Below are 64,411 nucleotides of genomic sequence, written 5' to 3'. Positions count from 1 at the left end.
CTCTAATTCCACCATTCCATGTATAATAATATTTCGTTTTCTTGATTCGATGTCTCTTTCTTCATTCTTGTTTTCTTGTTGGTGTTCTCTCACTGCTGATTTGAAATTATCCTTGTGTTTCTTAGTTATTTCAGCGTATGTTTTTTCTGATGTTTTCTCTATGTAATTCGTCGTTTGCTTTATTTCTTCTTTTATAATCTGCTTGGTTTTTATTTCAAAGTCAGCCATCTTATTGGTTAAGATGTTTTCGATATCGTTCTTAAGGCTGCGGTTCTTGGCTAGCTGGTTTTTGAGCTTTTTAATGACGTCGTCCTTCTTCTCAATCTCCCTCTGCATCATATGATACGAGTTCTCACCAATTTTACTCATTAGAGATCGTGTTATCCGCACGCAATTCTGACATAGATATTGTTCGTTATAAGTGTTGGCAAAAATTTGCAGCTGATAAAGCGGTAATTGTGTGCACTCGTAGTGTACCATGCGGTGGCATTTTCGGCATTTTAGACGGTTTTGGTCATCGTCATCTGAGCAGAAGGTGGGAGTGCATGTTTGGTTTTGTTTAGCTTCTTCAAATGGTTGTTTTTCTTGCTTTTTGTCGGTTTTTTCGTTCATGTTTTTGATTTTGCTAAATTTCAACCATTTTTGAAGAACTGCACAAAATGCGTGTCGGGTAACTTATCCATCTCTTTTAAAACCTTTTCCAACTCGATAGAATTGTGCAATCTTCAAACTAATTTTTGCGGGAATTAATTTTAGTGAAAATTAGTTCCAATAAGGTATATGATAATTTGTGAATTGACTTACTGACTGTAATCTCCTAAGCCAAAGAGGTTTCCATTTGGGAGTGTTGGATTTCTGTCAAAACAGAGAGTAAGCAAATTTTCAAAGAACCCTGTCAAAATCTCAAGCTCTGTCAAAATATTTAATAATTTGAAATCTGCCAAAATGACTAGTTTTGATAGATATATAAAGTTTCCCAAGTAACATTAAAATCTTTCAACATCGGAAAATTGCTTGTAAGTATAAAAAGCCTTTAAAGATAATCTTTCGGACTTACCGACTATTGTGAGACTGCATCAAAAAAGCAGCCGAAAATCTGTTGTTGTTGTTGGTGTTATTATTCTGTTGCCCTGCTTGAACCACTTGAACATGTGACTTTTGTTGTTGCTGGTCTTGTTGCTGAGGTGAACTTAAAAAAACACAAGTATGATGTTAATATTAGAACTTCTAAATTGCATTTCTAAACAAGCTAGTTTGCTGATAGTCAAGCTACTTTTGAAATTATCAATACCTATCACTGATTTGACAAACGTTTTAGACCTTAATAACTGAGTAACCATAAATTTCTTACTGTATCGATGGACTTCTGTCTAAGGCTTCTTGAAGAACATTGTATTGTTGCTTTCTTGGAAATAACTAAACATTTATAAAACAAACTAGTGACAAAAACAAGTCTTCATTGCACATCAAAAGTTGGTATGTAAACTCTCTACAAGTACTAATTATTGATTTTTGGTAAGGACTACAGTTTTTTATCTTACAACCAATGAAATCTGAAGTAAATATTAGCAAGAAATATGTAAAGATGGATTGGGAGAATTGCCATACTCTGGGCAACCAAGACTAAATTTCTTGAAAATAGCCTAAAACCATAATTTCCATAAAATTTTGAGTATCGTTATAAAACAGGCAAAATTGTGCATAACAATAACTATGCTATAAAATATTCACTTTATATATTTACCTGCTTCGGATCCATACAGCGTTGATCTACATCTGAGCTTTTTTCAGAAGTGGGCTGGTTAAGATCTGATCAAGATCAGTTTCAAAGTCTGAAAAAACTTTCTGTTTGATTTTGTGGTTATGGTTTTTCTTTTTCCTGATGGATAGACCTGATCATAGTATGTAATGGCTTCTTATCGTGTGGCTAAAAAGAAATTATATACATATCGTTTAACTTTTACTTATTTTCATGGCTGTAAACATTGTTATCGTAATTGAATAAATTTTTAAAGAATATCAAATTCAAAATTTAAATATTTAGGACTATCTGGTACTTTGTGCTTGGCCCAGAACTGGTTTTTTTTCTTATGATCTGATAGTAACATATGAGGCAGGGTTCAGCAAACTGTTTGGGCTAAAAAGTAGTTGGCCCTTAAAAAAGGTAAAAATGTAAACATAACCAAAAATACGTTCAACTCGTCAAATGGATCCTTCTTTACATGAGACACTGTTACCAACTTCCACTTGCCCAGTTGCTGTGGCACCCCAAAAAATTTTTTATCGTTGGTTGGATTACATGTCACAGTATTGTCACTCCAATCGATGATTACCCAGCTCAATGACATTTTGGTACCTGAAATTGCAATGTAGATGTATTCTTAAATCACTCAAATGGTGTAATATACATTAAGTAGACCTACTTGGAAGTGACATTGAAATTTATACATGTAAATAGGCAGACAGGAACTTTGTGGTTAGGTACATTAAATCATGTGTTATTTTTCCAAACAGAACTTAATTAACCAAATCGGCAAAACGCAAATATTCTCAGGTTAGTCAATTGGTCTTTTTAGGGCAAAATAGGCTGTATTGTAAACATAAAAAAATTCTTTCAACCGCAAAATTTAATTCCGTGAAACTTCTAAATTTTAAATTTGTGAGTCGCAAAAAAATCCTTCCCTTAAAGGTAGAAAAAAAGAGAAATTTGAGAAATTGTTTTGTCGATTCTTCTTTGTCTAATCATAAGAGTGTCTCCTATCTATATCATAAAAAAGAATATTGAAACAAATATACAGTAACACTCCTTTAGGATGGAGAACGCGGCTGGTCTATCGCATCACTAATTATTATATACAGCTTAAATTATGATACCTCCATACTTCAGTAGTGGTAAAACAAGCTGAAAATATTATATTATATTATAAACATATTGTAATGTGAGATGATAGAAATATAAAAGTGATAGCCAGGCATTTTAACCAAAGCAGACCAAAGAAAAATAAAATGCAATGAATAAGTCTTTGCTCCTTTTAGGTGCTCTGACCAGCTGACCAAATATAAGACAAGAGAAATTTAAGTCCAATATGGCAATGGCTTTTCCTGTCATTTATACCATTAATGGCTGTTTCCTAAAAAGTTGTAATGTTTTGTAGGTAAATAGATTCCGCAAATAGTCATTAGTTTCAGCTCATATACCGGGTGACCCACGAAAAAGTTCGGACCTTTCTCGGCGTCTTGAGGCCGAACAAATGTCCCAAAGTGCTCGGAATTTTGGTATTTAAAAAGTAGATATCCTAACTTAAAATTTGAGCTATCACTTTTTAAATTTGACCAACTAGTTCTCTACTTATGACCTTTTAAACTCAAAATTCACTTTTCGGAAAGTGTAAAAAACACGTAAAAAAGAGGTATTAAATTAATGCAATCAATTAGAAAATCTCTTATAAATTGACTTATTTAACGAGTTTTATGACATTAATAATTATCAAAAACACCTTTTAAAGTAGTTTTTGTTTAAACCAAGACTAGTTTTTATCAAAATTGGCACTTTCAAGGAATTTTCTCAAAAACTGTATATCAAAAACGTCTAAAAATACCTAATTTGATACCTCTTTTTTACCTGTTTTTTACACTTTCCGAAAAGTGAATTTTGAGTTTAAAAGCTCATAACTAGGGAACTTGTGCGTCAAATTTAAAAAGTAATGGCTCGGATTTTAAGTTAGGATATCTACTTTCTAAATAATAAAACTCCAAGCACTTTGGGACATTTGTTCGGCCTCAAGACGCCGAGAAACGTCCGAACTTTTTCGTGGGTCACCCGGTATATCTAACATTGCTTCAGCAGTTACATTTTCTATTTTGTGTCATGTAATATTTTTGACGCCATTCCCAATCCATTTTGCAATCTAACTTTCATGAAAAGGTTGTATACAGTTTGTTTGCTTAAGATATTGTTGTTGTTGTTGTTGTTGAACATTGGATTGGTTCTATTGCAATTTTCGTTTGAACTTGTTCAATTTAAACCATCTGGGTTCTATTGTAATTTTCGTTTGAACTTGTTCAATTTAAACCATCTGGATACAATGACATGATGAAATTCTTTCATATTAAAAAATATTAAGAAGTCTCTTGGTACATCTATTGTCTATCAGACATCAGACAGCACAGGTACTACTGTCATTACCATTTAATACCATCATGTGCAGATGTTCGATCATCAAAAAACAACTGAATTCATTCACACTAAGCCATATAATAGTAGAGTATTGTGGTTTTCTGTTTGTTAGGTGACTGACCAGCTGACTGATGTACACGACCTGATTCGTAAACTTGGAATAAAAGATGGTCCGACTTCAGCAAACCCGACTTTTATAAAGTCAGTAATGTAAATACAGTTCAACAATTTAACTTAATTAGCTTACCTTTTCTAACAGAAGCTTTTCCAATACAGGATTCCACTGCTCTTCAATTCAAAAACTAATTGAAAATTAAATGAGGACAAAAAGGGCGCCTTTATTTTTTTAAACAAAAACTCAAGTAAGACGAGTAAATTACTGCCTATTACCCGAGTAACTCGGGTTCTTGGAGACCAAATTCGTACCTAGTTTCATTTTTTTCTCAAGTGTCACACCGGTCGCATCTGGGAGGCGGCCTGAGACTAGCGAGCACCTCACCAAAAACCGGGATTTGTCATTCCGTTTCTTAGTGAGTTCCACTTTGACGATTTTCGAAAAATAAAAGTTTTTCAAGTGTTTTGACGCAAATTCGATTATTTTGCTACTGCAGGAGCTTCGAAAGTTAAAAGTGACGTCAAAAAATGGAATGTTTAGAGTCCGAAAACCTGGGCTCAAAACATTCGAAAAAACAAGTGTGCCTGAGACAGAATTCTTAATTACTAGAAAAACGCGTACTTTTCGCGGTTTTCGGGGGTGTGTCATTTTGCAAATTTACAAAATTACAAATTAAGTATTTCATTTAATATCACACAGCGTGGAGAATGGACGTAATACAATTTAATGAAGAATTCTACTGTTTGAAATGTTTTGCAAAATTTACCAAACAATTTAATGCTCAACGGTACTACAGGAATGCTCACGGTATAACGCAGCACCAGCAGCCACCATTATTAACAGCAGAAATATCTTCTCAAAATGAGCTTGATGATAGACTGACAGGCTCTTACACAGAAATGTGTGAAGATCATCATTCTCTTGAAGCAACTGAAGCAAACGAAGCTCCTATCGAACATGACATTGATCAACTCATAGCAGCTACTATGTGGACGCTTCAATTCAGAGAAGAAGATGACGATGAGGCAAATTCTTCAAGTGATCAGAGTGACGGCGAGGTACACGAACTTCCTGTTGATGACGATTGGGTATTTGACGGATCGAAAATATCAATAAAAGAGCATGCTTCTTCTGTGTTAGGTATATATGATTTTATATTTTTAGCTTTAGCTTTAGCGCTTTAGGCACTAGTTAGGTCTCGAATAGTCCGACCAGTATCATCTGCCGCCGTTAAGGGGCTCATTTTCAAGAGTCTGAGAATTATTTTCTTTACTTTTTAAAGGGTTTACAGTACGCCATCGGATTTCGGACGAGGCAATGAAAGATCTATTAGCTTTACTTGAACTGCATATGCCTAAAGGAAACAAAGCTTTCAGGACTATTAAGGTAAGTTATAGAAAAGTCAACTATTGATCATTGCTCGAATTATTTCATTTCCATTTGACATTTTGGAATTGACTTTTAACTACAGTAATGTAATGGATTGGTTTTTGTATGGTCCGATATTTGTTTGCCTTGCATCTACAGCTTGAAAATATTATGTTTTTAGATAAAAATGTATGTATGTTACAAAGATTTTAAATTTTCGTTCAGCAAATGGAGAATAGTCGCAATAAATCTATCGAAGAGGAGAGCTATAATTGAAATATCTAAAGATTTTCACTGTTTCAGAATAATCTCTTTACTTAACTCCAATTCTCAGAATTCCAGGAAATTATAATACACTTTAAACTAAAAGAGCCAATATAGTATGGATGAATAAATCACTCTGATCAAGAACAAGTTTAATAGCAATATTTTTCACAGGAACTAATTTTTGTGGAACTAATTTTTGCGTTTTTGGGTCTCTACTGTTGTGTTTAATTGTAGGGGTGGGTGGAATAAGCAGGGGACTTTTTCCCCCATCAGAATTAGTAAAGGCAAAAAGTAGTTGAGCTCCAGCTCCTGGACTAGGGGAGTTGGTACTTTGGGAGAAAATCCATAAAATGGGTAAAGTCAATATTAAGTGATTTTGGGGTGATTTTCCAAAAAAACCCTAGAATGAAGGTTTTCGCTTGGGACTTTTTCAGGAAAATTTCATAAAATTGGGGGGTCATTATAAAATGATTTTGGGGGAATTTTTTCCCCAAAAATTGCAAAGTGACCCCCTTTACAATTAAGCACTAAAGAGTACTGCGAAAATTAGTTCCACGGAATTCAATCTTTATACTAAAAATCCTCAAAAGCCTCTAGAAATATGTAAGAGTTTGAGCAAAAAGTGGGTGGCAACCGTGAAAATCATTTCCGCAAAATGTGCCAAGTAAAACCTCAAAGTGTTTTTGTGTAACAATTATCCGAAATTGAGGTATCAAAATTTGAAATTTTTTAAAATGGGTTATTACAGGACAATAGAAGGATCTCCCACATGCAAAATATTACAAACCATCTGATTATCCCTTTAGTAGTACACTTATTATAGAAAAGACCCTTCCAAATAGGCTAGAATTTTGTCTGCATAGTTATTTCTTCTGACAAAGAGCTATTGCTGGTTTCAATTTTCATGTAGCTGGGAGACCCGACTTCTCTAACTGTGTGGTTTCAAAAAAATATCAAAGTATAGACACGTTATAGTAGCCGGGAATTATACAAGATGCAAGAATCAATCGCAGAATTTGATTGGCTAATATTTTATTGTTATGATTTGATAAACAAAAGTATGACGTCAAACAGCTCTATTGTTTCAAGAAGTGACGCAAGCTTTTAAATTGTTTTGAAAAGATAACGGTTTTTTCTTTTGTGATTTGAAGTTATTTGAATTGAGTCAATAATTCCATACTCTGTATTTCAGTGTCAGTTGTTGGGATTTTGACAGGATAGAAATATTTTGTAACAGATTATGGTCTCCAGACTAATTTTCATGCAATGCTTTAAAATAAGCTAACTTAAAAAAATAATATTCGCGAGCAGATTTTTTCAAAATGCACACACTTGTTATGCTTTTATCAAAGAATTATTGCAATACAGACTGTATTTTTATAAAGTTAATCATAAAGACGTCCAGCCAAACACAGATTCGATCTGTAGCTCTCACTGCACCATATTAAAATTATCCACATCACATCTTGTTAGCTTTTTGAATTATATAATATTAGTGAAAGGGGGACTCGGTCAGAAGGCTGTTTATGCAAACATAGTTCTCAGAGGGTATGGACCCCAGGTTTATTTCACCCCCTATATATACACATCTCCCTTTCTATGATCGAATTCTATCCCCCCCCTTCTTACAGAACATCTGTTTTAAAGGAAACTTGCTTTATACAGCTATACACCACCAAAATTATTATATATGCAGCCATTACAATGAAACTTTGCTAGTTTTACCAACTAAACTTTTGGCATCAATCACATTTATTCTTTTAAACAGGACTGACCATATTTGTATTAATAAGATTGGCCAAAATTCTCAAACTCCCTTTATTATTTTACTTCCATAAATTCTCACCCCACCCCAATTTTTTTGGCAAATCCTGGTAGGTAATTCCTCTTCCCATTGTGCCAAGTCTTGAACTGTTACACCAAAAGTATTAGCCATCTTTAACCATTATGCTGTAGTGTACTGCTGTGCTGTACTGTGCAGCTTGTTTCGAGTTTTTTCAATTTTGTTATCTGTTTATGTTCTGCCATCTTTGCTGTTTTTTTCCCGAAAACTTATTGCATAAATTAATTCTATAAGCACGCATATGTAATTCGACCGAGTTCCTTCTTATTTCAAATTCCTTGCTTTGAGGCGGCTGCTAGGGCAAGGAACGCCAAACCGGGTTCTAGGCCGATTTTTCTACCTTTTCTTTTCTGCTGTACTTAACTGTGTGTAAGGTCAAAAAAACACGAGTTACAATGTTAATGTTAATGTATATATTCTTTAAAGTCGAAAAATGTGTACAAATCTGTACTAGCTTTAAAGCGAATAGAGTTCGACTGCCTATTTTACAAAATAAATCATTCATCATCATCTGTTAATGCCCAATCACTGACGATTTCTTCTGTAGAGCATTTTGGTTTGTAATTTGAAAATATTTTTGTTTGGTTTTGTAATTTTTTAATGAGGCGTAGTTTTGTTCTTGGGCTTCCTCTTACGCACCAGTTGAATCCTTTATTGTTATTGTTTTTGTTGAGTTTCTTTGCTTGTTCGTGCATCTCCTTGATCTTTTTCCGTTCGTTGATTGTGAAATCTTCCGTTATATAAGAAACAAGTTTCTTTTAGCATGTGTAAATTCTTAATGATAAGATCTTTGTCATGTTGACTTTGCAGCGTGACTTTCAGAGGACGGCCATTCTTAGTTTTTCTGTCTCCTAATCTGTTGTGAGTAACATTGATTTCTGGAACATTGATGTCATCTAGGAGTTCTCGGAACCGAAATATGTCATATTTTTTCCCATTTTCTTCTTTTTCCTTATCTGGGCTAGCCTGGGAATCCAAGCTCATAATCTTAGAAAAAACAAAAAATACCTCACCTCACAAAGTTCTAAAATTATAGAGCTTGGTGCAGGTAGATTAGTCTGACACAGAATGTTATAAACAGTCTGTGTGTGAACCCTTGTTGACAGACTTTCTGAACTTTGGAAACCCAGGCAAACACACATAATCAACTTACCATAAAAACTCTTTTACAAGCTCTAAAGACTTTCAAAACTACTAAAAACAAAATCAAAACATCAGCCACGTGTATTTAGACTTCCAGTCAACAGCCATTTTGTTTCTAAATGAATCTATGTTTTTCATTTTCATTTGTTTTCCTTTTTTCTGCAGAGTCAGCTTTTTCCATAAATTATGCGCGCGCATCGAAATTATCAAAATGCGCGCGATAGTACTGCTAAGTAATACGCCAAAAAGCTGGCCAATCAGGCCGAACCTGCATTGCAGGGAAAAATCTCCCTGCAGGCAAGTTACCTGCGCCAAGCGTTAAACCAGCAGCAAAAATATCATAAACTAGACTGTGAAAAAAGTTTAACGCTTGGATTCCCAGGCTATATCTGGGCCTGAATATTCGAGAAACCCGTGAACGATCATATTCAGTTTTCTAGATTCTATGTCTCTCCTTTCACTTTCTTCCTTCCGTTTTTGTTCTTCGGGCAGATTTATATCTTCTTTTTGCTTCTTGGTAATCTCGGTGTATGTTTTCTTTGATGTTTCCGTCATTATTTCTGCTGTGTGCTTTATTTCCTCCTTTATCATGCTTCTTGTCTTTTACTCCATCTCTTGTAGTTTTCCTGCCAGAAAGGTTTTGAGGTCATTTTTGATGGAATCACGGGTTTTTGTGTTGGTGTTGACCTCGTTGTTCAGTTTTTGTATGACGTCGTCTTTCTTTTTAAGTTCATTTTGCATCATTTGTTGAGTGTTTTTTCCCACTTTATTTCTTAGGTTTTTCGTTATTCGTACGCAGTTTGAACATAAGTAATGATCATTGTAGGATGTCACGAATATTTGTAATTGATACAGGGGTAACTGTGTGCACTCATAATGAACTGATCTGTTACATTTTTTGCATGTTAAGCGATCCAGGTCTTCGTTTTCAGTACATCTTGACGGCGTGCAAGCTTTGAAGCTTTATCATTTTGAGTCGAAGTGGATCAAGAGCTTGAAAAAAGAAAATCTTCAAAAAGCCAGACGATTTAGCAACACATTTCGTTTTATAGATGACCTTCTTACCATCAACGATAACAATCTCTTCTTGGAAAATTTTGAGTCAATTTATCCTCCAGAATTAAAATTAAATCTTGAAAGTTCTGGTGATCGAATTACTTTTTTAGACATTGAATTGAGAAACATCAACGGTCGTCTAGATGTTAGACTTTTTGATAAAAGGGACAGTTTTTCCTTTGAGATTGTACGTCTTCCTTTTTGCACTAGTAATTTGCCTTCAACCATGTTTTACTCTTGTTTTGGTGCTGAAATCATCCGGATAGCACGGGTTAGTTCATCTTTGGAAAATTTTAGCTTGGCGGGTAGAGTTTTAATGGACCGTGCTTTGAAACAAGGCGGAAAAGTCTTTCGTTTACAAAAGACATTGAAAAAAATATATGGACGCCAGCAGGTATTCCATCCCCTTGCTAGCAATATAACACTATTCTTAGAAAGTCTTCTCTAGTTTTATTTAATTATCATCATCATCTAAAACATTTATCGGATTTGTCGTTTTATTTTAACATTTTTAGTTTGAAAATTGTGAATGTCTCGTTTGAACTTATTAGAAAGTCTAGTGGTTGGTAGCGCTCCACTTGTTTGCAGGATATGTGAATTAGCAACTCACATTAGTAAAAAATTTGGTTAAAGAAGTTCACGCGTATTGATATAAATTTGTGTGTTTTTTGTTTGAAGTCCTCATTTCCTTCTTCTTTTCCTTTCGTACGGCCACTCGGATACGGCACGCCGAACCGGGCTCTGGGCCAACTTTTCAAACTTTTCGATTATGCGTCTTTCTTTCTAAATCTTTTCTTTTTTAGATTGTGATTGCAACACTTTCTAACCTTTCGTTAGATGACGGGTGACTCTAGAGTAGCAGGGCAAGCTTACTCATGGCCACACCTGATGCCAGACTTTGGTCTTCATCTATCCGCTTTCCATTTATTTCTCAACTTTCTTTAAATTCACTTACCGGTTTTCTCTCCGCTAAATTTGTAGATTTATATTGATTGTTTGTCTATTGTAAGATTGTTTTTTTTTGTGGGTTGTTACTTTTTGGTTCTTTGTTTTTATTTTGTTATTGTTGTTGGTTTTAAGGTTTGTCGCTGTTTTGTTTTGTTGGTTTTCAACTTTTGTCCTTGTTGCGTTAAGTTGGTGAAAATGATTTCTCGCTCTGTTTGAATGTTTTTGATTTTTAGTTTGACACGCGTTTTCTGAATTTTAATTAGCTTTTTCAGATAAAAAGAAAAATGTTATTTTTACTGATTTTTGGTCGAATTTAAATCTGGATCTAAGTGCCCATCTCCATTCCCCCATAAAAAAACGGTCACTTTGAGCCGAATTACAGACGTTATTCTAAAAAGTTACTCTCAGGTGCCAAATAAACGGGGGGGGGTAGTTAAGGTATAAATTTATTTCTTTTTTTATGATTTTTGTTGGCGAAAACGTTTAGAACATCCCACCGTTCTGCTCGCTATAATATAGCAAGTTGAACCTGATTGGTCGAAAAAAGTTTTGAAATATTTGTAATAATTATCGGAGCAGCGAACTCACTCACTAAACAATTATGCGCAATTATCTCATTTACCTGCGGCTTCTTTATCTTAGTAAGAGTAACCACGGTAAAACATATCAAAATCAAAACATTCAAATCAAATATTTGATTCAATAAGTAGACCTTTCTCAAAGCTATTCACAATTACCTGTGTATTATTTAAAGCTTTTGCAATCCTTGTAGTGTTCTTTTCATTCAAATTTCCTCGTAATGATCTTAAAAAACTTAAATATCCACTAAAATGCTCCATTTCAAAATCATAAGTTATGTTTCGACCGATGAGTCCACGGGTATTGATGAAACGGCCCCATATAAGTCGATATGCATCATTTTTATAGCCTAGCTTAATTTGGTAGAAAAGCTTGTTCAATTCATGAGAGTAATGGGCCGTTCCAGTTTTAGTCCATTACCCCCTAGTGGACGACACGGAATTTCCGAAGGCAAATTGCTAGAAAAAACCGCGGAATTTCCGTATCTCCAGAAGTTTTTCACGATGGAAATTCGATACATTCAAACAAAGAGGCTTCGGATTTTCCGAAACCGCGAAGAGTAGTGTCGGCGGAATTCCGAAACCCCCGAGTAGATATCACTCAGTGGAATTCCAATACTTGAATAAATGATGTTCCGTTTCTTTTAAGTCCCGTATAGCGGTAGTACAGTAGAAATAGTTGATTGGCTGACATAACAATTACATTTATCGATCTCTTTAATCTGATTGGTAGATTTGAACATCACAGGTAAATTTGGAATTTCCCTTTAAACGAAATTAAACTGAGGTAAATTTGAAATTTCCCTTTGAACATATATTAAGCATATAATTATATTGTAAGCTTTTTCATGTTTTTTATAAGCATGCAAAGTTTATCAATAGCTATTTTAGCCTCAAATTTTAAACTCAAGTTCTCGGTATCAAAACTTTTATATTTATAGGAAATCGATAGAGCTGATCACAATGGCTTATTTATTTTATGCAATCCTCGTGAGCGCTTCAACAGTTGATGACTATAAATAGCTACTATTTATACCTTCTTGGGCGTTGCTGAAAATATTTTGATTAGTATTTTGTAAGAGTGTTTGGAATTGTTTCAAGCTGTATGTACATTTTTTGGTAGAGGGGGCATTTAGTGTAAGCTATGACTAGTTTAAATAATAAACAAGATTCTTAAAGATGCGACTAAAAATTTCATATGGATAGCAACATATTTCTTGTTGAGGGCCATTCTTTTAATCAAAGAGTTATTGATTTGATTCTTATAGAATAAGTGCTTATGAGAAAAATAACTATGCTCATCTTGTTCGCCATGCGTCGTTTGCCTTCTAAAGAATAATTACCGAAAGGTCTGAAATCCTTCATGTGAGAGTTGATGATCTTTAAATGTAATTGAAAAAGCGGAGCGGTGTAAAACCTACTCTCGGGTACCTAATAAACGGGGGGTGTGGAATAAGCGGGGTGGGTGGAAAAAAATCTCAAAACTTAATAAGCGGGAGAAGGGTTGGAATAAAAATGTCCTGGGTGGAAAATTTTCGAAAAATTAATTAGCGGGGGGGACGCTTATTAGGTACCCGAGAGTATTCGTTATAAAAATCATGTCGAAAATATCGTCTCAAAATGGAAACACCCCTTCTATCCGATATGATTTTTGAATTGAACCAAGGTAATATACCTTTTCGGTAAGTATAGTTCTTATAAAGTAAACATTGGGCCGCACAAAAAAAAAGCTTGTTTAATAAATTAAAAAAAATCATATCGGAATTTTTGATGATAAAAATATGAAAATAAAGGGAAATTGTTACACATTTTTTCAAATCTTTAAGCTTAAAATCCATAAAGGCTTCAAAAATGTTTGAGGTTCTTAAAAAACATGCACATTTTTTTCTTAGTTTTTCCTGATCTTAAAATAGGCTTCAAAATCGCGTTAATTTTCCATTTTATAAGGTGAGGTAGACTGGGAATCCAGTTGTTTATAAAGTTTTTTTTGAAAGCGGGAAATTTTTATTTCGGGATATGGTTATATTGATGCTCCTGTCAAGTTTTCTACTTCCTACTTTCTACTGAATTAAGTCGTCTAGCATGCTAGACTAAAGGTGAGGAGAAAAATATGGGGGGGAGTCACACTGGAAAATTAAAGCATGCTTTATTTCGTTGTCATAGAAACAAGTGATTAAAGCAGAAAATTTATATGTGACCGCTTCATGCTTTGTTTATTTCTTTTGAATTTCTTCCCCTCTTGCTTTAAAAATTATAGCGCAGTTTTGACCCCACTTTAATTTTACTTTAGCTGCTTGTAGAGAGTTTTTATAATAGGTCCATTGTTTGTTGTGTAAATAAAAATTTGGATTTTCTCCGCACTTGCAGTATGGAAAAAAAATCAACAAAAATATTTTTCTTTCCCCCCCATTACGAAAATTTTAAATAGACGCTCTATTTATTCCAAATCCCTTTTATGTTGCCGCCTTCTGCTTTAATTTGACATCAAAAAAAAAATTCCATTATTTTTATGAAATTGTTCTTATAAAAGCAAAAAAGAGTAATTTACAACGTGAAGAAAATTTTATAAAAAGAAAAAGGCTTTGTTTGCACAAGATCAAAAATATTGTTCAATAATTTATCTACGTCACACTTCCATTATTCTCTTGAATACGTAACCAGCTGATCAGTTTCGATTTCTGCTTTTGTATACACGTATATTCTCATAAAAAACTATTACTAATTTTTTGTTTGGCTTGATGGTTGGTTGAGTTGGAAAGAATTTTTGGAACAGGAAGATTGATAACTAAGTCAGTAATCAAAGCTTAGGGAGTGTAGCGAGCCAAATGCGTGTAGGAAAAGGAGATCTGCAAAGCATACGAGTTTCTGGTTTGTACCTTGATTCCCACCGGAGGGCACTAACCTTGTCGACCGACGGGAACGTTCCGCTGGAGTTTGAAAAATGAACCCTGTCAGATACTAATTTATGACAAAATCCATACCCTAATAGACGAAATTTGGGCGAAATTTCGAAATTTGGACCCTGTCAGGTGCCAAATCTGAAAAATTTTTCAAGGTCAAACCTAAGAAGTGCCAAAATTGACAAAAAGTCGACCCTGTCAGATACACTTTTTGAAATTTAGCGATTTTGCGACCCTGTCAGAGATTTTCAGAGCCTGAAAAAGGGACCCTGACCAGCGGCACGCCCCCGTACCCTATTTTGCATGAGTGCCTCCCCCGGGCTTAATTCTTGAAAAAAGATTTTCTCTGTTCTAATATCGACCTTTCTTGTAGTTTTTTCGAGTTTTTTCAGTTTCTTTTTTTCATTTTTGTAATTTCCTTTTTTATCCAATAGAGTTTTATCAAGTCATATTTTATATCCTGAAGTTTTTGGACCAGAGACATTTTTTAAAAAGATTTCAACGAATTATAGTGCGTTCACTCTAACTTGGATAATGCCTTTTTTACAAACACTCAATTTCGTTGAAAGAAAAGAATTCCACTTGAAATTCATTAAGGGCCCATTAACGATTATCCAAGTTAGAGTGAACGCACTATATAATCATTCTCAAAAAGCAATATCATTGGCGCATTTTTGGACCTTTGGAGGGATTTTCATCCATTATTTTACCTAAAGTATCGCTCATTTTTATGTATGGAATGATAATATCCTATCGGTAAAAAAAAGTCGGCAAAAAATGATGAAGAAAGGATTGATTATCTATGAGACTTTTTACTGATCCTTTCATATATCGCGCAGAAATTCTTTTCTTACGATCATTTTTTACCACCGATTAATTTTTACTAACATACCAAACGGTTTTAGATTAAGGCCACAGTTTGCTGAAAAAGTTGCTAGTGGCCCCGCCTCAAACAGCCTCAAATGACGAAAAGGAAACGTACACAAATCGGATTCTGAAAGAAAAATAGTTTTAAAAATTCATCTTGTGCTAGACTTCTGAAACTTTAATACATGTCAATGACTTCGTTTAAAACCTGAACAAGTGACGGTACATGCGCATTCGGGGGTACTAGAGTTGCGAGCTGACGGGTATGTGCTGCCCCACTTTACACCTTTAGCGGGACTAAAAAGGAGGAAAACAGGAAAATTTTGTAAATAAAAAAACAACTTAAAGAACAAAAAAATTCAAATTTGACCAAATTTGATCTTTCAAGGATCAAAAAATTATTCCATTTCTCCGCGGCAGTAACTACACTATAAAATTATAAAAATTTGGACCACCACCATATGGTAGTGTGTGTTACATAGGTACTGGACCCCCATGGATGAGCTTTCATGATTGTTAATTTTTCACGAATAAGAAAAAATCCTCAATTGATTCTTGAAATTAACTTTCAAGGACTGGAAAAATGAAAGGGTGATTTTTACTTCGACCCCTGTGTTACTAAAAATAGCTAAACAGGGGTTCTGTTTTTTTCTCTGGTGCTTTCGATGTGAAAAATTTAAAACTTTATTAAAAAGTGAAAGGCATTCGTCAACATATGTTAGTTTATCTTTTGTTTTGCTTGAAACTGCCAGAAGCTGCGTAGCTAGGCTGGAGCTTGATACGAGAAAATTATTTGAGACTCTTGAAAACTAAGAGTAAGAGAGTAATGGATCTTTTCAGACTGTAAACTAAACAGCAGAGTGTTTTATTGATAGTATTATAATAAACCGCGTCTTTTTGCTAGGCACAGCAAAGTTCATTATCTCAACAATATGGCTTGAAATCAATACAGTATACAGTGGCGACACAAGTAAAAGTAACTGAAAGACGGAACATTTCTTTTTCAATTCTACGCATTCTTTTATTATCAATCATTTTTATAAAAGGTCATTGCTTTCATCAAATCTCTGCTTTTGAATAGAATTTTTTCTTCTCTGTTTGAAATCACACAGGAGAATTCATTATTTCTATAGGGTACCAGTAAAAGTAAATAACTACCCTTTTTTTCTCTTTTGTGTTTAGCGATGAGTGGAGAGTTTGAAATGGAGAGAAGTGGGTGTGTTATATGATTTTGAATATATTCCTTTCTTTTTTTTTTGTAAGAACCGGTAAACTTTTGTTGAGACTCAACTGTTCTAATTTTTCTGCACTTTAAGCCCCATATTTTTTATCCTGTTCGTAATTTCAAGGCAGTTTTCAGGGTTTATCTTGTTTTATCACTAATTTGAAACTTAAAACTTCAATTTGCTTAAAATTCAGCATATGAAGGCTGAGGATTGTTCTTACATATTTTTGAGCCTCATTGTTCTTACAAAATTGTTCCTAAGAAACAGAGTGTAGTTGCAAGGAAAAACTGATGAAAAATCGTCTCATTTAAAACGATTTCATTCAAATGAGCAGGATATGAGCTTACTTAAGGAGTGGGGACACGAGAAGTTGGTTTTTGCGTTTGTGCAATACAACATGCTCCATCCCACCAACACAAGAAAAAAATGCATGTCCCATGGTTTTAATTTTTGTTTCATGAGACAAAAAGTGAGGGAAATACCCAAAAGACACGCTAATTTTGTCCCTAATCAATTTTGCTCCATTGTCCCAGGGACAAAAATGAGAGAAATTTTGTCCCACATGTTGCATTGCATCAACGTGAAAAAAACTTCTCGTGTCCCCACTCCTTTACTCAGGTTACTTCTGTTGTACCAAAGAAGTTCAATTTTTCAAAAAAGAAAATGCAATGTGGAGTGAAAATTCGAATACCCTTTCCCGGAAAAAATTCGTTTCGTGGCTCAAAGAAAAAATTAAAATCCTCGACAAAAGATTAATAGAAAATAAATTCTCGCAAAACATTTTCAAGCAAAGCATCAATCAGTACACATTTTTTCTGTATAACTATGAGCAACCGAGTTGCCAAGAGGCCACAAAAAGGCCAACAAAATAAGGAACTTGCTTAGCAACCTTTAGCCTACCTTAAGGCCTCATAACTTAGTAACTTTTTTACTCATCTCAGTTGAAAATAATAAAATAATATTAGTGCGGTCAGACTAGAAAGTTTTAAGTACTGTATCATGACTTATTTAGAACAATAGATTTCACATAAAATATTTTCTATAAAATGTAAAAGAGAAATTTCTCTTTAGAAGTAGGTACTACGGGAATTTTCCTTCTGTAAACAATCAAATAAAAGATCTTTCATAATTAACAGTTGTTTACTTCGTACGTTACGGTCCGCGAAAAGTATTGTTGGATATTGCTGTGTTTGTCTAGTTAAAGAAATTTCTAAGAAATCAGAGTCATTACTTAATTGTCAATAAAAAAGTTTGAGCCATCTTTGAAAAACGTGAAAAAATGTCCAAAATGTCCTCCTCTGATTTCATCAAACACAAGTCAAGAAAAGACACACCTCTCACTTATAGAGGCCCTTCCCCGCCAGCGGCGTACGTCATGGTGTGATTTTTTGTGCGCGATGGGGGGATGTGTGAGGGGAAACAATTGTATTTTTTTCCTTTTTTACAAAGTTATCATAGACTTTACAAGTCTACAAAACGAAAGTCTGAAGTTTGAAGAGTCAAAAATATTTTGTGTGATGCGTGATAGGAGAAAAAAATTGGCGTGAATGTTTGACTAGAGAAAAAATTTGGTGTGATGCGATACCCCAAAAAGGGAGGCTCCCTTTTACACAGATAAGTTTGTGATTGTTTGCAAAACGGGAGTTGAGGAAAATCATGAGTCATGACTAAACGGATTAAGTCATTCCTCTGAGCATGACTTATTTTTAAGAAAAATTAATTACAGTTCTTCTGTTTCAGATGTGCGCCTCTATTGAAAGTCTATCGAAGCATAACGCTTATCTTATGACTAAACTTTAATAAATCTTATACTTTAGGAACAATAGAACTTATACACATTTTTTATAAGAACGTCGAAAATTTTGAAGCCTTCGGATGTTCTTAGCTTTTTGAGTTTTAAGCCTAAAATGTTCTTAAATGTTCTTAATATTTTAACCTCGAAGAATAATGTTGTTATATACTTTGTTCTTATAAAAGGAAAACGTGTAGGTGAATTATCATTATTATTAACGAATGTTTTTTCAGGATAATACTTTCAGTTCTAAAAATGTACAATATTTACATAAATATATACAATAACACTGTTTTCCGTTGTAGTCCTGATAATATAATAACTAGAATAACTAGTTTCTCTTTCCGCGGCTTTCATATAATGCGTGATAACATGTGATAGTGTGTGACAGACAGCCTGTCTGGAACACACTATCACAAAAATATTTCTTATCTCATAGTGGAAACGTAAAAAAGAGTTTTTATCACGCACTATCACACTGTGACAACGTGTGATAGTGTGTACTTGGAATTTCAATCCAAGAACACAAAAATTTTGTGAGATAACGTATGACAAGAAAGTTCAAAAGGGGCCCCGACACACCTGGTGAATTCTACGTCACATCTCTTTGTTAAAAATATAAATAGAAAGCAATTTCAATGGTTTGCCATCACAAATTTTCCCTCTTTCTACGAGCGAATATGAAAGATGCGTTCCCATTAAACAAAATTTTATCTCAAGTTTCTTGTCAGACACTGTCACACACTATCACATATTATCACATAGCCTAGGAATCCAAGCTCGGTAAAATCTGAAATTCAGAGCTTGGTGTACCTAGAAGTCTATAAACCCAGGGTCGACGAATCTTTAGCTACGCGCAATCATTGTTGTGACATAGTGCGCATGTGTTGTATTCAAAATTTTGAATGCAAATCGAGTTAGGTAAACCAAGCGGTGAACACATAAACATCAAAATCAAAAAAAGGTTCACTGGTTGGATATCCAGGCTATTATCACACAGTGGGAACCACGCTTAACGGTTTTTATTTTTTAGTGAAAATAAATATCAATCCATTAACAAAAATCATGGACCTTGTAGATCTTGTAGTAATGTTAGATGATTTAGTTATTGGCATTCTGATTGGTTGCGAGAATGATCTTCCACTCCATAAACTTAGAGAAAGAGTTTCAAGAGAGCTTGAAACGAAAAAAAGCTTTTTTTTCGTCTATAACGAAATTAGTCTGTCACATAGCCAAGAAAGACTCCTTACCACAAAAAAATTAGTGCAAAAGAAAAAAGATCGATGTTTTATCCTTCTTAAAAACAGCGAAACAACCGTACAAGAAACGTTTTCATCTCCAAGAACAGTACATAATTCGTTTTCATCTTCAACAAGAGTGCAAGATTCGTTTTCGGCTCCAAGAACAGCAGATGATTCGTTTTCGTCTCCAAGAACAGCAGATGATTCGTTCTCATCTCCAAGAACAGTACAAGAAACGTTTTCGTCTCCAAGAACAGCAGATGATTCGTTTTCGTCTCCAAGAACAGCAGATGATTCGTTCTCATCTCCAAGAACAGTACAAGAAACGTTTTCGTCTCCAAGAACAGCAGATGATTCGTTTTCGTCTCCAAGAACAGCAGATGATTCGTTCTCATCTCCAAGAACAGTACAAGAAACGTTTTCGTCTCCAAGAACAGCAGATGATTCGTTTTCGTCTCCAAGAACAGCAGATGATTCGTTCTCATCTCCAAGAACAGTACAAGAAACATTTTCGTCTCCAAGAACAGTACAAGAAACGTTTTCGTCTCCAAGAACAGTACAAGAAACATTTTCGTCTCCAAGAACAGCAGATGAATCGTTCAATGACATTTCAATGACAATTTCTGACAGTATTCCTATAACTGAGACACCAAAGCTTAAGGCAAAACGATCCAAAGTTAGTGATTGGTTGTTAAACACTCGCGTAAAAAGTCCTGATTATTGTACAATCAAAGCCATCAAACGCATGAATACGGATATCCCGACACTGCGACCAGGAGAGAAAAAAAGAAGAGAGTTCTTAAACAGAAAAACCGAGGAGATTGCGAGAAATAACCCAACCAAACGTAAAAGTGACATAAAAAAAATGGCTGAACAAGCTTGGTTGGTCAAGAAAGCCGACAGTTGCGAGATAGAGTTTGGAGCGATAACGGCAAAGATTGTCGCGGAAGCAAAGAAAAAGGGAAAGGTGTCATTGAAGAAAGAAACAATTTCAAATACTCTCAAAAGAATCCAGAAGTACAAGAGTAATCTAGCAGCTGAAGATAACACCGATGTTGACCAAAAATTTCACAGTTCACAGTTAAAAAAAGCAATGGATTGTTTAGGAAACACAACCACTTTAAAGAAGAGTGAAATTGATAAAATATTATCTGCCGAAAATGACAACGAAGTGATCGAATTGTAATACAAAGATCGTTGATTAGATTTTCATCCGCAATTCATCTGGCGAATTCATTGCATTTTATCTTACTTTTTCTTTTGTTATAAATTTGAATAGAGAAAAAGTTAGGGGGTTGCTATCTCAAAATTTCCCTGTCTCTATTAGAGGAAACAACAGGTGTGGTTTTAGTTCACATTTTCTTTTATAAGCAACTCTGAGTTCAGGTTGAGTTCATAGTTTCTGACTAAAAGTTGCTTATAAATTTTGAAGGAAAAACGCTTTTAGCACCTTCCAAAATTTTGGGTTTTAATCCTATTCTACTAAAAAACCTCAAATTTAGCATTGAAATATTTTGATTCCAGATACTTCCTGAAAATATCCCACTCATTCAGAAATATTTATTTGCATTCTTTTACCATTTCTGTTATCAGAAGTTTTTTCGAAAGGAGAAAATTTAGTTATTTCTTTTGTTGCATTTTAGGGTTAGAAACGAAACCCCTGTGCATGGGAGTTTCTAAACATCAACCAAAAATGGCGACCAGATAAATCTGGGTTTTTCCTCGTTCTCCGCTGTAGATTCTCTTAATTCTCATCATTTATTTATATCGAAATGCGTGTATTGAGATTTAAGTTCAGCCCTGTCTCAGCTAGTCTTAGAGTCACGCGTGCGTGGAAATGTTTAAAACTGCTATTTCAAAGCTCTTGGAGCTTTATGAGGGTATTCAACTATATTCTTTGGTATTATTATGGTTGTGGTCTCCATTCCTGGTCGTTGATTAGAGAATCTCTCCCTGTGCATGCTTTTCATTTATTGTTGTCATTTTCATAAGTTGCAAGTCTATTTATTGTATTTTTGTTAGTTATCTTACGTTTTATATTCTTCACTTTCGTCGCATTTATTTACTTTTGTGTTTATTCTAAAATAAAATGAAATTCAAATATCGACTCCTTTATACTCTAAGGTGGTTTCGACTATCAAGGATGGTTTGAATAAAAGAGGAGGGGGGTCCGAGTTTTGTTTCAATTACTCCCATGCTTATTTAACTGTGTGAAAGAAGACTTTTTCTTAAATCTGCGCCAGGTTTGATTGACGTCAAACATTACCTTATTGGCGAATTTGGCGAATTGCCTGAAAAATTCACCAAATCCGCCAAAATTTCTTCCCGCCGAATTTGGATTTATAGGTCATTTCGCCAAAATTAATTCTCGCCAAATTTAACTTTTTTTTCACACTAGCCTCTATAGAGCTATTTCTCCCAAAAATCCCTTTTTTCATCCTTTTTCCACTAAAATATTCACCGAAAAATGGGTTGTTGGCCAATTTCAATTCTCGCTAGAAATTTTACTAAATCACCAATATGAATAAATTACGCCAAGTTGCACCAAAATTGGTGAATAGGCTAATTTGCCTAAATTCCTTCTCTTTTTTAAGGTCTATAATAACGGGGGTCCATTTTTTTTTAAATTAATAAGCGGGTAGGGGCATGTCATTGGGAGCTGAGAGTACAAGTGACTTTCTTTGCTGATCACCTTCAAACTTCTGTTCTCAACATACCAGGTCGTAAAATAACGTCTCCGTGTTTCATTAATTTCTTTTTTTATTTCAATAGATGATTAAACTAATTATCAAATACAACGAAGAAACAATCTATGAAGACTATTTACCGGCTGAATATCCACGTTTTAACACACTGATGCAGACAAGAGAATCAATCAAAGAAAATTTTGAAAATATTGATGAAGGTTTTGCATTTTTGTACAAATCTTATAAATTAACATCAACTCAGGAATGCAGTCTAACCTTATCCAAAGTAATCGTTGATGATGCATTATACATAGTTTTGTCGAATCGTCAAGTCTACATTTCATTATTAAATACAGAAACGCCTGAGAGAGATTGTTTGGGAAAATATTTCTTAGATGTAAATGATTTACTTTACAAGGTAAAGGATATATTGCAAGAAAGATACAACATAAAGATCAAATATTTCTTAAAACATAAAGTTCCATTGTCTTCAGCTCAAGAAAAGTTGTACAAAATTTTCGAAGTAGTGGAGGAAAATCTTTTGTCAGTATCTGCTATATCGTCTTGTAACACTCAAGCAGATAAAAATCTAGAGATACATAATGCTATTGTGATATCTGACGAAGATAATGAGGATTATGACAATGACAATTCTGGCAACAAGGAAAAAAAGAGTAAAATCAAATATTTCTCGGAGGAAGAAATAAAGAATTCTGTCGGTTTGGAAAAAGATAGGATGATATTTTCAAACAATTTTATTAGGCATAATATGGAATTTTTGCTGATTAAGGAGCGTACGTCGAATTACACAACTGTTAAAGGCATCATTGATACTGCCTGGTGCTTCACTAAAACCCAGTTACTGATGGAAAAGGTCAATTCAAATCCAACGATCTTGAAAAATGCATCTTGTTGGATAGATAAGATTGATAGAGTTCGATTCGGCCTTAATAAATCTTATGAAAAGTTACGTAGGCATAAAGAAAGCGAAAACAAGGATAACGTGAAAGAGCTTGAAAAAGAGATACATTCAAATATCAGTGAAATTAAAAGGTATCATTCGAATATTGAGAAAATAATTTCATATTCGAAAATGAAGTCTGAAGAAAGACAAAAAACTTTTCCAACATACCAGAAGCTGGAAGAGAAGGAAACAAAATCTCTTGTGGATCAGCTGAAATCAGAATTAACCATCCGAGAAAATGATGCAACTGAGTGTGATAACAACAAATCGGACAGTGAGGAGTATGTAGATTTTGAAAAGATAACCTTTAAAGATGGAAAAGCCATTTATTGAAAATAGATTCACTAAATCCATGACTGATTAAAGTAGGGTTTACACTCGTGGAGAAATTTGCTTAGCGATTCTTTTTTTTCAATAACCATAGTATTATACCACTGATACTCATTTAAATATTTGTCGTGGTTACACTACATTAATTTCTTTAAAATTGCATGAAATTTTTTAATCAAGTCATTATGATTAACAAATTTAGTTAAAAAAGGTTTTTTTGCAGCTAATTTATAAATTTCCTAGTTGCCTATTACACTGGCCTTTCTCTTTTTTCAGTCACCTTTTCTCTACCATTCTCCCCTTTTCATTCATTGTCGAAAAATGTACAGAAAAATTTATGTCGGTACCTTTGATATACAGAGAGAGATATAATAAAGTCATATGCACTGAAGAAAATACAAACTAGCAGCTAACCATAACAATCTGTAACTACACGTTTTTTTTTATAAGGAACCTTAACTTTGCTCTGAGTCTGGAGTTCCTTATTTTTACAGAGAATTTCAGCCTCAAAGTTCCTTATCGAGTTCCTTATTTACATAGGAAATTTTGAACTATTGCCCCTTGGAAGATCAAAATTTGGTCAAATTAGTCCCAATAAGGTACATTTTTTTCAAATCCACTTATTCTCAGCCTGAGCAGTTCCTTAACAATTCCTTATTTTTTGGACCATTTTCAGCCTCGAGTTCCTTATAAACGTGTTCCTTGTGAAAAGAAAAACGTGTAAAAGTCCAAGTACATCATGGAAGAAAAACAAAAAATAAAAACTAACAATAACAATAGAACAGAATAAATTACAAAAGGAATGCACAAGACACAAAAGGAAGTAATAAGTCTGAGATCAGGTGCGGTACCTCGAGTAAGCATCTCCTGCCACTCTAGAGTCACCCGTCAGCTTATCAGGAAGAAAGAAAATAAGACATAGGCACAAAGTCTGACCATACAGTTAAGTACAGCAGAAAAGAAAAGTTTGAAAAGTCGGCCTAGAACCCGGTTAGGCGTCCCGTACCCGAGCGGCCACCTCAAGAGAAGAGGGAGAAGAAATGACATAAAAAATTCAATAACAAAAATTCTTGCAAAACTTAACCAAAAAAAATGGTAAAGAGTCACAAGAAATAATTTACTTTTCAGAAATTTATACGTCTTTGTCCTCTTTAAATGACACCTATTACGCTTGAAATTTTAAAGAAATTAATGTAGTGTAACCACGTAAAGATGAACTTTCTCATATCGAGTTGCACCTATGTTTAGTTACAGTTACCTTTTGGCTATAAATGATAACCTTTCTTTTATAAGAATCATTTTTTGCTAAGCTTGACTGTTTTTGTTTTCTTGTTACTTCAGTGGCTTTGAATTGTTTATCCTTTTTGGGAAAAATTAATTAGGATTCTTTAGCTCGAACTTTCTCAAACCTACTCAAACAGGGAAAAATTCGAGTGAACAAATTACGCGTTTTTAAGCATAACGCTTATTCTGGCCTCCCTGCCAGAACGCCACTGGAACTTACTCAAACTTTTGAATTCTAGTACGGTAAAAATTCTAGTAGTTTGAGTAAGTTTGGAAAAATTGCAAGAAATTTGAATAACGAAATTAGTGGAACTTTACTTGTTCGAGTAGTAGTTCGATACTCGAACTGTTCGATTAGGAGTCTTTATGGCCTATTTTTAGTATAGTACTTTGGCCTGTAATTTAGTTAAAATTCAGCAATGATTATTAATAGTTATTGATGTACGTACCATAAAAATGATCTTTATTTCTTTTTTATTTCAGTTAAAAGTATAGAAATGTAAAAACAAGAGTGAAATTTAATGGCTGATCAATTTTCCCTTCCTTTTCCGGAGCTATCCGATGATTTTTTCTACAATAGAGGAAGACTTGCTACAACAAACAAGAAAAGGGATGATGTGCGCCTCACGAGAGAAACAGTCACAGAAAACAATTGTCAGATTGCACAATTTCCAAATGATGAACATTTAGATAAATCTTCTTCCTTTGAAAACGCCCTTACCCACTTAAAAGACAAACTCAGATCTGTAACACAGGACACTAAAAAAGCCTCCATTAAAGGGTGTATTACAGTCTTGGAACATATGCAGGAAACGAGTCCTGTTTTAGCTTTTGGAGAGTTTACAAAAGTCTATCAGGATACTGTTGGAAATTGTTTAAAAAAAGAGGTGAGCCAAACGAGAATGGCCCCAATCGAGCTCCAAGAACGTTTTAACGATGACCAAATCTGTTTGACATTGTTCTATATGTATGGAAAAGCTTTCGCAGTCTTTCCAAAATCAAAATCTGTCAGTGGTATTATCCAACAAGTCGAGCAAATGCTTCCTAGTGATGTCTTGGTGAATCAAAGCTTGGAAGCTAAAATTGGTGATGTTTTCAATTCAGCTTTGGAGATGTTAACATCAAAAGTTGACCGTGATATTGTAAAATCCTTATTCGCAACCGCTACAAGTGCAAAATTTACTGCAAAGCTACAAGGTATTTATAAATTAAACTGAAGTTTAGTGTATTAAAGTCGTTTAACGTTTATATGTACTGGGAAGTTTTTTTCCACAGACCCGATATTATCATCATAGTCCGCGTAAAAGAGGTTTTCACAAAGGATATCTGTCAGTTCTATCCGTGAGCCAGCATTATGACGTCATTCGATGTCCTTATTCCAAGAAATTATTATTTCTTTACTCTCAGGTGCCTAATAAACGGGGGTATGAAAAGAGTTTCAAATTTATTAAACAGGGAGACCTAATTGCCGGGGGTTGGAAATTGTACGTCTGAAAACCCTCAAATATAGATATAGGCTAAAATCAGGCTATTTAGAGCAAAATAAAAGACTCTCACTTTGTCAGCTGAAAATATTTTTAAAAATTGATGAACGGAAGAGGCTTAATCAGGTCCGGGGGTTAGAAAAAGCCAAAAAATTAACAAACGGGGATCATATGCGAGGGTATTCTAGTTGTTAACAGGTCAGTGCTTTTATACGGCTCGGTTTTGGCAAAAAATTGAGAACAATCTGAGCCTCAGATTTCTGAAATGTATAAGAATGTGTTGATTTTAAGGCCCTTCTTAAGACCTTTACTGGAGAAAGTATAAGTCTATTTTGACAGTCAGGAATGATATGACATGTTTGGGACAGCAACTCTTGTCAAACCGAATTCTAACTGCTCGCAAGAAGAAAATGTATCTGTTAGATAATGAAAATCGTGGACGCGAACTAAAAGTCGACCAATTTCCTGAATTGACATCGATTCTCGAGACTTTCTTCGAGGAAGGAGGAATGGAAGCACACCCACGGCTTACAACGACTACACTGTTCCGGCATGAACAAAACAATATGTTTATGCGGCAGGCAAGAGAACGTATCATGATGCATGCCCCTGACCAGTTCAAAATAAGCCTTTCTTCTTGTTTTAATTATACAATGAATTATCGTGAAAACAGCCGCGCCGCAATCCAACATCATCACGGTAGAGGGATAAATGCTGATATATCATTAAAGAGAGCCCCGCGTGCTACTTCAAAGAAGGTATCTTGCTTTTGCTAGCTATTTTCTAGATTTGTTCACTACCTTTCTACATTATCTTAAAATATATATTCCCGTGAGCTCCCGCCGAGCCCTCTATAATTGACTTCAAGACACCCTTTCTCCGTTATTTCTTTCAAGAGTGATGTATGTTTTTTCATTTATAACAACCGAGTGACCATGATAATATTTGTTTCGCAATGTTAATTCGAGCACGTCGCTCTTACAGATCGGGAGATAAATACTCTTATCTGTCACTGAAAAATAAAATTGAAGTTAAAATGGCCAAAGTGCAAAGTGTTTTTGAGGACTTTCAAATCTAGCGATCGATTTTACTTAAAATCCGTCGTTTGTGTAAAGATCATGCGCTGTGTAAAACAACGCGCGCATTCTGGATTGGAAATGAAGTAGCTTCATTTCCCATCCAAAAGTTTCTAATCAATGGGCTCTTCCAGAAAAAATCCGTACTCTGTATCTCTCAAGAAAAATAAGATAGCTATTTTTTGTATTCTCTAAGGAAAAGAAAGTAGACATTCTTTGTATTTTTCAAGGAAGATAAGGTAGAATTCTTTGTATTTTCCAAGGAAAATTAAGTTGAATTTTTTGTATTTTCCGAGGAAAAGAGGTAGTTATTCTTTGTAAGATTTAACGTCATTTTTACTGAACTTAATTCCACTGAATTAAAGTAATACTGTCGAATCTCAGATCCCACGAAATACGAAATATTTTGTGAATGGTCTGACTTATGAACTTTTCTGGCCGCTAAATTTTCTGGTATTAAGGTAATAATAACAATAATAATATCAATGCCCATGGACAAAACATCCTGATTACTCTATCCTAACCCTCTGTTTAAGGTTATAAACGTTCACTGGGCTGCATCAAACGTGACTCTATTTTTGAATAGCCTTACCAACCTAGACAACACCGTCATTGATTCAAAAGATGCAAAGAAAAATGTACCAGGTAAATTAATATTACACAGTTTTTGTATTTATTGATTCCATCACAATTGTTTAGTAACAGATATTTTCCAAATCGTTTTCCCACTGCTGTCTCTGACTCCTTTCTTGAGTCGTGAACATAGATGTGACCTTTATAGTTTTTTCAAATAAAAGTTTGAAAAGTTGGCCCTGAGCCCGGTTTGGTGCGACGTATCCGAGTGGCTGTTAGCATAAAAGAAAGAGGACAAATTGAACGCAAGTAATGAATACCTTAGACCCAGATTCAGCATGAAATAGTAATTCAACTATTCTATCTACCACGAATCTTTCATAATATATTTTTAATGGTGAAAAAAAAATTCTTTTTGTAAAATACGTTACTAGAATAAATAGCTTTACTTTCTATTTTTTAGCTGATAGGTATAACACCCGTGCAGAAACCTGGCAAGAGCTGGAAAAAAACCAACGCCCCTGATCATGATTGGGATCAGAGTAAAACTAACGCGGTCACACCCATGACACATCTACTTTTGGAAACCAAAGAGGTACTTAACTTGAGACTCGTTCAATTTGCATTTCATATAATTTTTACTTTATTTCCTTTTCGAATTTTGTCTGGGAATCAATTAAATGCATTGTATTTCCTGCTGGCAAAACAATCGGCTTGCAATTCGAGGGTTGTGGGTTCGATCCCCGGTCGCCGCCAACTCAGCGAATGAGTAGATTAGAATGGGTAATCTGATCTAAGCGGGTAAGTAACTGGGAGCTGAGAGTAGATGTGGTGCTCCACCTCAGCATTCGATCTCCCTGGTCTAGCGCAAATAGAAAAGCGGATATGTAGACTCCCTCACTCCCGGCTCCGCCGACAGCCATCAGATGAGTAGACTTACTTACTTACAAAAGAATGAAATGAAAAGACAGTAATCTTGAATATTATTTTTGCTTTTATTATTACAGCATGAAGCGACGGTTGAAACATCGGAAGTGATCTTAAGAAGGTGACAACCATTACTCGTGGAGGCAAAGCCTGCACCCTCATCAATTTAAGCTATTTTGAAGCTGACTCCACTTTTCGTAGATTAAACGAAATCTTCACTTTGTTGGCAAACCCTGGCCTTGACAAATGGTTTCGTAACGCCATAACAGGATGTCTCAGAACACAAATGGCTTTTATTGTAGACAATGGTCCTGGTGAAGCTCCGAGTAGCCCGTTGGTCAAAATGCTTCTTGCGAGATTATTGAATTACCTTAATCTGGACGTAATTTCACAGATGTCGTTTGCAGAGTATAATTCAAAATTAAACTATGTTGAGCGTGTGCATGCCGTAGAAAATGATTGTATAAGTCGTCATGGACCCTTCAGTTCAAAATTGAAGCATGCTGAATGTGAAATTGGAGACATAAAACATAGGGAAAATATGGAGGAGATGTGCAAGCAGGTCATCGATTGCATCGGACAAGGGGGATATTCAGGCCATCCATTGACTTGTGTTCGTGGCGTTCGAGATGAAGAATTTGTATTCAACGATGAAGAACGTTTGCGACAATTCCTAATGTTATCGGAAGAAGGGAAAGAGCTTTGCGACTGGACCTACAAGCCTGAAGAATGTCCATTAGCCACCCACATGAAAATTCTGTGGAAAGCCAATGATTGTGAAAGGAGGTAATCTTTTTAGCATTGAAGGATTGAACATTAAAAAAGAAATTAATTGTGCTTGGAACTTTTACTCAATGGAGCGTCTGTATATCAGTGTACCTTTGTCTCGACTACCTGGTCTGGAATCATTCATTTTCTTATACTTAGAAGTGTCTGAGGTCTTAATCGAGGGTGTTAAGATGTATCATCAATTTATTTGAATAATCACTCAAATCAATAATCACCACTTCACTCAATCTAGATACATTGACGATTACAATTTACTGACAAAGCTGAATACACCGAACACCAATTGGAGTGACCAATACAGTTGCATCCTTTATAGGTATTTTATATTATATTGGCTTTATACCGGGTGTTTCAAAACCCGTTCCGCAAATTTTCGTCGACTTCGGGCTTAGTTCTTTTTTGTTTTAGCCTATAGCCTAGTCTACAAAAACCTTGGCATCATTTCTACTAACAGATTAAATTGATAAATTTTTAATGACTTAATTCACACAATTTTACTTGTGTACTAATAATTATATTTATCAGGGAAAATGACATGGAACAGAATCAAGCAATCTCACGACATCCTCCACAGCCAATACCCGATTTTGTGCGGTGGGTGGAGACAGAAGAGCTTCACTACTTGTCTATCTCAAAAGCACAAGAAATTAATGAAATAATTCCTGTTCTGACGCAAACGCCGGAGCTGTTTCTACCATCCAGGATTTTGGACGCTGTCCTTCGAATAATGTTAGAAGTGAGTGCACTAATTAACCGATTAGTATTTGTTAACACACGATAAAGAGCGAGCGTGCTTTGAAAATATTTTTTTGTTTTTAATTTATCCGGGTCTGAAAGAACGTGGAAAATTCGACGTAATCAAGTAATCGTGACTCCATTTTTTTAATTCCATTAATTATCATTAAAATAATATATGCATTTTAACTCGAAGTTAGTTGGGTTACGCTCACAAAACAAAAGACATATTACCATTTACTTGTCATATAAAATACACGAGGCAAATAATGAAATTAGTCAACTGTGCTCATTTTCTTACAGACTACAAAATTTAATCAGATAATGCTACCATCGTTGTTGAAACTGTGTTTTGTTTACTATCGGAATATTTTAATTAAAATAGGTACCTCATTATTTTTAAGGTCCCAAGTGAAGTTTTGGTATCGCTAGCTCTTCTCGAATGGGTGCCTTTAGACGATCTCAAGGAATTCATTGCAGAGAAGAAATCAAAACAAGAGAAATTGATCAATGAAGGGTTGGAATTGGAGAGAGTCCGTAGACATCCACTGTATAAAGTTAAGAAAGTACAGCTAGTCGAAAAATGTAAAGCGGAAAAGATCAAACATCAATTCAAAAAGAAGCATGAGTTGGTGAAAGCATTGATGAAGGAGGAAGCGCCCCCATATCAGCCAATTAAACTCGAAGGTCTGCCGTCGACTTTGTATCAAATTACAACTAAAGTACCAGTGTCCGATTTGAGGTTCATCCTTCATCAGAATGGTCTATCAACAATCGGTACCAAAGATGAACTCGCACTCCGCTGCTACCTCAAGAAGAACAATAAAGATGACTTTATATCCAAGGATGAGGTTTCAAGCGTAATGAAGGTGATCAAAATCGCGAAAGAAGTTATTTTGGAACAAAAACGAATGTCAATCCTTGGTTTCCAAGATGAAATTACTAAAAGAAAAAACTCATCGGAAGTCACTCGTTCGAAAATCCAAAGACCCGAAGATACCAATTTCGAGACCTTGGCTGATATATTTTCCCCACTGGAAACTTTTATAAAATCGTCTACGGATCCTAAAACAAGAGACATCGGGGATGCTGACGCCATTATGGATGATATTGAAGATGGAGAAACTGGACAATTGGACAACTACGAGTGTTTTTTCCAAATTGGGGCCAAAGTCAAGGTGTTTTGGAAGAAAGAAGACGTACAAGTGCTTGGATGGCGAGGTGGTTGGTATGTGGCCTACGTAACGGATTTTTGTAGGGAAGAGGATCAGATATCTGTCCAGCACGTGAGTGAGCGTGACTCAATTTATGACTTGGAAGTAACATCCTCGTTGTCGGATAACCAACTTAAGCTAGCTTAAGTTAATTCACAGACAACCCTATTCTGCTGATTTTCTATACATCATTTAACGAGTCAACTTCTAGCCATTTTGAAAAGCGTGTATAAGCCAATATAAGAAATAACAATCATGACACACCTTTATGAGTTTAAGTTTTTGTTTGTTCTTATGAGAAGCTTTTCAGGCTTGATGACCACGTCATGGGTCCATTTTGCCTGTTTTTTGCCAATTTTCGACCATTTCTAACCTTCTTTGAAGGGCTGTAACTTTTGGTCGAAGCAAGATATGAAGAATCTGAAAACATATTTGAAAACAGCAAAGTTCAAAGTTTCAGAAAACTATTATTTTAAATATTTTGAGCATATAAATATATTCATTTTTTCATCTTCATTTTTCATTTTCATTTTCAAATTATTTAGAAATTTTTGAAGTTTTAAATTCTTCCACTCAAAATTATCTTTTCAATGAGGTATCACTTTTAATAATATCTTTTTTCCTTCAAGAGCAATTAACTAAAATGTGCGTACTGCCATTTTTTTTGAAACAAAGTTTGATATTATTTTAAACTTAGTGAGATACACACTGTAGATTTCCAATGAAATACAGCAAGTAATGAACATTTTTCATATTTTTGTTTCGTTTGTTTATATCCCTTCTGTGTGTTTATCATTTTATTGCTATTACATATTTTCTTGTTAAGTAATATCTTTATAACGGTCTATCATTTCTTTCTGTTTTCTTTGCAATATATTGTGGATATATGTGGATGTGGATCAACTAAGATAAAATCAAAATAGTCTCTAAATATATTATCCATAACCCTGGAAGGTTTTGTGTCCCTTTTTATGTTTCATTTTAGATAAACAGCTACTTTCAATTGAGACTCGCGTGCCTAATGTCTACCAAATATGAGCAAATTTTGTCTTTTTAAAATCTAACTAATTCTTGGTTCTTGCTCCTACTTTATCCGCTATGAAAGTGTAACTTTAAAATTGAGTAGACATTATTTTTAAAACGTTATTTGTCCCTGCATGAGAAATGTACATTCAATCGCTTCTTACGAATCGGGGAAAAGAATATCGGGGTTTAAATTAGTCGAGGAAAAATTTCGCGAAAATTTCGGTCAAGAATTAGATCTTTAATTTTGTTTGCGGTGTAAAATTTTGAATAAAAAGTCTGATCTTAGATTAAAAAACTGGTGAAGAGTTTTGTCGGGTGATGAAATTTCGGCAATTTTTTTTGACGTGGAAAAACTCGCCACGCCTCAAAATTTGCGTCACTTTCCCACGACATTTTCCCTGATAAGGGGCATCCTAAGCTTTACAAAAAAAGTACTCAATATTTCTCAAATTAACAAGGTTGAACCTCGATACTGTAGATTCTCGTAAGGGGCGTATCCTATGAGCAATTATGCCTGCAGAAAAGTGCCGTGGTGCACAAAAAGGCTGTAGGAACCCCATCCGTCACATCGATTTACTTACCGATACTTGAACCTCGCTATCAATGATGTCAAGAATTGCCCCAAGAAAATTGCCCCCATTGAATGTGACCAACATTGAGATTCAGCGCCATATAAAACTTATACTGTGATTTTAACTAGGGCTGGGTTTAAAAAGACAATTCAGCTGTGTCGTAATAAAAAGGCCGAAATAAAAAAGGGGTTGGTGTAAAAAGGACTGATTAGTTGATTGAGCCAAAAATTAACCAATTGAAGTGCGATTGGGAGGTTGAGCATTTTTTTTTCGATGTAGAGCACAGTTCTACTGTAACATCTTGAAATAACTCCTAAGTAAAAACAAAGATACTTTAAAAGCTAAAGCTTAGTTGTTATATTCTCTTTGGTAAAAAAATGAAAATTTGCTAGGAATTCTGATACAAGATCTGAATAAACATTTGGATTTCCGATACAATATCTGTTAAATAGCGTTTGGATTTCCGTAACTTATAGCTGCGCATCAACGGAATTTCCGATACATTATCTGGAAATAGTACGTGGAATTCCGTAGGTTATTGATTCGAGAACGGAATTTCCGAGCCAACACCACTATCTGAAAGTAATGTCGTCCACTAGGGGGTAATGGATTTTAACTGGAACAGCCCATTTATTGTACCTGTGTACAAAGGGGGTAACAAAGATAAGAACCTGAAAATTATCGACCAGTTTCACTCACATCGATTTGTTGCAAGTGCCTGGAACATATTATTTATAGCAATGTTATGACACACCTTATAAATGATAATAATATATTGAGTGACTACCAACATGGTTTCAGAGAAAAACGTTCGTGTATGAGTCAACTTTTAACCACCGTCAACGACTTTGCTAGGAACCTTAATGATAAGAAACAAACAGACTCTATCTCACTGGGCTTTAGCAAGGCATTTGACAAAGTTAACCACTTCAAACTTTGTCTAAAGGCATCACACTATGGTATTCGGCACACTTAAATGGATAAAAGCATTCCTATCAAACAGAATGCAACAAGTTTTATTAAACGGGAAATCCTCAGATACGGCAAACGTTTTGTCTGGTGTACCACAAGGCACCGTACTTGGACCACTACTATTCTTGATTTACATCAACAACATGCCATCATACGTTAAATCTAACATTCGCCTATTTGCAGATGACGCTTACTTGTATCGCATAATTGATAGTATTGGTGACACAGTACTTCAGCAATGAGAGACACTATGGGATATGGAATTTCATCCTCAAAAGTGCAAACATCTCCCAATTACAAATAAAACCAAACCCATAGAAGGCACATATTCTATCCATCAAACAGAGTTTGAGAAATTATCCAACGCCAAATACCTTGGAGTAACCCTGAACAATAAGCTCAAGTGGAACACTCATATTGACACAATATGCAAAAAGGCAAATCAAAAGAGATCTTTTCTTCAAAGGAACCTGAGGAATTGTTCACGTAAAATCAAAGCGAAAGCATTCAATACATATGTTAGACCTATCCTGTCCTATGCATCTCCAGTGTGGAACCCAGTATCGAGCCAAACCTTATGTGATAATCTTGATATGGTCCAACGTAAAGGAGCCCGCTTTGTTTTCTCGAATTGGTCGTGGGATGCTAGTCCTACTAGAATGTTGAATGATCTAAAATGGAAAACTTTGGAACACCAAAGAAAAGTTGATTCTGTAGCTGTATTTCATGACATAAGATCGGGAAAGTTGGAAATGCAGAGTATTCTCCCAAAACAAGTTCGTGATAGTGTTAAATACCAGCCAATACACGGAAGAGTAATAGCATATAGAGATTCTTTTCTGTCCATAACTGTTAAATGGTGGAATGAGTTGCCAAAAGAAGTATTGAATATTGAAAATAGAAATGAATTTAAAATCGAAATTTCGTCTTATTTTGACAGAAACTAGATCATATGGTATTTTTTTCCCTTGTGTATCAGCCTCTTGTGTTTTTTTAATCACTGACACCAGGTTGCCTTGGCCCTAGTTCAAGCTCGTTTAAAACTAATTCCCAGGTCAGCATCATTTACGTTCTTGAAGCCATTTCCAATTAACTCTTACTTAACACAAGGAGCAATTTCTAGTATAATTACTAGCATTTCTAACTTTCAGTGATTTATTTACATATATTTTTATTTATTTAATTTATCTTACCTTTTCATTTTGCATGAAGCTAATGAAACTTCCTATTTTGTTGCAAGTTTAGGTTAGCCTCCACCCATGTTTTTACTCTCACTAATTTTAAATTCTTTGCCTTTGTTCACCTTACTCTTTCTTATTTCACTCGTTTTGAAGCCATTCTCTCTGAAACCATAAAAATATTTTAAATGTTTATAGCTATTTATCTAATTTATTTAACTCATTTAGTATTTATTTTTTTGACTTGAACTTCTCATCACCGCGAATTTACATGTTCAGCTTGAGGATTCAACTTAATTTCAACTCCTAGTTTTCAATACCGCCCTGTACATTTTGGTATTCTCAGCACCAAGCCATTATGTTAAGCTTTGTGTCAATATTCTCAGTCTTTAATTCTCAACTTTACTACTTATCCTTGGTTTGATATGAGCTTTTTATTTAGGAATTTTATATAATAAATTATTTTTGAACAAAGAACCAAACATTTTATTTTAACTCATTTTCATTTATGTTTTTTTGTTAAATGTTTTTATATGTAGGGAGAAGGAGCATGTATGTTTTGTTATTACTTAAATATATATATAGATAGATAGATAGATAGCTAGCTAGATAGTTTTGTCTGTTGTTTAACCCCCTTTTTGTTTCTTTGTATTTGTGTGCTAGTTTGTGTTTATTTTTCTAGGTTAGTTAGTTAGTTTGTTTGGATTGCGGGTCGGTTCAGGGTTATGGAATCTGGGGGCTGCTGAGTGTTGGACGTCCTTAAAACATGTTTCAAGCCACTGTGCCTGTCGGAGACTCCAGATTGCATTACATTTTTGTTGGGTTTTTGAGTGGTTTTTGGTGTTCGTGTTTATGTGATTGCTGTGTTTGTGTTTCCGCTTGGCTTTTTTAACTTTATGTCTATTGGTTTGTCGGTTCTTTTTTGCATAAAATCTTCATTTCTTGACAGAATGTTTGATTTGGTTGAGTTATGCATTTAGAAAAATTGAAAAAATTTAAATAAACATATAATTACAAAAATATTAGTCCCTTTTTATGTTTCATCTTTATTTTATTTAGTAACACTTGCTCTCCTTGAGTTCAGATCTCTGATCTTCACCATATATATGGGTGTCTAGTGGTAGTCGACCTTGGCTTCTGTGCAGGAGGCCAGGGTTCGATTCCACTCACGGCAGTTCACTTGGTAAGTGAATGTTCCTTCACCCAGGTCAACCCATGCCATGTGAGGGGAATTGGGTAGTCAGTTCAAGGTGCTGACGGGACGCTCATTAGTAAGCGTCTAAAGTTGCGAGAATAGGCCTCTAAAGCCTCCTGCAACTCAACCAAATAGAAATACAAATCTTGTATCTTTCTCTCAGGGGGGGGGGGCAGTCAGGCAAATTGACCGACGGGTATGTGCGGCGGTTAAGGGTATGTTTTTCAAAATATCAGAAATGCACTGTAAGGGTGGACTTTTGATAAATGCACTGTAAGGGTGGAAATTTCAGCAAATCTGGGAAAAATTGCAAAATATTTTTTTTGCTCTAAAAGAGTTTAAAATTTGAAAAAATGCACTGTAAGGGTACGAATTTCACCGATCTTTTTCTGCACTGTCAGGGTGCGATCTAAAAGCCAATTTTTTCGCCGCACATACCGTCAGTTGGTAAACCTACTGCCCCCCCCCCGGGATCTTTCTTGACCTAGCTAAAGCCTTCGGTACAGTAAGTCATGAAATAATGCTCCAAAAACTTTCTCATTATGGTATTCGTTGAGTCTCAAACAACTGGTTTAAATCATAACTCTCCGATAGTAAACAATGTGTATCAGTTCGAAATTCTTTATCAACCCCTCTAACAATCGACTGTGGAGTTCCGCAAGGTTCTATCTTGGGACCCCTACTTTTCATTCTGTACATCAATGACATCGTAGAATCTTCTCAAAAGCTTTACTTTGTTCAATTTGCAGACGAGACGTGCCTCTTCATGGAAAATACAGATAAAAAACTGCTTTCAAAAGAACTCAATTCCGAACTAAACAATGTCAGTGATTGGTTAGTGTCAAGTAAACTTAGCCTTAATGTGAATAAGCGGGAGTAAGCTTAAGGTGGTTTTTCGGTATCCTTAGGCATCCTAGTTATAGAATAGTCGGGTGGCCTGGTCAAATCGGTAGCTTAATATGATTTCCAGGGCCAAATGTAGGGTTGTTTGGTCAAAAAATGTTGTAAAATTTTAATGGTTTCTGGGGGTAGGGCAAACTTGTTTAGGCCATAACTTTTTCTTCTCTTTACTTCAAATTTGGAGGAGAACTTCATTTTTTCTTTAATTGAACATTCAGGACCCATGACTGGCCCCAGAAGGCCGACTTGGATCAGAAAATTATATTTTTTGAGTCTTGATTGATGCTTGGGGTATACCCTTATAAAATAAATGAAGGATACTGAAGATGCTTCAAAAAAATTCACAATAGGGTACTAAAACATAAAATAATGTACAAGATGACAAGTTGGCATCTCAAAAAAATAGGGCGGGGAAGTAAGTATAAATGACACTTAGGAGTGCTGAAAATAGCCATCTGTGACACTGGATCCACCAACTGCATCTTCAGGAGGAGCCACTTCATCCAGTTTCGGCCCCTTTTTCTCGACTGTCCAGCTGAAGTGGCGGAGCCCCTCCCTTCGAGGAGGTGCATTATTGGTGGTGACTGCTTTCTATTTCTCAAGCCAGTTTGGATCCTCTCTTTTCAACTCTTCAAAACGCTTTTGAAGCTTTAAGGGGGGGGTTTGCAGGGGTTCGAAATACCGTTTTCCCGTCAAAATTTTTGATGAATCCCGTAATCCCGAAAATTGAAAAAATAATAACACCGTCACACCGGCTTGTACGGGGCAAAAATGTACCTGAATATCGTCACAGTCTGATTTTAAAATACCGTTTTCCCGTCTCTTTTTTCGTCAAATCCCGTAATACCGTACTAAAAAAGGGCCAATCCCGTCACACCGTAAAAGTACAAACCCCCCCTTTAAAATCGCATTTAGAAAAGATTTTATACTTTTTCTGCTGAACAAAACGCTTTTGATGCCTTCAGATGGTATTTGAAATGAATTTTAAGCGTTTTCTGCAGAATAAAAACACTTTTGAAGCAGTCGGGTGGTATTTAGAATCAATTTTAAGCTCTTTCTGCCGACCGAAAACACTTTTGAAGAATTGGGATGTCATTTTAAAGCTTTTTTTTCTGAATGAAGACCGTTTTCAATCCTTTAGATGGAATTTGGAATCGATTTAAAGCTTTTCCTGCTGAAGGAAAACACATCTTGAAGCATTCAGGTGGTATTTAGAATCGGTTTTAAGCTTTTTCTGCTGAACGAAAACACTTTTGAAGCCTTTGGGTGGTATTTGGATTTGATTATAAGTTTCTTCTGCTCAACAAAAACACTTTTCAAGCCATCAGATGATTCAGATGGTATTTAGAATCAATCATAACCTTTTTTTGCTGAATGAAAACATTTTTCAAGCCTCATGATCGCATTTTGAATCGATTTTAACCTTTTGAAGCTTTAAGATCGCATTTAGAAAAGATTTTGTACTATTTCTGCTGAACAAAACGCTTTTGATGCCTTCAGATGGTATTTGAAATGAATTTTAAGCGTTTTCTGCAGAATGAAAACACTTTTAAAGCAGTCGGGTGGTACTTATAGAATCAATTTTAAGCTCTTTCTGCTGACCGAAAACACTTTTGAAGAATTGGGATGTCATTTTAAAGCTTTTTCTTCTGAATGAAGACAGTTTTCAATCCTTCAGATGGAATTTGGAATCGATTTAAAGCTTTTCCTGCTGAAGGAAAACACATCTTAAGCGTTCAGGTGGTATTTAGAATCGATTTTAAGTATTTTCTGCTGAACGAAAACACTTTTGAAGCTTTAAAATTCATTTTAAGTGTTTTCTGCTCAACCAAAACGCTTTTGAAGCCTTCAGATGGAATTTGGAATCGATTTGAAGCTTTTCCCGCTGAAGGAAAACACATCTTGAAGCAATGAAGTGGTATTTAGAATCGATTTTAAAGCTTTTTCTGCTCAACGAAAACACTTTTCAAGCCTTCAGATAATTGAGATGTTATTTAGAATCAATTTTAAGTTTTTTTGCTGAATGAAAACATTTTTCAAGCCTTATGATCGCATTTAGAATAGATTTTGTACTTTTTCTACTGAACAAAACGCTTTTGATGCCTTCAGATGGTATTTGAAATGAATTTCTGCAGAATAAAAACACTTTTGAAGCAGTCGGGTGGTATTTAGAATCAATTTTAAGCTTTTTCTGCTGAATGAAGACAGTTTTCAATCCTTCAGATGGAATTTGGAATCGATTTAAAGCTTTTCCTGCTGAAGGAAAACACATCTTAAGCATTCAGGTGGTATTTAGAATCGATTTTAAGTATTTCCTGCTGAATGAAAACACTTTTGAAGCTTTAAAATTCATATTAAGTGTTTTCTACAGAAGGAAAACATTTTTGAAGCCTTGTAATCGCATTTTAAATTGATTTTAAACTTTTCCTGCTCAACGAAAACGCTTTTGAAGCCTTCAGATGGTATTTGAAATCATTTTGAAGCGTTTATGTGCTGTATGAAAACACTTTTGAAGCAGTCGATTGGTATTTAGAATCAATTTTAAGCTTGTTTTGCCAAACGAAAACACTTTAGAAGACTCGGGATGACATTTTAAAGCTTTTTCTTCTGAATGAAGACAGTTTTCAATCCTTCAGATGGAATTTGGAATCGATATGAAGCTTTTCCTGCTGAAGGAAAACACATCTTTAAGCATTCAGTTGGTATTTAGATTCGATTTTAAGCTTTTTCTGCTTAAAGAAAACACTATTGAAGCTTTTAAAATCTATTTTAAGTGTTTTCTACTGAATGAAAACACTTTCGAAGTAAGCGGGTGGTATTTAGAATCAATTTTAAGCTCATTCTGCTGACCAAAAACACTTTTAAAGCCTTTGTGTGGTATTTAGATTCGATTATAACCTATAAACTGAATGAAAACATTTTTCAAGCTTTATGATCGCATTTTGAATCGATTTCAACCTTTTTCTGCTCAACCAAAACGCTTTTGAAGCTTTGAGATGGTATTTGAAATCAATTTTAAGCGTTTTCTGCTGAATGAAATCACTTTTGAAGCAGTCGGTAGGTATTTAGAATCGATTTCAAGCTTTTTTTGCCGAATGAAGACAGTTTTCAATCTTTCAGATGGAGTTTGGAATCGATTTGAAGCTTTTCCTGCTGAAGGAAAACACATCTAGAAGCATTCCGGTGGTATTTAGAATCAATTTTAAGCTCTTTCTGCTGACCGAAAACACTTTTGAAGCCTTTGGATGGTATTAAGATTCGATTATAACCTTTTTATGTTGAATGAAAACATTTTTCAAGCCTTATGATTGTATTTTGAATCGATTTTAACCTTTTTCTGCTCAACCAAAACGCTTTTGAAGCCATAAGATCGCATTTAGAATAGATCTTAAACTTTTTCTGCTGAGCAAAAACGCTTTTGATGCCTTCCGATGGTATTTGAAATGAATTTTTAGCGTTTTCTGCAGAATGAAAACACTTTTGAAGCAGTCGGGTGGTATTTAGAATCAATTTTAAGCTTGTTTTGCCGAATGAAAGCACTTTAGAAGACTTGGGATGACATTTTAAAGCTTTTTTTGCTGAATGAAGACAGTTTTCAATCCTTCAGATGGAATTTGGAATCGATTTGAAGCTTTTCCTGCTGAAGGAAAACACACGAAGCATTCAAGTGGTATTTAGAATCGATTTTAAGCTTTTTCCGCTGAACGAAAACACTTTTGAAGCATTGCCAATCTAAATGAAAGTATCTTTAAAAGATTAAACACACATTTTTTGCAAAGTCAGGACCTCAGTTTTGATCGAAATTCAAATTGAAAATTTCCTTGATTTTGCATTGTAATTTTGACACACTACAAAGTGAGAACCTGAAGTAATTTTGTCTTTTTACCTACATCTTTCAAACAGGAATAAGTGATTATGATTAAAATGTCAATACTTACATCCAGAATATATTTACGATTTTTAAAGCTTCTGTAATATTTGAAACACAAGAACTTTACCTAAATTTTAGTAAAATACCATGAATTTTGAACGATCAAGAAGATTTATGGTTGGTTAAATCTGTAATTTTTTTTAAGTCAACATGTAAGATGTTCCTAGCATGATGAAATTATCTTAGAAAAGACAATGGCAACGCGAATCTAAATGAAAGTAGCAATAAAAGATTAAACACACATTTTTTGCAATGTGAGGACCTCAGTTTTGATCGAAATTCAGAACGAAAATTTCATTGATTTTGCATTGTTTTTTGACACACTACAAAGTGAGGACCTGAAATTATTTTGCATTTTTACTTATAGGTATACATAGTGAATAAATTTCTGACTTTCAGAGCTCCTGTAATGTTTGAAACGCAAGAATTCTATCTAAATTTTAGTGAAATACCATTAATCTTGAATTATCAAGATGGCTTGTGGTTGGTTAAAGTTGTAATTGTTTTTAAGTCAACATGTAAGATGTTCCTAGCGTGATAAAATTATTTTAGAATGACAGTGGCATCGCCAATCTAAATGAAAATTATGCTTTAAAAGATTAAAACACAGATTTTTTGCAAAGTGAGGACCTCACTTTTGATCGAAATTCAAATTGAAAATTTCCTTGATTTTGCATTGTAACTTTGACACACTACAAAGTGAGGACCTGAAGTCATTTTGTATTTTTACCTACATCTTTCAAACAGGAAAAAGTAATCATGATTAAAATGTCAATACTTACATCCAGAATATATTTACGATTTTTAGAGCTTCTGTAATATTTGAAACACAAGAACTTTACCTAAATTTTAGCAAAATACCATGAATTTTGAATAATCAAGACGATATATGGTTGGTTAAATTTGTAATTGTTTTTAAGTCAACATGTAAGATGTTCCTAGCATAATAAAATTATCTTAGAAAAGACAATGGGAACGCGAATCTAAATGAAAGTAGCCATAAACGATTAAACACACATTTTTTGCAAAGTGAGGACCTCAGTTTTGATCGAAATTCAGATTGAAAATATCCTTGATTTTGCCTTGTAACTTTGACACACTACAAATTGAGGACCTGAAGTTATTTTGTCTTTTACTTAGGGTGTACATGGTGAATAAATTTCTGACTTTCAGAGCTCCTGTAATGTTTGAAACGCAAGAATTATATCTAAATCTTTGTGGAATACCATTAATCTTAAATTATCAAGATGGCTTGTGGTTGGTTAAAGTTGTAATTGTTTTAAAGTCAACATGTAAGATGTTCCTAGCGTGATAAAATTATTTTAGAATGACAGTGGCATCGCCAATCTAAATGAAAGTTATGCTTTAAAAGATTAAAACACAGATTTTTTGCAAAGTGAGGACCTCACCTTTGATCGAAATTCAAATTGAAAATTTCCTTGATTTTGCATTGTAACTTTGACACACTACAAAGTGAGGACCTGAAGTCATTTTGTATTTTTACCTACATCTTTCAAACAGGAATAAGTAATGATGATTAAAATGTCAATAATTACATCCAGAATATATTTGAAACACAAGAACTTTACCTAAATTTTAGTAAAATACCATGAATTTTGAATGATCAAGATGATTTATGGTTGGTTAAATTTGTAATTGTTTTTAAGTCAACATATAAGATGTTCCTAGCACGATAAGATTATCTTAGAAAAGACAATGGCAACGCGAATCTAAATGAAAGTAACCATAAAAGATTAAACACACATTTTTTGCAAAGTGAGGACCTCAGTTTTGATCGAAATTCAGATCGAAAATTTCATTGATTTTGCATTGTTTTTTTGACACACTGCAAAGTGAGGACCTGAAATTATTTTGCATTTTTACTTAGGGTGTACATGGTGAATAAATTTCTGACTTTCAGAGCTCCTGTAATGTTTGAAACGCAAGAATTCTATCTAAATTTTTGTGAAATACCATTAATCTTAAATTATCAAGATGGCTTGTGGTTGGTTAAAGTTGTAATTGTTTTAAAGTCAACATGTAAGATGTTCCTAGCGTGATAAAATTATTTTAGAATGACAGTGGCATCGCCAATCTAAATGAAAGTTATGCTTTAAAAGATTAAAACACAGATTTTTTGCAAAGTGAGGACCTCACTTTTGATCGAAATTCAAATTGAAAATTTCCTTGATTTTGCATTGTAACTTTGACACACTACAAAGTGAGGACCTGAAGTCATTTTGTATTTTTACCTACATCTTTCAAACAGGAATAAGTAATCATGATTAAAATGTCAATACTTACATCCAGAATATATTTACGATTTTTAGAGCTTCCGTACTATTTGAAACACAAAAACTTTACCTAAATTTTCGTTTAATACCATGAATTTTGAATGGTCAAGATGATTTTATGGTTCGTTAAATTTGTAATTGTTTTTAAGTCAACATGTAAGATGTTCCTAGCATAATAAAATTATCTTAGAAAAGACAATGGGAACGCGAATCTAAATGAAAGTAGCCATAAAAGATTAAAGGAGATCTAACGTCAAAAATTTCTTTATCCTTATTTTTTGACAGAGTACAGGCCTAATTAAATAAAAAACATTGCAAAAAGAACGAGTGCAAAATCTTTCATATTGATTGAATTATCATTGTTTAAAATATCTCTTTATTTGAAAGTAAGAGGGTTTCGTGACGTCAGCGCCGAACTTTCATTTCGATAGAGAAACTGTTTGTAGACAAAAATTATGGAAAGAAGATGTTTTATAGCAAAATATAATTTTGATGTACGTAGACGTAGAGATGTTTTGAGAAAAATGTAATTAGAAGAACGAACTTGAAAGATATGGTATTGTGTCAAGCTTTCGGATGTTCCAATAAAACGTCAGGGTCAAAGGCTATAAAAGGAAATGTTTTTTCAAAATTCCTGACCCAAAGAAAGAACGTGATAGATGTTCACGATGGCTACACAACATGGGAAATGCCAAATTGACTATCAACACTTTCGAAGCTGCTCGTCATCGAGTCTTATGCAGTGACCACTTCCACTCGAAATGCTTTGAACGAGACTTGAAAGCTGAACTTTGTCCATTGTACAACACTAACGATGGACCTGCAAGGGCAAAACGTCTCATTGATGGGGCTATACCGGCAATTTTTGATCATCAGGTATACGAACAAATTAACATGGATGGAACTACAATCTCTTCAAGACAACCTAGAAAAAGAGTCTCTGATATGGAGAGAGCAGATGTAAGTTGACAGTTTTCATTTAAACAACAGAAATTTTGGAAAAGTTATAAAATATGATTTTCCAAGCCCTTTGACAAGTCTTCCTTTTGACTTTTGACAATTTTCAACTTTAACAAGATATAAGCCTCATGTCAGGGCCAAGAGCATGGTAAGAAAGATACTAAGACAGGGGTGTATATTGCAACAATCGATCAACACTATAAACTTGATTCTACATTTTGGTTTAAGGTTGTCAAGAAACTCCTCGTTGACTATGAACAATCCATTGATAATGAGAGGATCGTAAATCAAGAAAATATCGAACCATTCGATACAAACGACGCACCTGAGGAGACAGTGAATCAAAACGAAAGTCCAATTGAAAAGGAGATAGTCGAAACCAGCAGTGACGTAAGAAAAACCAATGAAGTCGGTACACAAACGGAAGATATTCTATGGCCAACTTCGTCAAGTCCTATCAAAAATGCAAGTCAAGATTCCATCTCCCAACCCGATCTCTCATTTGTTCACGATAAATATGACCCTGATTACGAGCCTTCTGTCATCGAAAATTCTAACCGAGAAGAGGTCAAAATCGACATTTTAAACGATGAAAAATTTGTCGTTTACGAAGGAATGCTGGATCAACTTGTTTCATGCTTACGTTGCAAGGTTTGTGCACTACCTGTCGACGAAATTAAGAAAACTAAGCTAGGAACTAGTATTCACTATAAAATCTTTTGTGACAACGAACATGTCATAATTGATTGGAAGAGCCAACCATTGATTGGGAAAATGCCTGCTTTTAATTTGTTGATTTCCGCCTCTGTATTTTTTTCTGGCTCAAATTTTGAGAGCATTAGAAAACCTGTGAGCTTTTCCGGACTGAATTTTGTAAATGCTAATACCTTCTACAAGATTCAACGTGTACTTGTAATACCTAGTGTCAACCAAGTTTTCAAACAAAATATAGAGGAAGCAAGAGCAGAAATAAAAACCAAAGCAGATCTTGAAATTGTAGGGGATGGTCGATTCGATTCACCAGGAAAATCAGCGAAGTACTGCACGTACACATGCCAATCACCCGAGACCAAAAAGATTATCGCCACCTCAACAGTCCAAACTTCAAAAGGCAAAGGCTCTGCGCCTCTTGAACTTGAAGGTTTTAAAAATTGTTTGACCGATTTAGAGAGCAGTGGTTTCAAGGTTAAGAAGATAGCTACTGATAGGAACATGCAATTGGCAAAATGGCTGAGAGAAAATCGTGCCCGTATAATCAGAAATTATGATACCTGGCATTTTTCGAAGAATATCACTTCAAAATTGAGGAAGGTGTCTAAACGAAAAGGTTGCAAAGTAATCCAAGAGTGGATTCGACAGATCGGAAATCACCTATTTTGGTGTGCCGAAAATTGCAAGGGAGATGCTGAAACCTTGAAGCAAATGTGGAAATCTCTTTGCACCACGTCACAAATCGTCATCGATTTAAGAGGGTTTACCCCAAATACCCCAAGTGCTGCCATAAATCATTGAAAAGGAAGGAGACTGCACAGAAAAAATGGATCGTGAAAGATTCGGTAGCGTATGATGCATTAGAAAATGTCGTGACAGAAAGCAAAACCCTCAATGACATGGATCATCTCGTCAATCCATTGCACACCGGGAGTATCGAAGTATTCCATTCGCTCGTTAATTCTTACGCCCCAAAAAGATTGGAATTTGAGCTGAACGTAATGGATGCACGGGTGAAAGTAGCCGTAATTGATCACAATAGCAACGTGGGCAGGCAGCAAGCAGTCATTACCTCCGAGCGTAAAGGATCAGGGAAAAAGGGAGAAAAACAGGGGGAAATCGTCTCTTCAAAGTTGTCAAAAAATTGGGTGGCCAAAGAGACGAAGGAAGCAAAGTCTTACGATTTCGTGAAAACACTGAGGTTATAAAAAGGAAAGAAAAAGGAGAAAAGATTAACCAAAAAGCCTCTGAATTAGCGAATAGACTCGTAAGCCCAAAAAACATTGCATTTACAGAACGTCCAGAAAGACAATTGGTTTTGGAAAAACATTTCAAAATACAAAGGTTCAAAAAGTAGTTTAGGAATTTTGCAATAATTTTATTTCCTTTTATATTATATATCTATCTATACTCTATGTTCACAAAAGATTATAAGTCTAGTTGCTCAATGAAGCTCTCTTGAAACCAGTATATTTTCCACCAATAGACTCAGGGAACGTGTTTTTTATTTCTTTCACGACACAAGATGGGATCACCACTCTTTTGTCACGCCCAAGTATTTCGAAATAATGTGTCCACGATGTGTATTGGTAATACGCAGTGTAACGATATTGCCTGTAGAAATAAAAGAAAACAAAGACTGGTTTTCTATTTGAACTCTTGCCTAGAATTGATTCAATAAATTTATTTAGAATCTTCATTTTGCTAGATTTACAAACTATTTTGATAGATTTACGAACTATTTTACGATCTATGATGTATTACACCCAATCAAATTTACCTGTTTTTATTTTTTGATTCTTTTGAAAATTTTCTTATGTCTCCTTCTTGTTATAAAGGTGAACTCAAGGGCTGATGGGGTGAGAATGAAAGGTTTGAAGTCTTTGTGTTTTGTAATACAAGATATGCCTTCAAGTTTCTCTTCGAGAATACTACATTCTTTGCAACAGAGACATTCTTCTAAAGTGAAATCGGTGCCAATTACACAGTTTCTACAAGTGCACCAATGCAAGTTCTCAAGTCTACTTGACTCCAGGTCATCATTTTCCCGTTCGCTATCACTTGAAGACGAGCTTTCATCTTCTTTGTGCTTTGCTGACAGGATCGCTAGCTCTTTTTTTGAATACTCAGGTTCAAAACCATAAAACCCTCTAATAGCTTCATCCTCTTCATCTGACGCGTCTGCCTCTGATTCTGATGTGTCTAACTCCTTTTCTTCATCAGTAGAATGGTTAAAAATGTCTGAGAAATCATTTTCTTCACTTGAAGATTCACTCGACGACATTTTGCTCTGAATTTAGAAGTCTAAATGAATGTGCTAAATGATTTCATCAAGAAATTTTTCTTTATAAAACTCACTAAAAGTTTAGAAAAAAAGAGAGAAAATCTTGTTTAACAAACAAGTTGTTCGGCAATGACGTCACACGCTTAAATCTTTAAAGGGATATAACTTCCTATTGAGTTAAGATTTTTCAACATAACATAGCCCATTTTGAGAGAGAGAGAGAGTAATCCGTCCCATGCAGTGGGAATCGGCCTAGAAAAAATATATAAAAAAATATATATATAATCCCTAGGAAATCATTGCGCTATGGTTGACAAATAAAAAAAAAAAAGAACAATATTATATACCAGAAAGACTAAAAGTCCAGATCACAAAGCATACAATTCCACCATAATTTATCATTAGCCAGATCAAACCAATTATCATTGGGAACATTAGACTTTTTCAAAGATTTAAACAGACCCCTTCCATATGTAAATTTTGGGGCACCTTTTGGACGTTTAGATACAACCCAACAAGAAAGCATTTTGCGTGGCAAACGATCAAAGCTCATTCTTGCAACATGGCCAGCCCATGCCAATTGGCGTCGAGTGATATAACAATCAATAGATTTTAAACCAAGTCTCTCAAGTAAACTTTCTGTAGATATTCTGTGTTTTCGAACATGTAACAGGTTTACGCGAGACATTGCTCGTACGCATCTACGATGAAATAATCTCAATAAATCAAACAATCTTTCGGTAAGACTCCACGTTTCCGAGCCGTATAAAACAATAGAAAGAATAAGAGTCTCATATACGACTGCCTTAACTTTTGGTGAGACACGAGAATTAGCAAAAATACACGATCTAAGGGCGCCAAAAGCATTACTTCCACGATTTAATCTTGATACAACATCAATCTCGTCATCTGTGTCTCTCGATAAGAACGAACCGAGGTAGCAAAAACTATCTGTGACAGGGATAAATTTTCCATCTCCAAACTTTATGGGATCTAGGTTTGGTGGGTCAACATTTGGGTTCGGCCCAGAGACATATAGAATCTCTGTTTTCGAGGGTTTTTCTGGTTGCGAATCGTCTCCAGCGTGGACCTCCATTCCAAAGGATAAGAAGTGATTAAATAGAGGAGGGATGTAAATTTCTACGTCTTGTCTCGACGTAAATAAAGCGGCAGTGTCATCTGCATATTTTGAATCTGGTACGGCAAAATCAGTCCCTTTGGCATTGTATCTCCTACCGGTCATGCGAAAGTCATTTTTTGTACGAAAGATGCACAAGGGTCGATCATAACGCTTACGCCATGTGATCATAATGGCTGCAATATACATAACGAATAGCACGGGACCTAAAATGTCCCCTTGCTTAACACCAATGGTACAGTTAATAGAGTGAGAAACATTATCTACTTCAAAGTTCACCTTGAAGTTTTGATGAAGCGATTTTAAAATTCTGACAATTTTTAGAGGTACACCAAATTTTTCAAGTACCCCCCATAAAAGTTCTCTAGGAACCCGGTCAAACGCTTTCACTAAGTCTAAGAATAAGATCCATGTTTCGGAGTTGTGTTCACGCCTTTTTTTCATAGCAAGTTTGACTGTGAATATTGCATCTTGACATCCTCTTCCGGGACGGAAACCGCATTGTGATTCGTGGTCAATTGAATTAACGATTGGTTGAAGTCGTTCATGAATGATAATAGCTACGATTTTATAGGATACCTCGAGCAACATAATACCGCGATAATTACCAGGCTTACTCAGGTCACCTTTCTTTGGTAATATTTTAAGTAGTCCGATATCCCATTCAGATGGGGGATTTTCAGTGTTCCAAAGCTCAGTAACAACATTTCTCAATAGTGTAAAAGTTTCTGGGTCCTCTACTATCGATTTGAACATTTGAGAGGTTATCCCAGTTTCTCCAGGGGCATTGTTTTTCAAACGGGTAACTGCTTTTCTGATTTCTTGATCAGTTGGGAGGTGATCTACGCCCTCTTTAACTGGATGCTGTTCGAGCAGATCAAGGGCGTTGGGGTCGAAAATTGGTTTACGGTCGTATAGTTGTTCGAAATGGACTTTAAACACCTCTGCATTTTCTTCTGCAGACTTACATTTGGTACCATCGCTTTTGGTCATCATTTTCTCGTTGACTTGCCTTGGTTTTGTAAGTCCTTGTTTTAGCGATTTTATTGAGTCCCAACATATTTTAGTTCCCTTTTTTGATGCGTCAGAATCATTTAAAACGTCAATTTTACTTACGATCCATTTGTCTTTAGCAGTCGTTATAGCTGAAGATAAGTTTTTTCGAGCAATGCGTAGATTCTTGATAGATTGTCGGGTAGGGCGGTTTATTTTTGCTTTTAAAGCGGAGTTTCTTATATCGATAAGTTTTAATAAGCGGTCCTCATTGGCGGTGAACCAGTCGGGTTGCGGACGGGGTTTCCTTGGGAGAATATCTTTTGCAGCTTTCTTCATAGCGTAAGAAAGTTTATTATGACAGTTGGTATCGTTGGAGAGCGGTTGAAATGATGAACAACTTGTTGATTGAACGATTGTGAGATATCACAATCTAATAACACTGAACTGTCTAGCTTGGATATGATCTGACGAGGAGTTTGAGTTTTTCGAAAGGAAACAACAAGGCGGATTTTGCATCTAACGGAAATATGATCGCTGTTTATGAGTGGATTATAATTACCGCAATCGATGAATCGCTTGAAATCGTTCTTTTGAATTAGGATATGGTCAATTTGATGTGGGAGTCGTGAACGTGGATGATTCCATGTAGCATAGCTCTTTTTTCTAAAATACGTCGAAAGAGCCATAAGATTATGTGTTTCAAGAAAAGTGGAAAAACGTATACCAGCTCTGTTGCGATGCTCCATACCGAAACGACCAATTGAAGCTCTATTATAAGTTTGTGAAGGGGCGACATTTATCCCCATACTTGAGTTGCAATCACAACCAACGATTAATATATCAGATGCCCGTTTTCTTTCAAGGCCCTCTTGCCTTGCCCTCTTGACTAAGAGCAATGCCTACACCTTCTTGCCCTCTTCGACTGGTCGGCATTTTTTCGTCACGACCATTATTAATAAGTATACAACCTTTATGTTCATGAATTGAGAAACCAACAGTCCAAGTTTCTTGTAAACAAATAGCAAATAATTTTCTAATGTTTATCTGAGTGAGAAGTTCATGCTTTTTCATCTGGGATTTTAGCCCTCTGGCATTGTGGGTGATGATACTGAGGTCTTTGAAGTCTTTAGCTTTTGACATGATGACAAGAGGCTCGCGACACCTCTAGCCACGAAGCACTGTTGTTCTCCTCCTGAAATACGTGGTAGATACATGATCCAGCAAACGTCCATCAGATTTGAGTCGAACGGCTTCACATCATTCGTCCTATAAGACAAAGAGCATTGCTCCCTTTTTCTGGGGTTTCTGGCTTTTAGTGGCCAGGTTTCCCAGTTTTTAGAGAGATTACTCCCATAGACTTTGACTCAAATTTAGAGTTATGGTGTTTCTTTTTATAGCCCATTTTAATCCCCACAATATAAAGTTTCCATAATTTCCAAAAAAATGTAGCAAAATTTTTGACGTTAGATCTCCTTTAAACACACATTTTTTGCAAAGTGAGGACCTCAGTTTTGATCGAAATTTAGATTTAAAATTTCCTTGATCTTATGCATTGTAATTTTGACACACTACAAAGTGAGGACCTGAGATCATTTTGTATTTCTACAACTGAAAATATTGAATTTTCACCTGAGGTTCTGTAATGTTTGAAATCCAAGAATTTTATCTAAATTTTAGTAAAATACCATTAATTTTGAATGATCAAGAAAGCTTGTGGTTGGTTAAAGTTGTAATAGTCTTTAAGTCAACATGTCCTTATATTCGTTTTTCGAGATTTCTTTTGACTTGTGTTATCTTTCTGTTGGTCTGATTACGTGCATTGACATACTCGGTTCTACATATTTCTTCTCTGTTCGTACCGTACCGTTGATCTCTGATAGTTCGCACAAAAGATTTTCTTTTAAGTTTATTGAAGCATAATGTCCCTGCCGTATTATGAAAGAGAAATTCTTTACCAGACAGTGACTTATGCCCTGAGGATGAAAATGCTTCCTGACTAGTGGAAAACCCCCACAAATATCCTTTAAGAAGTTTGATTTAAAATCTCTAAAAATTACTTCTGACTACATCGCAACAAACTCGTGCTCAACCCTCCATTATACACCAAATCAGACTGTCACTAGTAATTAACATTTACTCAAGTCCTCAGATTGCATGTTTGTACACACGAATTTTCTGAAATCCGGGAAGTCCTCACTTTAACGGGTACTTATAAACGAAAAAATAGACACAGGTCCTTGGTATAACGGATTTTTTAATTAAAAGATAGGGGTGTGTTATTAGGGCTGTTTTACGTATTAGTGTCTACTCAAACCCCACCTAAAATTTTATTACCGTGGGTTGCATTAATTTAAAGATAAAGACTTTTTTGTGTAGGTCCTCACTTTAACGGGTTGCGAATAAAGTCCTCACTATGGACTTTTCGTGTGCTATGGGTGTGTGTGTGTGTGTGTGTGTGTGTGTGTGTTAGCGAATCCTACATACCAAGGACCTGTGTGTGTTGTAACCGTTAAAGTGAGGACCTCCCGCAAAGTGAGGACCTGAGATCAGGTGTGTGATATTTCCGGTATTTTCGGTACGTTGTGGAAATCCGGAATCCCATCTTTTTGTTGAGATCTTTATGTTAAGATTGAAATATTTGGCCTTTTTTATGACTTGTTCGATCCCGAAATCGATTTCTTTAAAGTTATACGGGCTTTGATGAGCTTGGTGCAAAAAGTGACACAGAAACATTGTAGGGACACAAAATTTTTTTTGAGAATTATCGATTTTAATGAAAATCTACCACTTTCGAAGACTCGGGATGACATTTTAAAATAGATTTTAAGCTTTTTCTGCTGAACGAAAACGCTTTTGAAGCATTAAGGGTTTTCTGCTGAATGAAAACAATTTTGAAGCAGGCGAATGGTATTTAGAATCAATTTTAAGCTTGTTTTGCCGAATGAAAGCACTTTTAGAAGACTTGGGATGACATTTTAAAGCTTTTTCTGCTGAATGATGACAGTTTTCAATCCTTCAGATGGAATTTGGAATCGATTTGAAGCTTTTCCTGCTGAAGGAAAACACATCTTGAAGCATTCAGGTGGTATTTAGAATCGATTTTAAGCTTTTTTTGCTAAACGAAAACACTTTCGAAGCTTTAAAATTCATTTTAAGTGTTTTCTACTGAAGGAAAACATTATTCAAGCCTTGTGATCGCATTTTGAATCGATTTTAAACTTTTTCTGCTCAACGAAAACGCTTTTGAAGCCTTCAGATGGTATTTGAAATCAATTTTAAGCGGTTTTTGTTAAATGAAAACACTTTTGAAGCCTTTGGGTGGTATTTGGATTTGATTATAAGTTTCTTCTGCTGAGTGAAAACATTTTAAAGCCTTATGATCGCATTCTGAATCGATTTTAACCTTATTCTGCTCAACTAAACGCTTTTGATGCCATAAATTCGTATTTAGAATAGATTTTGTACTTTTTCTGCTGAACAAAACGCTTTTGATGCCTTCAGATGGTATTTGAAATGAATTTTAAGCGTTTTCTGCAGAATGAAAACACTTTTGAAGCAGTCGGGTGATATTTAGAATCAATTTTAAGCTTTTTTTGCTGAATGAAAACATTTTTCAAGCCTTATGATCGCATTTTGAATCGATTTAACCTTTTTCTGCTCAACCAAAACGCTCTTGAAGCTTTAAGATCGTATTTAGAATAGATTTTGTGCTTTTTCTGCTGAACAAAACGCTTTTGATGCCTTCAGATGGTATTTGAAATGAATTTTAAGCGTCTTCTGCAGAATGAAAACACTTTTGAAGCAGTCGGGTGGTATTTAGAATCAATTTTAGCTTTTTCTGTGCTGAATGAAGACAGTTTTCATACTTGAGATGGATTTGGGATCGATTTAAGCTTTCCTGCTGAAGGAAAACACATCTTAAGCATTCAGGTGGTATTTAGAATCGATTTTAAGTATTTTCTGCTGAATGAAAACACTTTTGAAGCTTTAAAATTCATTTTAAGTGTTTTCTACTGAAGAAAAACATTTTTGAAGCCTTGTAATCGCATTTTGAATCGATTTTAAACTTTTTCTGCTCAACGAAAACGCTTTTGAAGCCTTCAGATGGTATTTGAAATCAATTTTAAGCGTTTTCTGCTGAATGAAAACACTTTTGAAGCAGGCGAATGGTATTAGAATAAATTTTAAGCTTGTTTGGCCGGAGGAAAGCACTTTAGAAGACTTGGGATGACTTTTTAAAGCTTTTTCTGCTGAATGATGACAGTTTTCAATCCTTCAGATGGAATTTGGAATCGATTTGAAGCTTTTCCTGCTGAAGGAAACACATCTTAAGCATTCAGGTGGTATTTTTAGAATCGATTTTAAGTATTTTCTGCTGAATGAAAACACTTTTGAAGCTTTAAATTCATTTTAAGTGTTTTCTACTGAAGGAAACATTTTTTGAAGCTTGTAAATCGCATTTTGAATCGATTTTAAACTTTTTCTGCTCAACGAAAACGCTTTTGATGCCTTCGATGGTATTTGAAATCAATTTTAAGCGTTTTCTGCTTGAATGAAACACTTTTGAAGCAGGCGAATGGTATTTAGAATCAATTTTATTCTTGTTTTTGCCGAATGAAAGCACTTTTAGAAGACTTGGGATGACATTTTAAAGCTTTTCCTGCTGAAGGAAAACACATCTTAAGCATTCAGGTGGTATTTAGAATCGATTTTTAAGTATTTTCTGCTGAATGAAAACACTTTTGACTTTAAAATTCATTTTAAGTGTTTTCTACTGAAGGAAAACATTTTGAAGCCTTGTAATCCCATCTGAATCGATTTTAAACTTTTTCTGCTCAACGAAAACGCTTTTGAAGCCTTCAGATGGTATTTGAAATCAATTTTAAGCGTTTTCTGCTGAATGAAAACACTTTTGAAGCGGCGAATGGATTAAATCAATTTTAAGCTTGTTTTGCCGAATGAAGCACTTTTAGAAGACTGGGGATGACATTTTAAAGCTTTTTCTGCTGAATGATGAAGGTTTCAATCCTTCAGATGGAATTTGGAATCGATTTGAAGCTTTTCCTGCTGAAGGAAACACATCTTAAGCATTCAGGTGGTATTTAGAATCGATTTTAAGTATTTTCTGCTGAATGAAAACACTTTTGAAGCTTTAAAATTCATTTAAGTGTTTTCTACTGAAGGAAAACAGTTTTGAAGCCGTGTAATCGCATTTTGAATCGATTTTAAACTTTTTCTGCTCAACGAAAACGCTTTTGATGCCTTCAGATGGTATTTGAAATCAATTTTAAGCGTTTTCTGCTTGAATGAAAACACTTTTGAAGCAGGCGAATGGTATTTAGAATCAATTTTATTCTTGTTTTGCCGAATGAAAGCACTTTTAGAAGACTTGGGATGACATTTTAAAGCTTTTCCTGCTGAAGGAAAACACATCTTAAGCATTCAGGTGGTATTTAGAATCGATTTTAAGTATTTTCTGCTGAATGAAAACACTTTTGAAGCTTTAAAATTCATTTTAAGTGTTTTCTACTGAAGGAAAACAGTTTTGAAGCCTTGTAATCGCATTTTGAATCGATTTTAAACTTTTTCTGCTCAACGAAAACGCTTTTGATGCCTTCAGATGGTATTTGAAATCAATTTTAAGCGTTTTCTGCTTGAATGAAAACACTTTTGAAGCAGGCGAATGGTATTTAGAATCAATTTTATTCTTGTTTTGCCGAATGAAAGCACTTTTAGAAGACTTGGGATGACATTTTAAAGCTTTTCCTGCTGAAGGAAAACACATCTTAAGCATTCAGGTGGTATTTAGAATCGATTTTAAGTATTTTCTGCTGAATGAAAACACTTTTGAAGCTTTAAAATTCATTTTAAGTGTTTTCTACTGAAGGAAAACATTTTTGAAGCCTTGTAATCCCATATTGAATCGATTTTAAACTTTTTCTGCTCAACGAAAACGCTTTTGAAGCCTTCAGATGGTATTTGAAATCAATTTTAAGCGTTTTCTGCTGAATGAAAACACTTTTGAAGCAGGCGAATGGTATTAGAATCAATTTTAAGCTTGTTTTGCCGAATGAAAGCACTTTTAGAAGACTTGGGATGACATTTTAAAGCTTTTTCTGCTGAATGATGACAGTTTTCAATCCTTCAGATGGAATTTGGAATCGATTTGAAGCTTTTCCTGCTGAAGGAAAACACATCTTAAGCATTCAGGTGGTATTAGAATCGATTTTAAGCATTTTCTTTCTGCTGATGAAAACACTTTTGAAGCTTTAAAATTCATTTTAAGTGTTTTCTACTGAAGGAAAACATTTTTGAAGCCTTGTATCGCATTTTGAATCGATTTTAAACTTTTTTCTGCTCAACGAAACGCTTTGATGCCTTCAGATGGTATTTGAAATGAATTTTAATTTTAAGCGGTTTTTGTTAATGAAAACACTTTGAAACAGTCGGGTGGTATTTAGAATCAATTTTAAGCTCTTCTTTCTGCTGACCGAAAACACTTTTGAAGAATTGGGATGTCATTTTAAAGCTTTTTCTTCTGAATGGAGACAGTTTTCAATCCTTCAGATGGAATTTGGAATCGATTTAAAGCTTTTCCTGCTGAAGGAAAACACATCTAAGCATTCAGGTGGTATTTAGAATCGATTTTAAGCATTTTCTGCTGAATGAAAACACTTTTGAAGCTTTAAAATTCATTTAAGTGTTTTTGTCCTACTGAGAAAAACATTTTTGAAGCCTTGTAATCGCATTTTGAATCGATTTTAAACTTTTTCTGCTCAACGAAAACGCTTTTGATGCCTTCAGATGGTATTTGAAATGAATTTTAAGCGGTTTTTGTTAAATGAAAACACTTTTGAAACAGTCGGGTGGTATTTAGAATCAATTTTAAGCTCTTTCTGCTGACCGAAAACACTTTTGAAGAATTGGGATGTCATTTAAAGCTTTTTCTCTGAATGGAGACAGTTTTCAATCCTTCAGATGGAATTTGGAATCGATTTAAAGCTTTTCCTGCTGAAGGAAAACACATCTTAAGCATTCAGGTGGTATTTAGAATCGATTTTAAGTATTTTCTGCTGAACGAAAACACTTTTGAAGCTTTAAAATCGATTTTAAGTGTTTTCTGCTAAATAAAAACACTTTTGAAGTAGGCGGGTGGTATTTAGAATCAATTTTAAACTCTTTCTGCTGACCGAAAACACCTTTGAAGCCTTTGGATGGTATTTAGATTCGATTATAACCTTTTTATGCTGAATGAAAACATTTTTCAAGCCTTATGATCGCATTTTGAATCGATTTTAACCTTTTTCTGCTGAGCAAAAACGCTTTTGATGCCTACTGGAACGAAAAGCATTCGTCGTGGACACACGAACGGTCAGTCATTCGTCACGAACGGTCTATCTGTTCGTCACGAATGCTTTTCGAGCGACTTTAGATTTCGACTCATTCGTGACGAACGCTTTAATAGGGAGGCGTTTGTCACGAATGCTTTATGATTTATGACGAATGCCTAAGCGTTCACGACGAACGCTTTGCTTTTAAACGAAAGTTTAAGCGTTCGTGACGAACGCTTTGGCTCTAAAAACGAATGTCTAAGCGTTATGACGAGAGTGCCACATAAGACGAATTATTTTAAAATAGAAATAAAAGATTAAAGTTGAAAATTAAATAACTCATTGGCCGAGAACTGCCAAAAAAATTATGTTTTTAAAAATAAAAATAATATTTAGGCCGACAACTGTCATTTATAAAAATCTTTTTGAAATAAAAATGTAAAATACGACAGGCCGAGAACTGCCACAGATAGTTGTTTTGAGTTATAACCTTTAGGATGTTTGCGTACTTCAAATAGATTGAAAGTTGGAATAATTTTCCCGCTAGTTGTTTTGAGGTACGACTTTTAGATTGTATATATTATTCAAATGGATGGTGAATAATATTTCGCGCCAAAAAAAGAAAACATTCGATTTAATTTTTCTGACCTTTTTAGATTTGCCTGAGAGAATGCAAAATGGCGTACTCTTTTAGTTGGAAGAATAACTACGAACTTAAAGCTGCGTTAAAAAACTATGTGGCTTCAAGAACCAAAAGAGAGGAAATATTGGACTTTGTGCAGAGAGATTTTTCTCAATACCCATGGAGTTTGAGATCTCTTGATCGTCGATTAGCACATTTTGGCATTCGATACACTGATTACACAATTCCAATTGAACGCATAGAAAGTGCCGTGACAAAAGAAATGGCTGGACCTGGTGCTTTGCTCGGATACAGGGCTATGCACCAGAAAATTCGGCAGAAATATTCCATGAATGTGCCACGAGATGTAGTCCATAACGTCATGTATGATGCTAACCCTGACCTACTAGAGGAGCGAAGACTTCAAAACAAAAAGAAACCAAGAGGTCACTTTTATTCAGCCGGTTCAAATTGGGTGTGGTCGCTAGACGGCCATGATAAATTAATGGGATATCAAAATTGGACCTTTCCCCTTGCTATCTATGGTTGCATTGATACAGCCAGTCGCAAAATTCTTTGGTTAAAAGTATGGGATACAAACAGCAACCCACAGCTGATTGGAAAGTGGCATTGGGACTACCTATCCAAATCTAATTGTATGCCTAATTTTATGCGAATTGATAAAGGTTCAGAAACTGGGACAATGGCAACAATGCAATCCTATCTACGAAACAAAACTTGTAGCGAAGACCAGGTGATTGATGAACCATGTGATTCTGTTATTTATGGTCCGTCGACAACTAACCAGGTATTGAATTATAAACAATGAGGTCTGAGTCTTTTTATATACAAATGAGCAAAGGATAAAGTTTTTTATTTTTAGCGACGATGTCAAGCAAATTTTTTTTTAAGGGAAGGGGTTTAGGCAAAATATAAAATTAATATTTCGAATTTCTCGACTTTAAATAACAGATTGAACGTTGGTGGCGAGAGTTACATGAGCGACTTGAAAAATTCTTCAAAGAGGGGCTCGTTTGGCTTAAAGATCAGCATCATTATGATCCAGAAAATGAACAAGATAGGTACATATTATTTCTGGAATACGTACAACCTCATTCTTTGATGCTTAATTAACATAGGAGGGGTCAAATAAGTTGCCCGGGGTTGTAAAATGTACTATTTGAAAACCTATAAAAATAGGTTATTATGAGGCTTTGTTTAGCAAAATGATGGACTTCTCTTAAGGTCGTTGAGAAATAATAATAAAATAGACTGGACTGTATGTTTTGATCAAGTTATTTCTCAAATCAAGTCCTATCATTTCTACTAGAGATGCAATGAAGTACGTTATGATTCCACTAATCCAACGAGAACTTGATGAGTTTAAAGATCTGGTTTGGAACACGCATAGAATAAGAAAGCAAAGAGGATGTTATTTACCTGATGGTATACCAAATCATATTTATTCATTCCCAGAGAAATATGATATGGAAAAATGTGGTAAGTATACTTTATTTGTTGAAAAATAGGAAATTTATCTAGAAATTATAACAATAACATGTAACAATATGGTATACAAAGACCAAATATAGATAGATCTACATTGACTACCAAATTCCCGGCAGACTCTGATTAATTGACTAATTCGAATCACATAGCTTAAAATATTTTACAGAGAAAAGACAGTCACATTTTCATTTTTCTTATAGGCTTTCAAATCAAACCAGAGCAACTCCAAGAGGTAGCTGAATTGTCTGGGATTCTTGAAACACCAGAAGACTACTTGGACTTGGATACGAAATTGAAGTTTACACAAATAATTGAAGACCCATCAAAAATACCTTCACAAGAATATGTTAAGGCTTACCTCGATGTAAAATATTTGTCTTAAACAAAAAATTTTAAATGAAATAAAATAAAAAGTACACCTATAAGAGAACCAATACTTGGATATTCTATATTGGACCATTCAAAAAGTATGAACGCTCGAAAATGGCAAATTTTTGACTCCCCCTCCCCCTTGTACGCTTTCGTACGCTTTATGTGTACCCCCCCCCTTCAGCGTCCGTACGCTTTTTAGTACAACCCCCTAACCAAAGTCGAAACTTGAAACTCTTGTAACAGTAGAATAAGTAGGTATCCAATTGTATTGATAACAAAGTCTCAAGAAATTAAAAGAATCTATAAGATGAACAAAAATACCAAAGGAGAAATGAAAAATAACAATCGCAAAAACAATTTTTTGATGTGAAAATATTGCGTTTTTCTCTCAAAAAAGACAGTTTAGGAAACATTACGAGCGTACGTACTTCTCCTCAAGGACCCCCCCTCATACGCTTTCATACGCTTTTGGGAGTACCCCCCCTCCCCCCTCTCGAGCGTACATACTTTTTGAATGGTCCCTATGGGAATAAAATCATCCTAATAAATTCTTTAGATACCTTAAGTGGATAAATTTTGGCGTGGATTTAATTTGGCGATTGGCCAAAATACAATTTTTGGCAGGGATTTAATTTGGCGATAGATCAATTTCTTAAAATTTGGCGAGGATTTAATTTGGCGAATTGGAAATTTTTTCACACTGAAATGGGTGAAAATTACTCAAAAATATACTAAAAAGTTGTGATTTTTCACATAATTCTATTTTTTGTTAAATTTGGCGGGGATTTAATTTGGCGAATTGCCGAATTTGGAAATTTTGGCGAGGATTTAATTTGTCGAATTTTGGCTAAATTCGCCAAATTTAATCCCCGCCAAAATTTATCCACTTAAGGTAGATTGTTTTTAAAAAATAGCAAAAAAAATTAAGAAACTGAAACTCTAAACATAGAAACAGGCCTTTCTCCTAGGGCTTGGCAAAGCAAGGTCATAACTTATGATATCAATATAAACAGCACAAGTAGGGTAGATGAATTTAAAAACAAAAAATAACGCAACGTTTCAGTGTGATTAAAATTGCACATTTTTTTAGACAAAACTTTCATCAATCGTCCTTGTGTAAGTTAAAACAAATCTCAACAATTGTCATTAACAAATCTCAACAACTTTTGTAAAAAAATCTCAACTTTTTTTATCAGTCACTTTGCAACCTATTCATTAACATCAACTATTTTCAAATTGTCTATTTTCAATAGTTGACACAATGTCCCACACTTGTGCATACGAAAAAATGTTACTATAGCCTCCTTGGACATATTCCCCATACAAAAATTAAGAGATCCGTTTTCATCATAGGTATCCCCAACTGTAGCAACCTCTGGATCAAACATAATTTCATTTGACCCTTGAATATCTAAAACCATAAGTTGACTGTTTGATTTTGCAAAAGTGAAGTGACTGAATGCTTCTGCCATGTCTTGCATAAGCCCATTGGTTGGAATAACATTACCATCATTGTTCACATACTTAAGAAATTGACCTTCAATGAATCTTTCCACCGTGACTATCTCTTTTGTTTCCATTACTGTACCAAGCATCAGATTATTGTACTCCATACAGAGATACTCATTGGGCAATTCGTTTTTCATCTGAGCTGCAAAATTTGAAGCAAGTGCATTTAATTGTACAGACTTTCGGGCATGGGCATTTGGAGTTTCTTCCAGTCTGTAAAGATTTTTCAACGATTCAGCAGTGTATTTCTTAAGTACATATTCTTTACCGTCAAATGGTTCTGTTTTGGCTCGGAATGCGTGACGAAAACCTCCGGATGCAAATGGTGTCTCTTCTACCTTAAATTTTACTACAGTTGGCTTGGACCATCCACTGTTTGTTATTTCAAAGTCACTTAATTCAACATTCAAGAATGAAGAATTTATTTTAATTATTGGCTTTCCTAATTTCAACATGGAGGATACCCCAAGACTTTTAGGTGGTGCCACCATTTTTGATTTTAAAATTTTAGGTGGTGGTGCACTTTTCAATATTTTCGGCAATTTAGTGCTGGTAGAGAAGTTGTGAGAGGGGCCAATCATCTTGTTAGTAGTAGATTGAGTAGTAGTGGTAGTGCTATGGCGAGTACTTTCATATTCATTATTTCCATTGGCATTGGATCGGTCTTGGATTTTTATGAACCTGACATGGGCAAGTTTTTCCTCTAAATGGCTCAACTTTTCACACGACGGACCAAGATCAGATGTTAAAAGATCACATGTCATACCAGGTGGCAAGACTTTTTCAGACTTGTGTCTGAAATGTTTATTACATGCCTCTTTGATGGTTTCTAATGTAATCTCATCGAATTCAAAGTTGACGTACTCTTGAGATGTTAATCTTGGATATTTCTTGAGAGCACCTGCTGGGTCTGTGGCATGTAATATGCATTTAAATTCACCATGTTTTAAAATAGTCTCTTCAAGTGGAATAATAATCGCAGCTGGTGTTGTTTTATCCTTGCTTGATTTGCCATTTCTCGAGGTTCGCTTCACCTTCACTTTCCCTGCATGCTCTTTCCAATCTGTTTTCTTATCAAAAGTTTCTTGCTTCCTTTTAGACATTTTCAATCAACAGCTTTTCTTTTGTCTTTGAATGACTAGAATTTTGTTTTGTGTAAAATAAATTTTCTTTTCATTCCGCGCTTATTTTTCTTCTTCACAATCCCATTAACAACCATCGTCAATAAAAGTCATTGCCTGAAAGAGCAGTTGGCAGTCATCCAGCAGAAAGACATTTTTGGCGGCTCTCGGCCACAACGGATTTTTTTCTCATTTTTATTTCAATTTTGTTTTGAAAAAAGAAATTATTTTTTTTTGGCAGTTCTCGGCCTAGAGAAACATTTTATTTTGAATTAAAAAAGCATTTTTATATCTAAAGTGCATTTTATATTCATTTTTATTTTTAATTATCATAATTTTTTGGATGGCAGCTCTCGGCCACCATACTGGTGTAAAAATGAACGTTATAGCATAAGTAGAAAAAAAGCTCAATTTTTACAATCGCAAATTAAACCGCTAAAAATCGCGAATTTTTCAACCAAAAATACATTCAAATATAGCGCTTTTGATTCTATAAAACAAACAAAAAAAATTTTCATAATTATATTTGACTATCAAAAGTTACAGGCATTCTTGTTTCCACTGCCAATTATATCTGGACAGACTTTAGTTTAAGCTATTGTCTCTTGATATGAGTTATGCAGGGATTGCTTTAATTTTGAAAAATTAAGTCTCAAAGAAAACTGGAAAATAGATTTTTTTTTAAAGTTGAATGTAAAAACTTAAATGTCTGTGAAATTACCTTTTTTTAAAAGGAGAGGAATGTTAACATTGTTTTTATTTCTTTCCAGGCAGATCTGGAGACAATCAGATCAGTGGTACAATCGAGGCAGTGCTGGAGACGATCGAGGCAAAAGAAGTATTAATTTATTTTTCAATTATTTTCTTACAATTTTTGACCCTTTTTTATTCTCAGTTTAACTAACTCAATTTTAAATGAAAAAGCTGGAAAAGTTCCATAGCGTTGCAAATGTATTAGTTTATTGAATTGTATGAAGCCTATTTTATTATGTTTAACTCAAAAGCAATATCAAAGTGATAAAATTTTAGATTTGAATTGTTTTCTACAATTTCTAATTTCAGTCGTTGGAGTTCCATTTGCAAGAAAAGATTCAGAACCTCGAAATAAATTTCCTATAGAAGAAGGAAGTAAGATTTTCTATTTACCTTTTTCCATTTTCTGTTGGAACTTCTTTGACTGCTCAAAATACCAATTGGGCACCTTTTTGTGATTCATTGCAATAATTTGGAGTCAATCGCATTCACAACGTAAAAGTAATTATAAGCGTATAATTTGAAGATCCCTCATATAAGGCTTACCCTCAACCCTAAATGAGCCCCTGTCTGACTTATAATTCAGTGGTCAAGTCCACCTATATAGTCTTTTTATTGGGAAACAAGAAAGAGCAAGCTAGATTTAAATTATATTTTGACTTTTTACCATAGAATATCAAAAGCAAGTGCTGAAACTTCTCGTCTCTATTAATGACAAACTGAACAATCCAAAGTTAATCTCCGACGTCTCCTCGGTTGACCAACCAGATGATGGCATCACAAGAATGGAAAATATGGATCAGTTCAACACCTTTGAGCAAACGTTGCACGAGTCAGGAGTGTACAATGTCCTTGTAAGTTTATAACTTCAGCATATTCCTCATTAAACGTCCAAGTTAAAAAACTGTGCCCAAATAAAAATATCGGTTAGGGTGCAAGCCCTCGCTCAATCTGGCTCAATCTATACTTCTAATTCACTTCTCTAATATTTTTCATTATTTAACTATTCTAGCGTGCAAAGTTGAAAAGACTTGGTGGCAAGGACATCAAGGCAGCCACAAAAAACATTATGAGCAGGTAAGCTAACCAGCCTACATTATGTGAACCCATCTCTAAAGGGAGAGAAGTCTCAAAAATTCCTAAAGAGAAGGAAGGGAAGGGTAAGGGTTTTGGAATTTTAGTAAAGTTTAGAAAATGTATTTTATTACTGGTCAGCAATTTTACCAAAAAAAAAAAAAACACTTTCAGCAAGAAACTATTAGAACTACTAGGAGATCATTTTTGCCAACTTTAGCTTTGTGAAGATATTATGTACTAAAAATGGCATCTTTCTGAGATGATTTTGAAAAGGGGTGTAGTCAAGGGGGGGTAGATTTAATGGGAGATTAAAGACCCCTCAGTACACTATTACCAATTATGTAGAATGAAACCAGCTCAACTCTTGTGTTATTTT

General features: G+C 34.8%; 4 protein-coding genes across 4 annotated transcripts; 3 read left to right on the top strand and 1 right to left on the bottom strand.

Annotated features, from left to right (window-relative positions):
* Window positions 1–19,385: 19,385 nt before the first annotated feature.
* On the bottom strand, window positions 19,386–20,130 carry LOC136807876 (uncharacterized protein in mobD 3'region-like). Its single transcript, XM_067064495.1, has 2 exons — window positions 19,602–20,130; window positions 19,386–19,432 (listed from the first exon to the last, which is right to left on the bottom strand). The coding sequence occupies exons 1-2, from the start codon at window positions 20,128–20,130 to the stop codon at window positions 19,386–19,388; spliced, it is 576 nt and encodes a 191-aa protein (XP_066920596.1).
* Window positions 20,131–28,967: 8,837 nt separating this feature from the next.
* On the top strand, window positions 28,968–31,941 carry LOC136807987 (uncharacterized). Its single transcript, XM_067064617.1, has 4 exons — window positions 28,968–29,632; window positions 29,868–29,951; window positions 30,161–30,371; window positions 30,775–31,941. The coding sequence occupies exons 1-4, from the start codon at window positions 29,133–29,135 to the stop codon at window positions 31,729–31,731; spliced, it is 1,752 nt and encodes a 583-aa protein (XP_066920718.1). The 5' UTR covers window positions 28,968–29,132; the 3' UTR covers window positions 31,732–31,941.
* A 12,392-nt stretch (window positions 31,942–44,333) lies between these two features.
* LOC136807875 (uncharacterized) lies at window positions 44,334–46,124 on the top strand. The gene is made up of 2 exons (XM_067064494.1): window positions 44,334–44,612; window positions 44,841–46,124. Exons 1-2 carry the CDS (start codon window positions 44,334–44,336, stop codon window positions 46,122–46,124), a joined length of 1,563 nt encoding a protein of 520 aa, XP_066920595.1.
* An 11,567-nt stretch (window positions 46,125–57,691) lies between these two features.
* LOC136807986 (uncharacterized) lies at window positions 57,692–59,654 on the top strand. Its single transcript, XM_067064616.1, has 4 exons — window positions 57,692–58,502; window positions 58,667–58,776; window positions 59,025–59,194; window positions 59,404–59,654. The coding sequence occupies exons 1-4, from the start codon at window positions 57,750–57,752 to the stop codon at window positions 59,583–59,585; spliced, it is 1,215 nt and encodes a 404-aa protein (XP_066920717.1). The 5' UTR covers window positions 57,692–57,749; the 3' UTR covers window positions 59,586–59,654.
* Window positions 59,655–64,411: the final 4,757 nt, after the last annotated feature.

The sequence above is a fragment of the Clytia hemisphaerica genome, unplaced genomic scaffold (genome assembly GCF_902728285.1).
Source record: "Clytia hemisphaerica strain Z4C2 unplaced genomic scaffold, Clytia hemisphaerica genome assembly, whole genome shotgun sequence".
Classification (NCBI taxonomy): Eukaryota; Metazoa; Cnidaria; class Hydrozoa; order Leptothecata; family Clytiidae; genus Clytia; species Clytia hemisphaerica.
The sequence above is the reverse complement of the archived record's forward strand: the minus strand, read 5'-3'. Positions and strand labels throughout refer to the sequence as shown.

Bases quoted from the DNA above. Each gene is read 5' to 3' on its own strand.
- LOC136807876 (XM_067064495.1), bottom strand. From the start codon at position 20,130: ATGTCATTGAACGATTCATCTGCTGTTCTTGGAGACGAAAATGTTTCT. The intron at 19,433-19,601 runs GTACGGTTGTTT...TCTTTCTCTAAG, and splicing joins TGGAGATGAAAACGTTTCTT to TTTATGGAGTGGAAGATCAT.
- LOC136807987 (XM_067064617.1), top strand. From the start codon at position 29,133: ATGGCTTTTATTGTAGACAATGGTCCTGGTGAAGCTCCGAGTAGCCCG. The intron at 29,633-29,867 runs GTAATCTTTTTA...CACTCAATCTAG, and splicing joins GCCAATGATTGTGAAAGGAG to ATACATTGACGATTACAATT. The intron at 30,372-30,774 runs GTGAGTGCACTA...ATTATTTTTAAG, and splicing joins TCCTTCGAATAATGTTAGAA to GTCCCAAGTGAAGTTTTGGT.
- LOC136807875 (XM_067064494.1), top strand. From the start codon at position 44,334: ATGGGAAATGCCAAATTGACTATCAACACTTTCGAAGCTGCTCGTCAT. The intron at 44,613-44,840 runs GTAAGTTGACAG...TTTTGGTTTAAG, and splicing joins CTGATATGGAGAGAGCAGAT to GTTGTCAAGAAACTCCTCGT.
- LOC136807986 (XM_067064616.1), top strand. From the start codon at position 57,750: ATGGCGTACTCTTTTAGTTGGAAGAATAACTACGAACTTAAAGCTGCG. The intron at 58,777-59,024 runs GTACATATTATT...CATTTCTACTAG, and splicing joins CCAGAAAATGAACAAGATAG to AGATGCAATGAAGTACGTTA. The intron at 59,195-59,403 runs GTAAGTATACTT...TTTTTCTTATAG, and splicing joins ATATGATATGGAAAAATGTG to GCTTTCAAATCAAACCAGAG.